The following is a 72089-nucleotide window of genomic DNA, read 5'->3' as shown; positions in this document are numbered from 1 at the left end:
CTTTTTTGCAAGAAAGTTAGTATATAACATGATTATGTAAGGTTTAAAAAATCTTTTCAGAATTTTTGGTTTCATTCTCTCTCTCATTCCTAACATGATAGGTTTGGTTTTTCTCTCTCTTTTGTTATAATTTAATGTCATTAGGCTGAGAGTGCCTGAAATAACTCATCAACACAATAGGAACGGCCTTGTCTATAAAGCCCCTTCACTGGCCATGATTCTCCCTCTCTTGGATAGTACTTGGATGAATACTGCCTAAATTAGTTTCTCTGACTCTTCTCATTCAGTACTTCCATAGCAGACCAGTTCCTACTGGCTGACACCGGCACTCTTTCTTTTGATACGTTAATGTTTTCTATCTTTTACAGTCCAGTCAAGTTGGTCTAAAAGTCATTCTATTTAAGGTGACTTTACCGTTATTGGTTTTTGCTTTTGACATGAGAATAACATTTATTTTCTGATTTTATTTTTTATTTTTATTTTTTTAATTAATGTATAATGTATTACTTGTTTCAGGGGTACAGGTCTGTGATTCATCAGTCTTCCAAAATTCACAGTGCTCACCATAGTACATACCCTCCCCAATGTCCATCCCCCAGCCACCCCAAGCTGGTTATAATCACTTAAATATTCCAGAACAGCATAAAGAATGTAAAATCAGGGCCGCCTGGGTGGCTCAGTCATTAAGGTTCTGCCTTTGGCTCAGGTCATGATCCCAGAGTTCTGGGATTGAGCCAGGCATGGGGCTTCCTGCTCAGCGGGGAGCCTGCTTCTCCCTTTCTCACTCTCCTTGCTAGTGTTCCCTCTCTCGCTGTGTCTCTCTCCATCAAATGAAGAAATAAAATCTTTAAAAAAAAAAATAGTAAAATCAGGCAGAGACCTCCTACCCAGTAAAAACCATCCTTAACAGTTTGGTAAACATCCCTCCCAATCATCTTTAATTTTAAGAAAAGTATTATATTATACATGCCTTTACATCATGTGCTGTTTTAACTCAATAACATACTATAGATATTTTTCTATGTCGATAACTAGAAATGTATGTTATTCTTTAAACAGGTAGGTATTATTACAATGTATGAGTTTTCCATCATTTGTTTGTGTTTAATTTTAAAGTTAAGTATTAGAGGAAAATCTTCTTTTCTTATTTCTAAATTCTTGAAAGAACTCACCATAATCACCCCAGAACAAACACCCCCTTTTAAGTTTACCATGTGTCAGCCACTCTGCTAAGATACCCCACATGCGTTAACTTATTTCATTCTTCTTATAAGGGCATCAAAGCCTGAGTAAAAACCAAAACCACAGACTGTATTACAGGTGAAAGGTCACCATAGGTTCTTTACAGAAAGTAATTTTTTTCCCCACTGTTTTCAAAGCACTCTAGAAGATATCCTTTGACCTATTTCGCCAAATCTTCATTTTCACTTCAACTAGCATTTATTGGGCTCTTACCAACACCGATTTTGAGACTAAGTTATTTCACCCATAAAATGAGATAGTTGAACTAGATGTTTCTAGGACTTTTTCCAGCTCTGAAATATTTGTTTCTGGGCAGGAGACATTGAGACGGGCAGTTTTGTGTGTTTTGGGGGGGAAGCAGAGACAAAATGATTGTAAAATGTCCCTCACCAACAAAGAGTTTATACCATGCCAGAGAAGATAACCATACAGACAGCTCTTAATAAAGTGTAAAATTTCAATCTCTTAAGTGGAATTTAATGGGAACACATTGGAGGACAAATTGACTAAAGAAGCCAGAAAGCCTTCATGGAAAAGGTGGAAATTAAGTTAGGCTTGAAGACTAGATGAAGAGTGCAAACTCTACAGACCTGTGGCAATTTAACCTGTGGTTTACGAGGAGAGTGAATGGGATGGAAGTTGTGCAGGATATCTCTCATTTGCTCCTTTCGTGTCCCTTCTAGTTGTATTCCACTCTGCTTCATCATATTCTGTACGCCAGAAAATTTACCACACTCATAAACTTGCTTTTCCCTTGGGTTCTTCCCCCCCCCCATTTAATTTAATTTTATTTTTTCAGTGTTCCAAGATTCATTGTCTATGCACTACACCCAGTGCTCCATACAATACGTGTCCTCCATAATACCCAACCACCAGGCTCACCCAAACCCCCACCCCCCTTCCTTTGGGTTCTGACTGGGTTCAGCTAATGTGAAGATAGAAAGGTAGGGGAAGAGTGAAGTAGGGGTATCTATTCCCCATACCCCACCCTGCCCCATTTCCCTGCCTTGTTACTTCTTGTTTAGAGACCCATTCAATACACTTGGGTCTTGGTAATGGTCCTTCACTTGCCCCTTCAGACTTAGAGGTTGTAATACTCCCCATCCTAACCCAGAGCTAGCCTTAAGGATGCTGCACCATTTCCTGTGACTACATAAACTTTGGCCATGTCTTATAAGTAATTCCCTTGCTAACTCTCCTCGAATCACCCAGTTTATTATGCCATCTGTTTCTTGCTGTTTCCCTAATACTGTATCTGTGATTATAAGAATCATTAAATAGGGCACCTGGGTGGCTCAGTGGGTTAAGCCTCTGCCTTTGGCTCGGGTCATGATCTCAGGGTCCTGGGATGGAGCCCCACGTCGGGCTCTCTGCTCAGCGGGGAGACTGCTTCCCCACCTTCCCCTCCTCTCTGCCTACTTGTGATATTTCTCTCTCTGTCAAATAAATAAATAAATCTTTAAAAAAAAAGAATCATTAAATATGTCTTTACATTTTAATCCTTGTGAGATCATAGTGCATCTTAACCACGATGTATAGGGCCCACTGTGCTCTTGTTTCCTGACCCAAAGGCTATTATTAAAGCAATTGTATGTCGTGATCAACAGCATCTTAGAACTGAAGAACTATAGTATGTAGTGAAAACTACTCTAGTGAAAGGCTAAAAAGGCCTATCTCAGATCCTTGTGGAAAAAAGAGAATTTGAATTTTATTCTCTGGATAACTGAAAGCAATTGTTGGGATTCTGAGTGTTGTTATTAGGCTTGAGGTATAAGAAGAATAATCTTTCAACAGTGAGAAGGGTGGACTGGATGGAGAAGTCTGAATACAGGAAGATCAATTAGGCTGCTATCGCAATGATTTAGATATACAGAGTGAGGAAGGTTCGAAGTAACGGAAATACGGGGCACCTGGCTGGCTCAGTCAGCAGAGCATGTAACTCTTGATCATGGGGTCGTTCGTTTGAGCTCCACATTGGGTGAAGAATTAACTTTAAAAAAATAAATAAAATCTTCAGAATAAGGGAATTGCAATGGAAATACCAGGGTGGGACAGATGTAACAACCTTGTAGAAGCTGTCAGAGTTGCAAGAAAAAGCAGCTAATAAGGACAGCTCAAGTATTAGGTTTGAGACTTTCTAGAAACCTGGAGGGATAGGTACCAGCCCAGAGATCATCTCTGTCCTAGGTCCTAAGACAATAGCCTCATTTGTGTGGAAACTAGGAAACCTCATACCAAGAACTTTGAAGGCCGTAAGTCGGTAACAGTTAAAGCTGGAATGAAGTTTGTTGCGATTTTTACTGCTGGTGCATATGTTTGGAATTTTCCGTATTAAAAAATTAACATGTGTTCTTTCCAAACTTTGCAAAACATCTTCCAAATACAGAAGCATTTGGACAAAATTGAGGAAAAATTGAAGGAGAGGCATTAACATTAGAGGTTAAGAACACAATCTCTGAGCAAGACTGCCTGAGTTCATTTTAACTCAAAAGCCCAAGACCCACAAAGCTTTCAAGTTCCCCAGGGCCTCAGCCCACTTCTTCCCTCTTCTTAGCCACAGGAGGGTTGTACTCGTAATACCCAACACCTACAGATCATTGCCTATACACCAGCCATCATTTTAGATGTGTTACAAGCATAAACTCACTAAATCCTCACAATAGCCTCATTTGACAGCGAGTTAACTGAGCCACAGAGATATTAAGAAGATCAAGGGCATACAGTTAGTAAACAACAGACACAATCCAACATTCAGGCTTCAGAAGCTGGGTTTGTACATATTCCATATCACAGTAAGGGATACTGGTTGCTATAACAAAGAGAATGTACCCGTCCCTAATATTATAGGACAGTTTAATAGTTCCCAGGTAGAGAGAGAGTGAACAACCAAGGAGAAGTCATCAATAATATTTTTTGGACAAAAAGCAGACTTGGATAGAACTGCTCATAGATGCAACTATGAAGAAAAGCCCAACAATAATAAATAAATGTACAAACTAAAAGAAAGAAAAGAACATATGGTACAACTGGATGATAGTTTAGAAAAATAAAGCTGGATTCTTAAATAACACATTCCACTAAAAAAACATAAATAATTCAAAGGTTTAAACTTAAGATGTAAAAATAAAAATATAAAATATGCAAAAGAGAGATTAAAACAAACAAACAAACAAACATACCCTTAGAGGGACACCTAGCTGTCTCAGTCAGTGGAGCCCTCAACTTTTGATTTCAGGGACATGAGTTCAAGCCCCACGTTGGGCATAGAGCCTACTTAAAACAACAACCAACCAAACAAACAAACAAACCATACTCTTAAAATAAGATCGAATAGCCTAAGTAGGAAATAACCCCATAAGCCATAAAGCATAAAACTGATAAAATGAATCACATAAAAATTTTTTTTTAAATTCTTGAATAGGAAAACTCATCAACAATTAAGAAAAGTGACAAACTATAAACTGGGGAAAAAATATTTCCAATTCATGTCACAAAGAGAAAATTTCCTTAATACATAAAGAGCTCCTTAAAGTCGATAATAAAATGATCTCACAACTCAATAGAAAAATGGACAAACATATGAAAAGACATTTCATAAAACTAGAAATTACACATGGTTCTTAAATATAGGAAGAAACACTCAATTTGATTCATTAAGAGAGACATACAAACTACAACATTATGATATCGTGTTTCATGAAATTACTAAAGCACAAAAAGTTTGATGACTTTGTTTATGAGGGGATGAGTCAGTAGGTCCTGTCACGGTTTGCTAATGAGTATTACATACTTTATTATTTGTCCGGGACATTTTACAATTATCTACAGGAATCACATAATCACATACACTTTTTTTACCCAACGATTCCTCTTTTGGGTTCTCTTCCGTGCACATACTCACATGTGAAATGACTTATGTATATGGAAATTTGCTGAACCATTCTTGCCTTAAAAAAACATTTTAAAAAAAGCACATAAAAGCCTCCAGGATACTGGTTAAATAAATCCTCCTTCATCTATAAAATGGAATCACTTACAATGAAAAGAAGGAAGTATTTCTCTATATATTTTTATGGAAGCATCACCTACAAATATTATGTGAAAATATTATATATATAAAAAAATGAGTGGGGGCGCCAGGGTGGCTCAGTGGGTTAAAGCCTCTGCCTTTGGCTCAGGTCATGATCCCAGGATCCTAGGATCAAGCCCCGCATTGGGCTCTCTGCTCAGCGGGGAGCCTGCTTCCCTTCCTCTCTCTCTGCCTGCCTCTCTGCCTACTTGTGATCTCTCTCTGTCTGTCAAATAAATAAATAAAATCTTTTTTAAAAAATGTGTGTATATTCTCAAAAATATATGCCTACCTAAATGGGAGTACACTATGTATACTGCTGTGTATCATATATATGTGTATGTATATATGCACCAAATGAGCAAATTAGTGTATATATAGTCAAAAATAAGTGGTATTCCAGAAATAAGATTTTGTATAGGAACATGGAAGGAAATCATCAGCTCAGTACTTAAGGATGCCCATTTCTTGGATTTCTCTACATTCCTCCATTTTTCCATTTCTCCCTCCATAGTGCCTTCATCCTAGACTTGTTCTTCTATGATTACAAAATAGGTGCGGCAATTTAAGTACTCACATGAACAAAACTTCTAGCAAGAATGTCTCTTTTTAGGTTACTTTCCTAGGAGTGAGGAACGCTTCCTAGAAGCCCTCTAGTGGACAATTCCTTAATAACATATTGGCCGGGTTGAGGATAGGGACCCAGTCCTAAATCTACCCCTGGCAAAAGTAAGAAAATCATCATAAATAGCTTAGACCAGTAGTTCTCAACCTGAGGTGATTTTGCCTTCCAGGAGGCATTTGGCAATATCTGGAGGCTTTTGGGTCATAACTTCGGGGCAGGGTGCTACTGACATCTGATGGGTAGAAACCAAGAATACTGCCAAACATCCTGCAATGCACCCAACAGCCCCCACAACCAAGAATTATCCGACCCCAAATGTCAACAGTAGGGGAATTACTGACTTAGGCTAATCACTTGGGGAGGGACCACAGCTGGGAAGTCATGTGCCAAGACCACCCCATTAACCTTGACTTGCAGAAGGTTAAGTACCTGAAGCACTTCCTTTCAAGTTACAGCTTCCCTTTTCATTTCCTCTCCTGGGTCCTATGCCTCCACTTGTGGCTGGAGTAAGGAGATGTCTGAGAGGGACTCCAGTGAGACTGCAGGGTTAGAGAGGGAGAGGAGTAGGTCATCAGAAGAAGAGAATCACTGTTACCAGAGGAAGGAGAAAGCTGAGCTAGGGATCTAAAGATGTCCACTACACTAACGTAGTGAGAATGAAGAGATGAGGGAATATTTGGGAATGTTAAAAGAATTGTTTATTCCTGCTGATTTTTTTAAAAAGACTTTATTTATTTATTTGACAGGCAGAGATCACAAGTAGGCAAAGAGACAGGCAGATAGAGAAGGGGAAGCAGGCTCCCTGCTGAGCAGAGAGCCCAACACAGGGCTCAATCCCAGCACCCTGGGATCATGACCCTACCAAATGCAGAGGCTTTAACCCACTGAGCCACCCAAGCATCCCTCCTGATGATTTTCTAGATATGGAGGATGAGACAGAGAGTCACGGGAGGGCTGATGACAAGATTTGTAGAAAAAAATAGTGACTAGAAGAGGATTTTTATCATTAACCAGGATAAAGAATTCAGGAAAAGAAACATGTTTGTTTAGGTAGAAGAGAGATTAATAATGTTTTGGATTCCACTTATTTTCATTAGCATTCATCTGGAAGCAATTTTTTGGGATTAATTTTATCAGGCTACCTTTAGGTTTTACATCCCATTTAATAACCACAAGTGTCACCAACTGTGTTAGTCTAGAATAAGGAGAGATTCCTGGCTCGCAGATCAGCTACCATATTTGTGTTTCAAGGCCCTGAATATGCAAGTGGAATAGCCAAAATTATCTCAACTTTCCTTTTAAATGTGGCAGGGAGACTACCTCTCCCTTGTTAAAGCACAATTGTTCAGGCAGAATATATTGCAACCACTTCATTTCAGTTTCTTGATTAAAATCACAATTGGTGCCTGGGTGGCTCAGTGGGTTAAAGCCTCTGCCTTCAGCTCAGGTCATGATCTCAGGGTCCTGGGATCCAGCCCCGCATCGGGCTCTCTGCTCGGCGGGGAGCCTGCTTCCCTCTCTCTTTCTCTGCCTGCCTCTCTGCCTACTTGTGATCTCTCTCTGTTAAATAAATTTTTTTAAAAAATCTTTTAAATAAATAAATAAATAAATAAATACATACATAAAATAAAATCACAATTCAATTGTGCTTCTCTAAATTTATACCTGGGACATCTTTATTGAATTTTGTTATTTTCTACTAATTATTGGAGGAGTATGCTCTGTTTTGGCATTACCCGCTGAATTATTAAAAAGTCTGGAAACTTACTCAGTCCAAAAAGGCCTGTTCTAATTCTAAACTTCTTAGCCACAGAAAAGAGAATTGGAGAAGCATACCAGTTCACTAACAGCTCTAGTTTGGGGTTATGATTCTGTCTACTAATACAATAATACCTTACTGATCCAAATGGGGCACAGATCATTCTAGGTTTGTGCCCCCTAAACTATAGCATTTTAACAAATTTAAGAACACACTCTCCTAGACAAGTAAGTTATGAGGTAGAAAGAAGAAAAGCAGGGTGCCTGGGTGGCTCAGTTGGTTAAGCGTCTTGATCCCGGAGTCCTGGGATTGGGCCCCACATAGGGCTCCCTGCTCAGCAGGGAGTCTGCTTCTCCCTCTCCTTCTGGTGCTGCTCTGCCTGCTTGTCCACATGCTTGCTCTCTCTCTCTCTCTCTCTCTGTCAAATAAATAAATAAATAAAATCTTAAAAAAATAAATAAAGGAGAAAAGATTACTCATGAGCCATATGCTATGAGACGTAGGGATTTTTCCCTGTTCCCAGATGCCCCCTTTCTTCATGGCTAATTCCTGGTACCTTTGGTGTCCTTTACTGCCAAAAGGCATCATTTGAGGCCATCTCAATCCATTAAATAGATTGTAATAAATTGGAATATCAGACGAGAAGAGGTCAAGGCCTTGGTTCCTTTCCACCCAGGAGGCTTCTTGCTTTCTATGAAAATTTGCATATCAAGAAGCATGTGGAAAGGCAGCCTTTGTCAAGACAAAATAAAGGGTATGGGGCGCCTGGGTTCTTGCATTTATATAACTAAAAGCAGCCACTTGGGTGATTCTATTCCCCTCCCCCCCAAAAAAAGATCTACTCTAAACTGAAATTGTGTCTCTGCTCAGAGTAGCACCTGGCAATTTTTAAATTTGTTAAAACAAATGTCTAGTTCTACCTAAACGGACAACGCATTACACTTCTGAGTTCCATTCTCACTGGGGAAACTCATCACTGTATCATACTGTGCTTTTAGCTTCTTGAACCAACTAAATTTACTCTCTGCCTCATTTGTGGGTATTGGTTATGGGTTTATCTCTACAACGTAGGTCTTAGAAATCTTTGAACAGCCCCTAACTTTCTCTTGCGTCAGATTCCTCTAATCACTCATCTTTCATTTTTCTTTTTTTTTTTTAAGATTTTTAATTTATTTGACAGACAGAGATCACAAGTAGGCAGAGAGGCAGGCAGAGAGAGAGGGGAAGCAGGCTCCCTGGTGAGCAGAGAGCCCGATGCGGGACTCCATCCCAGGACCCTGGGATCATGACCTGAGCTGAAGGCAGAGGCTTAACCCAACTGAGCCACCCAGGCGCCCCTCTTTTTCTTTTTCTATCTATCTAAACTTCAATGCACTTTGCGACCTCATGTAAGTATCACACCCATATCATCAATGGGTGTTACTCCTTTTGCAAATATTCTTCCCCCAGAGAGCGGAAGGACTGTTCTCTCTGTTCATTTCAAATTCATAGAACTGGTGACTGTTACATTTTATAGGTTCTGGTGAGTTTTTCATCATACACGATACCTCTTTTAGTTTCCCAGTATACAATATTCCTCTATTACTCTTGCTTAACAGACTTTTAAGGAGTCTTGGGCCCTCTGTCTTTGTTTCCTATTTCTTCACAAGCTGTGGTACACTACAGATGTACATATAATCATAAAAATTTTGAACACTATAGACATGTAAAACATGGATGTGTCTGCACAATCCTTCCCTCCACACATTCTCCAGAAATTACCATTGCTAATACACTGATATGTATTCCTCTGGATGTTTTCATATTATTGTTCTTTCAAAATATGTTCACGGCGCCTGGGTGGCTCAGTGGGTTGGGGCCTCTGCCTTCGGCTCAGGTCATGATCCCGGGGTCTTGGGATCGAGCCCCACATCGGGCTCTCTGCTCAGCGGGGAGCCCGCTTCTCTCTCTCTCTCTCTCTCTGCTTGCCTCTCTGCCTACTTGTGATCTCTCTCTCTCTGTGTCAAATAAATAAATAAATAAAATCTTTTTTTAAAAAATATGCTCAGTTTTTATTCTATTAGAGCTTATTTATCTTATAATATTGAGATCAGTTGATATAGTTTATTATCCATCTTTGTATGATCTTGTTTGTTTTTTTTTTTTAGATTTTTGTTTATTTGAGAGTGAGAGACCCCGGGATCATGACCCGAGCCAAAGGCAGACGCTCCACCAACTGAGCCACCCAGGTGCTCCTGTGTATGATTTTAATGAAGCTTTTGTCTTTGTTTTTCTTCTATTCTAAATTTACACTCCTTTCCTGGCAGCCCATCACTCCTTTCACCTGTCTGTAACCTACTCTTCCCTCCCCTCCAACTCTCTGTCTAACACAGAAGTTACTACGTTATTATAAACGCTATCCCTTTCCCAGGCACAGTTGACTGTTCCAAGAGAACTGTATAACCTAAGTCAGACCAATCGTATCAACCCATCCTTGTTGGACTACATCAGCTGTGGTCTAGATGGGGGCCCATGACTTAGAACACTTCCTTCCCTGCGACTAATTTAGCATAGAACCATGGGAGTCAGTACCACTATGGCAGCGAGACCTATAGGATGACGGCGAAGTTTAGAGTTTTGGGCAGCCATGATTCCTACAATTTGGAGACAGTTTGCTGTGAGAGAGAATGAAGCAGACATGCAGAGTGCAAATAACAGAGGAGGTTTGGGAGTCATTCAAATTCCTTGTTCCTGAGACTTAGATTTGTTCTTTTCTTTTCTTTTTTTTTTTTAAGATTTTATTTATTTATTTGAAAGACAGAGATCACAAATAGGCAGAGAGGCAGGCAGAGAGAGAGGAGGAAGCAGGCTCCCCGCTGAGCAGAGACCACCCCCCCCCATTCGAGGCTCGATCCCAGGACTCTGGGATCGTGAACCGAGCCGAAGGCAGAGGCCCCAACCCACAGAGCCACCCAGGCGTCCCTGTTCTTGTCTTTTCTAAGTTCTTCCATTTAAAAGAGATTCTCGAATAATTTCCCCCTTTTTGCTTATGCTAAGTCCCCAAGTAACATATTCTCTTTAGTTTAAAGACACTCCCATTTTGTTCCTACCACTTCTGAAACATCACTTCTTTATTTTTTTTCTGAAACCACTTTGTTTCAACAAAACAAAACATTTCGAGTTATGTCATTAAGGTTACACAGGGCGTTCTGAAATTTATTTTCACTAATAGGATCCTCGAAAGTTCTAAGTATAAGATGCTATTTCTTCAAGGAGCACTCATATAGAGTCAGTTGGATCAGATCTGGACACTTTTTCCTTGTTATCAGTGCATGGATGAAAACATGCAGTGAGGGGCGCCTGGGTGGCTCAGTCAGTTAAGCGTCTGCTTTAGGCTCAGGTCATGATCCCAGGGTCCTGGGATTGAGCACTGTATCAGGCTCCCTGCTCAGCGGGGAGCCTGTTTCTCCCTCTCCTCCTGGGCTTACGCTCCCTGTCACTATCTCCGTATCTCTCTCAAATAAATAAATAAAATCTTTAAAAAAAAAAAAAAGAAAGAAAGAAAACAGCAATGAGCAAACACGCAATCAAAATAAAATCATGTTCTTTGAGTTAGAAGTCACTAAGACTGAGGTGCCTGGCTGTCTCAGTTGGTGGAATGTGTGTGTGACTCTTGATCTTGGGGTTGTGATTTCAAGTCCCATGTTGGGTCCAGAGATTGCTTAAAAATAAAATCTAAAAAAAAAAAAAATGAAGAAAGAAAGAAATCACCAAGATTGATATAAGAGTCACACAAAAGTACTCCTTCATCTTCTACAACCATAATTTTCGTAGTTTAAAGCACATTTTTCATCAGGTCTATTCACAATCTCTTGATGAATTAAATGTCATATTAATTACTAGCATTCAAACTAGGAATTCCATTTGGCAGATTCTGACAAAGCACCTTAATATTAATTTCTTGAAAATTTTCTCGAGGCTGGTAAACAGCAATCATTTTAAATCTGTCCTGATTACTAACCCTTATAAGTTACATATGACCAATAATATATGAAAGGATTTTTAGAGGTACAGTCTTAAGGAAGGATGCCCTAGGGAGAGTTGGAGGAAGTGTGATGTAGAAGGAATACAGAAAGGGTTGTTGCAACCATATCTGCAACACTCTAAAAAAATATTTTTAAGTAAGTAATCTCTGTGCCCAATGTGGGGCTCAAACTCATGGCCCCAAATTCAAAAGTCACATTCTCTACTGAATGAGCCAGCCAGGTGCCCCTGCAACACTTCATTTTATTTTTTATTTATTTATTTATTTATCTATCTATCTATTTGAAAAATCTTTTTGAGACAGAGAGAGCACCTGTGCCTGTAAGCAGGGGGTGGGAGGGTGGGGGAACTGGGGGTAAGGGAGGGGCAGAGGGAATCTTAGGCAGGCTCCATGCTCAGTGTCAAGCTTGATCTCACGACCCTGACATCATGACCTGAGCAAAATCAAGAGTCAGCTGCTTAAGCAGCGGAGCCACCTAGGCACCCCTGCAACACTTTATTTTAAAAATAAAACATCTGGTCAACATTGGAGGAGGCTGGGTATTAAGAGTCCAATTCTACTTTAAGCTGGTGAGTCCTAGATATTATTTTTAGCTATTCCAGTGTCTCTGTGCTTGTTAATTTTATAAGCCAACTTGACTGGGCTAAGAGATGATCAGATAGCTGGCAAGTCATTTTTTTCTGGGTGTATCTGTGATGGTGTTTCTGGAAGACATTAGCGTTTGGCGGGTAGACTGAGTAAGAGGGCCCTCACCAATGTAAGTGGGCATCATCCAATCCAGAATAAAAAGGTGGAGGAAGGGTGAATTTTTTCACTACTTGAGCTGAGACAGCTATCTTCCCCTGCCCTTGGACATCAGTGTTCCTGGTTCTCCAGCCTTTGCACTTGCACTAGGGCTTGCACAATTGGCTCTCCTGGTTCTCAGGCCTTCAGACTCAGACTGAATCATACCACTGGATTTCCTGGTTCTCCAGGCTGCAGACAACAGATTGTGAGTCTTCTTAGCCTCCATAATTGCATAAGCCGACTCCTATAAATCATGTATATAGCATATATATATATGTGTGTGTGTGTGTATACACACACATATATATATATATCCTATAGCAGGATATTATTCTGTTTTGTTATGTTTCTCTGGACAATCCTAATATAGTCACATAAGGTCACTTAATGAGGTCTTATCCTAGCAGCCTGAGCTAGAATTTAGTTGTGGGGATTGGAGACTATGGGATCAGCATGTCTAAATGCTGACTTTTTACCTGTTCTCAATCCAAAAAAAATAGCAGGAACATTATAAATAACATAAAGTATAGTTTCAGGATTTTAGCATTTCCAAATATAGAAATGAGTAAGCCACCCATCTAAGTATAATAATATTCAGCCACATTCTCAAACTCTATTACCCTAAAAAGCAATAATAATCCTTTGGGTCAGGACACATGAGTTCTTTATATAGCAGTTTAAAAAAAAATCTGGAATTCACAGCTTAAGTTGCCAGATGTGTCACATTATAATTTAATACTTTTCACTCTGATTTACATACTCAGCTTAATATACGTACTCAGGGTTTTATGATTATGCCATTATATGGCATAATTATGCCATATATATTTTGCCATTATATATTTTCCAATTTATTCATACATTATGATTCAATCATGAATTTCTCCAGGCCTATTCAATTGTTGGTACCTATTTTTAAAAATATTTCATTTAAAAAGTACTAAACATAAGTGTTCTTCTACACCTATATATCAAATTACACCTGCTCAGAATTTTTAAGTATTATGTATATTGGTTGTTGTTGGTTCTACACTCTGGGCAGTACCCTCTGACACAGAGCTTGGGGCAACAAGTCATTCATTAAAGGCAAATCTTGGTGGGTCACCGTTGCATTAAAGGTAGTCTATTCCGTATGCTGCTCACATTCACTGCTTTTTTTTTTAAGTAATTTTTTTTTAATTGAAGTACAGTTGACACATGGTGTTAAATTAGTTTCAGGTGTACAGATCCACTTCTTCACATATATTTCGGAACACCTCCTCCCAGATCACCGTGGACCTGTTTTCCCAGGGAAATTTGGAAATGGAGGATGAGTGGGAAGAATTATAAACACCACCAAAGCAGCTGATGTCAGGGCTGGGGCTGAGCCTCATCATCTCCCTCCTCCACTATCCACTCAAGATTCTCGCACCTTCAGAGAGCACCTGTGCTGGTCTCAGTAGTTTACCCCATTGTTTGGCCCAGGTCCTTCCCCTAGGGTTCTGATTCCCAGGGTGCTCTGCCCATCTGTACCCATTTGCCTTTAAAATTAGGCAAGGAGGCCCCCAGGTGGGTCTCCTGGGCGCCAAGCCTATAATCCCTGCCCGCATGGCTTAAGAGCAGTTCTGCCTCATCTTGATCAGCCAGGTCAATGACTTCTGACAGAAGGATGAGTCCTTCTTTCGTCTGTGGAGTTGGAGCTTCCCAGGGGCTGTAGCTATATCCGCCTTGGTGAGTTCATCTTTTGGGGGCCTTGTGTGGCCTCCATTCACTGTCCCCATGGGTATTCTGTCCATGCACCCATTCTGCAAGCACCGAGGTGGCTGATGGCAGAGGCTGGCTAATGTCGAGTGGCCAAGTCATTTTGTTTTCTTGGCTGTTTAGAGTCTCTTCCATGGTAGATGCTCTCTGGTGGACATGAACATGTGACACATGGATCTTCATTCTTGTTTATCTACTCTAATCTTCCAATATTTCTTCTTTCAGGCCCCTATCTAGCTGGCTGAGCCATTCACCACTGACATGGGTTTTTATAACATTCTAACCCTGGGCCACTTATCTTTCCATTCAAAGTGGAGGACCAAGTGTACTCACTTGGAGGAATTTCACTCACTAGTGATTTTTTTTTTTTTTTAAGTTTTTGTTTTGATCGACTGGTGCTCATCGTGTCAAGTACACTCCTCAATCCCCATCATCTATTTCACCCATCCCCCGACGAGAAGCTAAAGGGTCTGTTTTTTGGGTTGTTTCTCTCACTCTTTTTTTTCCCCTTTGCCTGTTTGTTCGTTTTGTTCCTTAAGTTCCACATATGAATAAAATCAAATGGTATTTGTCTTTCTCTGACTGACTTATTTCACTAAGGGTTATATGTTCTAGCTCCATCCATATCATCACAAATCACAAGATTTCATTCTTTTTTATGACTGAATAATATTATATACATACACACACACACACACACACATACATATATGCCACATCTTTATACATTCATCTATTGATGGACACTTGGGCTGCTACCGTATTTTGGCTATTGTAAATAATGCTGCTATAAATACGTGTGTGCATGTATCCCTTTGAATTAATATTTTTGTATTCTTTTTTCACTTTTTTAAAAGTAGGCTCCACACCCAACATGGGGCTTGAACTCCTGACCCTGAGATCAAGACTCATATGCTATATCAACTGAGCCAACTAGGCAACCCAGTGTTTTTATATTCTTTAGGTAAATACCCCAATAGTGTGACTGCTGGATCATAAGATAGTTCTATTTTTAACTTTTGGAGGGACCTCCAGATTATCTTCCACATTCACTGCACCACTTTGCATTCCCACCAACAGTGCAAGAGTTTCCTTTTTCTCCACATCCATATCTGTTGTTTCCTATGTTTTTCATTTAAGCCATTCTGACAGGTGTGTGGTGATCTCACTGTAGTTTTGATAGGCATTTATCTGATGATAAGTGGTGATGAGCATCTTTTCATGTATCTATTGACCATCTATATGTCTTCTCTGGAGCAATGTCTGTTCACATTCTCTGAATTAATTGAATAATTTGCTTTTTGGGTGTTGAAATGCAGCAGTTCTTTATATATTTTAGATACTAATGCTTTATCAGATATGTCATTTGCAAATATCTTCTCTCAATCCATAGGTTACCTTTTAGTTTTCTTTATTGTTTCCTTTGCTGTGCAGAAGCTTTTTGTTCTGATGTAGTCCCAATAGTTTATCTTTGTTTTTGTTTCCCTTGCTTCAGGAGATCTATCTAGAAAAAGGTTGCTACAGCTAAAGTCAGAGAAATTACTCTCTGTGCTCTCTCCCAGGATTTTTATAATTTCAGGTCTCGTGTTTAGGTCTTTAATCTATTTTGAATTTACATTGTGTTTGGTATAGTTTCACTCTTTTGCATGTTCCTGTCCAGTTGGGAAAACCCAACACCATTGTTAAAGAGATTGTCTTTTTCCCAATGGATATTCTTTCCTTCTTTGTTGAAGATTGATTGACCATGTAATTGTGAGTTTGTTTCCGGATTTTCTATTCTGTTCTATCAATCTATGTGTCTTTTTTGTGTGTCAATAACCTACTGTTTTGATTACTACAGTTTTGTAGTATAACTTGAAGTCTGGAATTATAATGCCTCCAGCTTTGCTTGCTTTTTTCTTTAAAAATTTTTTTTAAGATTTTATTTATTTATTTGACACACAGAGAAAGATCACAAGTAGGCAGGAGGCAGGCAGAGAGAGGGGGGGAAGCAGGCTCCCTGCTGAGCAGAAAGCCCAATTCCGGGCTCGATCCCAGGAGCCTGAGATCATGACCTGAGCCAAATGCAGAGGCTTAACCCACTGAGCCACCCAGGTGCCCCTCTTTTTAAAAATTTTACTTATTTGACACACAGAGAGATAGCACAAGCAGGAGGAGTGGCAGGTAGGCAAACGGAGAAGGAGAAGCAGGCTCCCTGCTAAGTAGGGACCCCCCCCCCCCCCCCCCCCCCCCCCCCCGCCAATACAGGACTCATCTCAGGACTCTGGGATCACGACCTGAGCTGAAGGCAGATGCTAAACTGACTGAGCCACCCAGGCACTCCGGCTTGCTTTTTTCAAAATCACTTTGGCTACTTGGAGTCTTTGTAGTTCCATATAGATTTTAGGATTTTTTTTTCTAATTCTTTGAAAAATGCTATTGGAATTTTTTGTAAAGCTTTTTATTTATTTAAATAATTTCTACACCCAACATGGAGCTTGAACTCACGATCTGAGATCAAGAGTCACATGCTCTTCCAACTGAACCAGATGAGCACCCCTGCTGTTGGTATTTTGATAGGAATTGCATTAAATGTATAGAATGCTTTGGACAGGATAGACATTTCTTAACAGTATTTGTTCTTCTAACCCATGAGCATGGAATGTCTTTCCATTTCTTTGTATCATTTTTTATTTCTTTCGTCAGCATTTTATAGTTTGCAGAATACAGGTTTTTCACTTCTTTGGTTAGGTATATTCCTGCGTGTCTCATTGTTTTTGGCACTCACCAGTGGTTTTGTTTTGTTTTGTTTAAATATTTTATTTATTTGACAGACAGAAATCACAACTAGGCAGAGAGGCAGGCAGAGAGAGAGGAGGAAGCAGGCTCCCCGCAGAGCAGAGAGCCCGATGTGGGGCTCGATCCCAGGACACTGGGATCATGACCCTAGCCGAAGGCAGAGGCTTTAACCCACTGAGCCACCCAGGCACCCACCAGTGTTTTTTAAGACCATGCCCATGTGGAGCTGCAGTGAACTTCTATTTTCAGCTTGTACCCACTCATTGAGTGGACCCAGCCATGATTCAACCTTGACCTTTCCTCCTCCATCAGGTGATCTTGAGTAATTCTCCATACAGCCACAGTGTAAGATGAAGGAGATGTGCTGATGCAACCTGCTTGTGCCCTCTGGCCCTGCTTATGCTAGATTCCAGGTGTACAACTTTCATCTCGTAATGAATCATTGCTAGGCTGCCTAGCCTTGTGACTTAGTGGAATAGGTCTGACAGATCCCAGCTCATCATGGGTAGTTGCAACCATATGGTCACTTGATATCCCATGGGCAAGTATTTCCCTTCTATCAGGGTCTGAGAGCATGCCAGGGAATTGTTTTTCAAAAGGAGTAAAATTCTTTGCTGCAAATGCCATGGCCTTGCTATGGAACCCCAGAGACTTACATTGCGATTATTCTTCTACAGCTTGCCAAAAATTCCACATGGCATCTTTCACGATCATTGACACCTCTAACACCATAGGTCTTCTGGTTCATATGGTTCAAAGGGCAGAGCTATTTGTACCTCAATCTGGTCCTACTCTAGAGCCCTTTCTCTTCTGGGCCCCATTCAAAGCAGCAGCCTTTATCACTTTATTCCGGAAAGAGAATATGCTGCTTCCAGAACCTGAAGAAGCATGTATCTGATGTTGTGCTTCCTTTTGCACTGCAGGTGGTGTGAGATGCAATTAGTACTTTAGTTTGGAGGGGCTATCCTCCCATACCCCTGACCATTGGATCCCTAAAAATTGTAATGACATGTCAGGCTCCTGAATCTTAGTAGCATTTATCTTCTACCTTCTGATGCACATATGTCCTACCAAAGTCTACAATGTGCTACCCTATTTGCTCATGCAGCTGGATTAGAATGATGTCACTGACACAACAGGTAAATGTGATGTTCTGCAAGATGTCCAGACGTTCAAAACCTCATGGAACTATATTATGACAGAAGCATGTGGTATACCGTATTATAACATAGCCTGAGAGCAAAATTATAAATGTATATGTACTGTCTATGTAAATGAAGTCCTTTTAATCCATGTTTTAGATAAAGATGGAAAAAACTGCACCAAATTTAATGGACATATATGATGTATTGAGGCCATGTTAATCTGCTATAGCAAAGATACTACATCTGGTACAGTAGCAGCAATTTGAGCTTCCACTTACTTGAGTTTCAAAGATCTAATGTGCTATTTGGGGATCTATCTAGTTTTTAAATGGGTAAGACTTGTGGATTAAATCAAGATATAAGGGGGACCACCATCCCTGCATCTTTTTGAGTTTTAGGAGTAGGACTATCATTGTTTCCAGAATTGTACTGGTTTTTGTTTATTATCTTAACTGGAGACAGTGGGGGAGGAGGAGCAGTTTCAGAGGTTTTCACCTGGTCTTTACTGCAATGAAACCTCTTCTCACAAGGGCTAAGATTCCAACTACAAAGTATTCCAGTTACGCATTCAGGGAATGGTAAAATAACTATGCAGTGGGTTTCTTGATACAGTGGATTTACTGTGCACTAGACACTAATGGGGATTCCATTTATTACTTGAATTCCATATGTTCTCATTCTAAGAGGGGGAGCCAGGATGACTTTTCAGGGCTCTGGGTATCAAGGTAAAGTTAGACCTGAGTCCAACAATACTAGAAATATTTACATATTCCCTTCTCCAGGGTGTGCACTTACCCAAATACATGGTCTTAGATCCATTTGAGAAAGGACTGAGAAAATCATTTCCCCATTGCTGGCCAAGATTCCTTTCTCTTGAGCTGCCAGCTCCTTCAGTCAATGGAACATGGGTCTGAAAACTGGGGGCACCTGGGTGGCTCAGTGGGTTAAGCCTCTGGTTTCGGCTCAGGTCATGATCTCAGGGTCCTGGGATCGAGCCCTCATCAGGCTCTCTGCTCAGTGGGGAGCCTGCTTCCCCCTCTCTCTCTGCCTGCCTCTCTGCCTACTTGTGATCTCTCTCTCTGTGTCAAATAAATAAATAAAATCTTTTAAAAAAAATGGCTCAGGTCCAGGAATTGGGCAAAAGATTGTGTTGAGTACATTTACCTTGATGAGCACTGAGAAATGTATAGAATTATTGAATCACTGTATTGTATACCTGAAACTAATATAATACTGCACAATTTTTTAAATTGTGATTTTTATTGATATGACTGCCTTTGGGCTTCCTACCATCCATCATAATTTTTTGATAGTACAAATCAAATAGTTTTCTTTTTGGCTGCCCATCTATTTTGCACCTACCGGCTTCATGTCCCATTAATTATTTCCATAATTCTCAGGCACAGCCCCATTGGTTTCTAAACACTTTTTAATTACACAAGTATTCCCATCAATCCTTATTCATTCAAAGATTAACAACCAGAGAATCTAGATGAAGAGTTTACAGGTGTTTATTATACTGTTCCGACATTTTGTAGATTTAAAATTTTCCAGAATAAAAAGGGACAGAACAAAGGTAAAGCCTATGAATAAGTAAATACAAAAACTGGTGATAAAAATTATTAACAATATATTCTCTTCATTCTTTTTAACACCCAATACTAAAGAGTTTGTGTGACCTGTTATGTCAATATAACACTTTTAGAGAGCAGTGTGAATTCCAATATGTATAAAGAGTAAACATTTTGTTTATACCTTATAAACTGTTTAATTCCCCTGCTAAAAATTCATCCTGAAGGAATCATCTAAAATATGAAAAAAATTTCTCATGAATGTATGTATTGGAGCATTATTCATAATAGGAGAAAGTGGAAATAGCCTAAGTATATAACTGTAGGGAATTGGGTAAGAGAATTGTAATATACCTACTCAGTGGAATATTCTGAAGTTACTAATGTTACCAATGTTGTGATGCACTAGATGGGACACAATATTACTTATGTAGTATTTCTGACAAAAATGCACAATCCAAAAATGTTGTATCAACATAGTAAGATCACAATAATCCTACCAGCACTGAATGAGTGTCAAACTGTGGTAAGGAAACAATCAGATAAACAAAAGTAAGAGATATTCTTCAAAACAACTATTCTTTATTCCTCAGAGTGTCAATATCTCAAAAGACAAAGAAACACTGAGAAATTGTTCCAATTTAAAGAAAACTAAAGGGACATGACAACTAATGCCATGCATGATCTTGGACTGGAAAAAAAAAATTCTATGAAAACAATTATTGGAACAATTGGCAAAATTCAAATATTTATTATATATTTTATTTTTTTAATTTTATTTTTTTAAAGATTTTATTTATTTATTTGACAGACAGATCACAAGTAGGCAGAGAGGCAGTCAAAGAGAGAGAGAGAGAGAGGAGGAAGCAGGCTCCCTGCCGAGCAGAGAGCCTGATGCGGGGCTCGATCTCAGGACCCTGGGATCATGACCTGAGCTGAAGGCAGGGGCTTTAACCCACTGAGCCACCCAGGCACCCCTATTATACATTTTAGATAAAAGTATTGAGTTAACACTACATTTCCTGATTTAATTAATTTTATGGTTCTATAAGTAGATGTCTGTATACTTAAGAATACACTGAACTATTTAGAGATCATTATGTCTGCAATGTGCTCTCAAACGACTTAGAAATAACTGAAGATTAAGAGACAAGGCAACATTTTAATGATCAGTGAATTTAGAAGCATTTGTGGGAGTTTACCATTAAGACAGTTCCCTAAGTTTGATAATTTTTCAATATAAAATGTTTAAAAATGTTATCCAGTCTGTAACCAATGATCAATATGCAGTATTTTCAATAAAATATCATGTGAAAAAATACCAAGTTCAAAATTGCATGTGCCCTACAATTGTAAAAGCATAAAATGTTGGCATGTTGGATATACTGGAGTAGAAGAGATTTTCCTTTAAAAACTTTTTTTCTTGGGGCACCTGGGTGACTCAGTTGAGTGACTGTCCAGCTCTTGGTTTTGGCTCAGGTTGTGATCTCAGGGTCGTGGTATACAGACCAAGTCCAGGGTTGAGCCCTGCCTTGGGCTCCATGCTCAGCAGGGAGTCTGCTTGAGCTTTCCCTCTCCTTCTGCCACCCCCCCCCTCTCTTTCTCTAATAAATAAAAACGTTCGTAAAACATTTTTTTCTGTGCGCCTGGGTGGCTCAGTTGGTTAAGCGTCTGCGTTCAGCTCAGATTGTGGTCCCAGAGTCCTGGGATCCAGTCTCACATTAGGCTCCCGGCTCTGAAGGGAGCCTGTTTCTCCCTTTCCCTCTGCCTCTCTCTCTGTGTCTCTCATGAATGAATAAATAAAATCTTTTAAAAAATAATAAAAATTTTTTCTTTAATATTGTTTGTTATATTGTATTTTAAATGAAACCATGACATGAGATTAAATGCATTTTAAAAATCACCAAGGGGAAGAACAATAAGAAATAAAAAGAAAAACAAAATAATTTTTAAAGTTCCAGTTCTGCTCCAAGGTTCCTTAACCATCTTGAAAAACAAAAATTTGTAGATTCAAACTGATTTAAGCTGTTGTTCCAACCCCAAAGTGAAGTCTCATAAAGTCCAGCTCTAAGTTAAAAAGCAAATAAATTCACCTTTGGGTGTGGGTGCAATTTTTTTTTAATAACTAAGAACCAAACTTTTAAGTAATGTTATCTTCTATCATATATCTGACTTAATTTCCCAAAACAGCAACATAATTCCAAGTTTATCTGTACTTTATTATTTTTTTAAGATTTAATTCATGTGTTTATTTGAGAGAGATTGAGAAACAAGTGGAGGAGCAGCAGAGAGAGACAAGCAGACTCCTCACTGAGCACACAGCCTATGGGGTTGGATATCCCCACCCTGAGATAATGACCTGAGCCGAAACCAACTTACTGAGCTGAAACAGATGCTTAACCAACTGAGCCACCCAGGTACCTTTCTTTGTCAGTACTTTAAATACCTTTACCCTCTAGGCAGGTTTAGAAAATAGCGTGAATTTCCTATATTAAACATTCCCTTTTCAGCTTACAAAACAGTTTTATTGTGGTATAGTGTTACATAGACTGTAACAATGCTTTTCAGGACAAAAATAAACAGAAGTAATAAGCTAAAATATTTTAGTATAGGTGCTGCCGAAGCGAGCACAGCTAAAATATTTTAAAAAGCTTTCACTCAAGGATTTTCAGTCAAGTAATGTTGATTGCTCTGGCTTTCAAATACTACATTTAGCCAATTTTTGTAATTAACAAAACACAATATTTTCCCCTTGGCTTTTCAATTTTAACAATGGCTGCTGATATTTCCCCCATATATTTCCAAAAATCCTTTCCAGAATGTAAAAATTAAGCTCTAATAAAATGATAAGATTGCGTTCACTCACCTTGCCATCTTACTTTATTGTAAAATGAAATAGTTACCACATTTAACTTTCATCTGAATAAATTCTCTCAACTTAGCAGGAGTGGCTGGGAGGAAGTATATAAGGATATAAGGAAGAACTTTAAAACAAGGTGGGATTATCTTTTTTAAGGTGTCATTTCCATAAATTACCTGGCAATTAAACCAACAGTTTCAGAAGTCTGCTGAAAATGGTATTTTGTCATTTCCCAGAAGTCAGTTTTCACAAACCAAATATATCTAGTCTGCTAATACCCATATCTGGATCCCCCTTAAAACCTGATAACCTCAGGTACTGATATGATAAACTATAAACCCTTGTTTCTTGACTTTCCATTTCAGAACTCTAATGCTGTTGGTTAATTTGTACTAAATGCATCTGTAGAGCTTGCAAAAGGTATCCCCAGAGAGTGTGACTTAGTGATTTATTCTTTTCAAGATACAAATGGCTCTCCTTGAGTATTAGTAACATTATTTTACAATTTATATTAATAAAAGAATAATCATGGTTTTCCACTAGCTACTTGAAACACATAGGGTCATATCAGAATTTTTAGTACATCTCATGTTTTTAAGCAACTTCCCGAATGAGGTTTGTATTCTTAAGCTCTGAAATTAGAGTTTAGAGACAGATAAGTCAAAAATTCCTATTTCACAGGTCTCTAAAGATGCAGTTGGAATAGAAAGGCATGTGGCAAGTCTTAATGAAGGCTGATTAGCCATCTGGACAATTCCTACAGATTGACATTTCTTCAGAGAATCATTACAGTCTGAGGACCCAGAGAAAATCCGGTCTGCAGGGGTAGCTGTTTTCCAAGCTCAGAGACTGTAATTATAAAAAACTAAAAAAACTTTGTACTATTTAAAAAAAAGAAGGGGGGATTCTGGGGTGCCTGCCTGGCTCAGTAGGTAGAGTATGTGATTCTTGATCTTGGGTTCATGGGTTCAAGCCCCATGTTGCATACAGAGCTTAAAGAGCTTAGGTAAAACAAACAAACAAACAAACAAACAAACAAAAACCCACTTTTTAAAAATGGACTCTGAGCAATGAAACTATTATGGATCTGGATATTAGTGTTTCCATATCAGCCCCACATTTCTACAAATCAACATGGGAAGATATGTTTACCATATGATTATGAATCTGGAATCAAAGCAAGGTGAATCTGTTGTATGATTGGTGTCCTCAAGAAATCATCTCCAATGAGAAACAATCAACCAGAGATCCATATTTTAGCACCAGAGCACCTTGTCTGCAGAAAAATGCTAGAGACAGATCATCAAATATTGTTATTCTAGATTTCTCTTCTATAGATAGCAAGCAGGCCATCTGCCACCCATTAATACATTTCTGTCTTTAGACAAATCCAATGCAGGTATTTATTCACATAGGTGGCAATGAAAATTCAGTCATGTCTCCCTGGGAGTTCCACTTAAACCTCTGAATTTTGGGCGTTTACAATCTTGCAGGTTACTTCTAAATACTATAGATTCCTCTCAGATGTTTACATTTTTCTTAATTTCAGTTTTAAAAGGCAAATTAAGGTAGATCATTTTGGGAGCTAGCTTATTGTTGCCCAACATACTACTTATATGATTTTTTCATGTACTCTTTGCAGATTATTTTTTTCTCATTATTTCAGATAATGATTTCACTTACTAGGTGGTCCAGTCACAATCCAGTCAATATTATATAGTGTTAAGAGCCCTGAAAACCAAACTGTGTTTTTGGGAAAGTTATTTAACTACAGTTTCCTTATCTATCTCAGAATGTTGTTTTGAAGATAAAGTGAGGTTATTACTGTGGCAAGTAAACTGCGTAACATGGTGCTTGACATACAATAATTTTTCTATTACTTACGTTATTTGTTTTGAGGCTAGAAATTTTACATAGTTTTAAAAATTATATTTGAATTTTCCCAAATATTTGTTAGCAATCTACCTACAAATCACCAGAAAGCTAATATTTTAATACTGGATACCATCTATAATTGGTTAAACAATGTTTTACATACTCTTGGGTGTTGAGCTGCGGTAATGAAGTGGTCTGAAGAAAAATAAAGCAAAGTAAGGAGATAAAAAGTAATGAGCATGCTAACTTAGGTAGGGTGATCAAGGAAGTCTTCCCTGAGGAGATGGCATCAGAACAGAGACCTGAGTGAAACAAGTGAAGGAACTGTGACTGTCTCATTCATTAGATGAATTAGTGCTTGTTATGGTGTTTGTTAGCTGCATCCTTTTGGTTCTTAGTCACACGTCTTTATATGGGTACTGAACTATTTATATTTCTATGACTTAGGATGCCAAGCAGATTTTACAGTCCAGGAAGGAAGTGCCTGGGCTTTCCATGTGCTTTAAATATCTGCCAGTGATTACACATTTCCCATTACTGACTTCGTACTTCTTGAATGGTTTGTCAGTTCTGTAAATGAACTTAGTATTAGAAGTCCTTTGAAAAGGAACAGGCATTTGGAAGAACCTATCAGAGGAAAGCCGCTATGGTATGGAGGAAAGAATCTTGAGTCAAGAGAATTGGGTTTGAATTCCAGCTCACCATTGGCTGTGTGGATTTGCATATGTCCCTTAACTTTAAGGCATTTGTTCTTTATCTATAAAATGGGGATGATAATGCTTAATTCACATAATTGTTGTAAAGGTCAAACAAAGTAATTGATATGAATAATACTTAGTATGTTATAGGAAATCAATAAATGTTACTTGAATTTGAAAGCTTAGAGTATCCTTAAAGATAATGGTCTGGGGTTGGTTCTCTGCATGAAAGAATTCTTAAACATATTAGACTAAACTAAGAAGTAGTAATAAGAAACTTATGTTACTACAATATCCCAATCATAACAACTATAGTTAACATTGAGTGCTCACTATGTTCTAAGAACTATCCTAAGAATGTTACATGGATTAAGTCATTTATTTCTCACACTAACCATACAAGTATTATTATTCTGCCCCTTTAACTCATGACAAAAATGAGGCTCAAAGATGGGGCTCCTGGCTGGCTCAGTCAGGAGTGTATGTGATTCTCAATCTCATGGTCATGAATTCAAGCTCCATGTGGAGTCTACTTAAAAAAAATTTTTTAAATGAGGCAAAAAGAGATTAATCTGCATACAGTGATATAGTATGATATAATCAATCATCCCAGGCTTATAAGTAACAGGCTTACCATGACACAATGCTGGGTCATTAGTTATGTATTAACTAATGTGATGAAGTAAAATAGTATTTCAATGCTGTATTCCATTTCATACATCTCTTTATTGCCTGTTCTTTTCTTTAAATATAAGCATGAATATGGTATTAAGGTAACAAATGTAATATTTTATATATTAATAACTAAAGTATAACATTTCTACTCTGCATAATTCAGACTGACAAAAACAATACAATCACATAAACACATAGATAAAAATCTAATCACCAAGTCTTTGACATGGTAAAATCTAATGGTGATATTAGGCAAAGACACATGAATGTGCCATAAACGCATGCAAGAAACTGTATACAAAATGGAGATAAATTAAGCTACAAAGAATAGAAGCGTATATAAGTATTATAGAAGTACTGGGATGATTCACAAAAGTGGAGAGTTTTTTAATTGAGAAAGTTAATAAAATGGAAGCTATAATTAAAGTTTTAAGAATATCACTGGCTTTCAGTCTCATATGGGGACTGAAGTTCCCTTAATTTTTTGCTACTATCTAGTAGCACTATGAAAATACATCAATGCTATTCCCTTGAAGAAGATAACCAGATACTACAGAAGATATCACTAAGATCAACTGTAATTACTTTGGGTAGTTTAAGTAACAGTAGATAGTTCCCATAAGTAGAAATTCATTTATTTATTTATTCAGAATTTCATATACTTTAAGCCTACTAGAGCTAAGCTGATTGGAAAAAAGCTTTCATTAATCACCTTTGACATCCAGGGAAACCAAAGCATATGAAAAGGCAATGGTTTTGTGTGTACAGCCTCAATTATGTGTTAGTCAACTCAAGCAACCATTATGTACTCAATAATAGGTATGACACAGCTCTGGACATCAGCAACACTAAATAAAGCAGGCAGACACAGGCAAGCCTGCTTATACTGATGTTTCTAGTGTTGACATTCTTAAGAAGTATGGAAAATAATAATGATGTCTTCCTCATTAGAACTTTATAGCAGTGTTCTGTTAGATTTATCTCCATTTTTTATTAACAACCAGGCTGTGCAGAATAACACGGTCTTAAGAAATTACAGCAGAGTATCTTAAAGGAAAAGGAAATGTACGATGCCGGTGTGGGGATAACTGCCAGTGATTTTTGCGAAAATAACAATATATTCCTGAACATAAAGCCTCTGTAGAAGGTAGCTACAGTAGTGACGAAAAAAGTCGTTTTGAAACTTTTTAAAATTTAAATTCCTTAGTGTACATGATAATGTAGCAAAGTAAACAGAAAAAAAAATTAAAACATTGTTTAAAAAAAACATTAGGGGAAGCAGCCTATCCTTAGGGAGGCATGAGGTTGACTTATTATTAAGTAGTTAATAGAGTTCGATGCATTTTCAAAGCTGGTTACAATCATTACCACAGCACACCCTTGTGAGGTAAGTATATTATCATCTGTGGTTCATAAATGACAAAGCTGAGGCACTGAATGATTAAGTCACTCGCCTAAGGAGAATGAGTCAACGTCAAGAGTCATAGTTGACCGACCTAACTTCTGACCATCAGTCCAGGGCTTAGTCAGCGGGGCCCAGAGTGGCTTCCCTGGCAGGCACCTGGACTTCGGCTATTTTCGTTCTCGTTAAGCAGAGTAGTGGAACCGAGAGGACAAAACTTTCAAATAATTTTTACTTCTACTCAAGATTTAGCCCTGAGGTCTTAATCTCAGAATTTGGGACAGGAAAAGCTGTCGGGTGCACTCCCCCTCCCCCAATCTGTGGCAAGTGGGTACTGCGGGCGGTTCCGCCACCCCCTTTCGCAGTGATGGCAATGAGTGACCACCCTCGTTAGCAGAAAAGGGGGACGGGGGAGGGCTGGTTGCTTTAAATAACAACTCTCCATCGCCGCCTCTTTCTGAAAGCAAGAGAAAATGGTGGGAAGTCAAACAAAATTTAAATAGACAACTTGTCCTAGGACCTCAACTAAGCAAATGAAGCCTCATTGTGCGTGCTGAGCCTGCAGTTCCCAACTTTCCGGGGAAGATGGGAGGACAGGGCAACAAAGGGCCCAGCAAGCATGCCTGGCAGTAAACGCGACAGCAGCTATCCAGCGGGAAGAGCTCAGGACTGAAAACCACCCTACGCCACGCTAGGGTCCGCCGCCGAGAACCGCGCACCCTACCCACCGACCACGTGACCAGTCCTTTTTTTTTTTTTTTTAAACTTCTTTGCCCTTAAAAAAGAGAGGGAGAGCGAAGAGTGAGCGAGAGAGACTCCACTTCCCAGAAGCCTCTTGTTACCCACGCAGCCGCAGTCGTGCGCAGGCGCCGCCGGGCCAAACGGACACGTCCGTCACGTGGACAGTAGCCGGCCAATCCGGTTTGAATCTCATTTTTTTCCTCTCACCCCCCCTTCAGGAGCGGTTGTGCGATCAGATCGATCTAAGATGGCGACTGTGGAACCGGTGAGTATTGCCTTTGCCCCCCCCCCCCACCGGTCCCCGCGCTCCGTCTCCCTTCGGACTGGGGGACCCCGCGGGACGGCGTTCCCGGCGCGCACGCTACCCCTTGCTGCCCCCTCCCCCTCTTCTTGGGCCTGACCTCTCCGCGGGCAACTGGGGGCGCCCCGGAGGCTGGCCGAGGCGGCGTGTAGCGCACACGTTCTGGTGGGGGCCCAAGAGCAGGGGGAGAGGGGGTGGGGGTGGGGCGGCACGGCGCCTCCTGCGGATCCGTGAGGTGGTCTGCTAGAGTGGAGAGTGATCGGGGTCCTGGGCTGGGTGTGTGGGGTTTATGTCTTCAGGATAGAGGGGCGCAAGACTGGCTCGAGCGGGCGCCCGGATCCGCAGGGAGGGTGGGTGGCGAGCCGGCCTGGAATGAGATGGAGGAGGGAGCCCCGGGGTAGCCTTTCCGCCCCTCTTTCCCTCCCGAGCTCCAGCCTGGGGGTCCGTGTGCGAGGCGCGCGCGGGTCTTTATACCGGTGGGCCAAGGGGCCGGTGGGCGCGCGTTGCGGGAGGGTGGGTTGGGCGGGAGTGGTTCCGCGGCACGCGCGGAGAAGCTTCGACCTCGCCGAGGGGAGCCGAGAGGGGCGAGCGCATGTTACTCCAGCGCGCCCGAGAGTTGCTGGGGTTGGCGGCAGGGGAGGCGAGAAAGGTTTGGGGCGGGGAGGAGAACCTCGTGTTGCGCGGTAGAGCTCTCAGAGTAGGTTGAAAGGTGGTGGTGGTGAAAAAGGGGGATCACATTGTCCTCTCCCCTCCATGCTTGATACTGGGCTGTCATGGAGGAGGGAAGGGGGAGGAGCGAGGCCTACAGATCGCTGCTGCTGGTCTGGTTGCCGGCCGGACCTGCTGCATTTCACACGCGCCTATCTTCCATTCATTCATCGTTTTCCGCGCAGTGCGCACGTCTCAAGAGAATGCGGATGGGTCTTGATCCATCTGTTCTTCCCAACCTTTATAGTCTGAAATATTTCTAAGACATAGTTTATTGGAAATAGGAACTTAACTTTTAAAATCAGTTTTCTCTTTATTTTTCCTTTACCCATTCTGCCGCTTTCTTTTCAGTTTAGGCACCATCTTAAACTTAGTGAAGCAAGCCGATCCCAGAACAGTAATTCGGTAGTTACCGCCCGAAGGAGAGGATATCTTTGTCATGTTTGGTTTTGCCGGCACTGGCTCACTGAAACTTACAGGCCTGTGTTGCAGTTTTAGGAATGTCACATCTAAGTGAAATTGTTTTAGAGGCATAACGGACTGTTTTAACAACTAGAAGACCTTTGACACTCTGGAAGCAGTTCTAGACCTTGGTTGCCAGATATTTTTGTGTATCTTTAATGATAGTTTGTGATTTTGATAATGACTTAACCAGTTTGTTTTGACTTTTTAGAGACTTTTATAGCTAGATGAAAAATTAGTCATGGAAGGTTTGTAGAATACAAAAAGACTTATTTTCATTACGTTGGTGTGAACTATCCTTACCTTGTTGCCAGAGTCTACGGCAGTTCTCTTTGGTTACTTGTTCCTCATTGGTGCGTGTTTTCATTTATGTTCTGCAGAACTGTCTCTTAACTTGCTGATACAGTTAACTGACTTTATAACATTAATGTTACATGAATAAAAAGGTAAAGGATGAAAATGAAAATACTCCCTTTTAACAGGTTCCCATGTCCACTTTTTACTGGATCTGCTCTCCTCCCTACTGTTACCAATATCATTAAAAAGCATTACAGCGAGCAATAGGGGCAAGGCTAAAACCTCTAAGCTGTGAAATAATGATGTATCCTGTGAAGTTTAGGTAACATTTAGGCCCTTTGGATTTTGCAAAGCTATGCAGTTTTCTTTCAGCCGCGCAGAACAGAACTACAAAGTGTTGAAGGACTATTTTGAGTCAGTGAACATTAATAGTCTCTTTTATGTTTAGGAGACTATACCAAATGTTTTTTAGGATACAAAGTTATACAAAATGTGATTCTATATCTTGTTCAATTTAACTTTTAAGGAGCTTAATTCTCAGTGATGTGGTGGGTGATACAGTATAGTATTCATTCTATTGCTGACAGAAGGAAACTTGGATACTGCATTTAAATTTGGGGAGTAGGGAACCTAAAAACCTTAAGTGTGTGAAAGTGGAAGGCCAGTAGTAGTTTGAAGATGTATGTAAAATACATTGACATGTTTATTTTTAGTGAGAATGGCAATTTTTTTTTGCACCTTTAATGCACCCTTTCCATAGGTTAGTCTTAGAATTCTTTGATGATTGTAAATACTGGGAGGTGGTTGTTTTTAAACCGCAGCTGGTTAGTATTGATTGTAGTTGAGGTATTCCTGCTGAAGCCTACAGAAACCATATTTATATTTGTTCATTGCTATTTCACCTAGGTTGTGAGTTTCCTTACTGCTTTTTTGTTGGGCATAATCGGTAAGCACTTAAGGAGTCATGGGCCTTTCCTGCTTGTCCCACCTTTTGTAGATATTTGGTAGATTTTTAACGATGGAAATTACATAAAATATCAGTCATTTTCTGTTTGATATTATTTGATTTTTTTCAGATGTGTTTAAGAGATCAGTTACATTAAGATGTGGTTTACAGATACTAAATTTATTGAGAAGCTTGATAGGTCAAAGTAAAGGAAGCATTTTACCTCCATGTAGGTAATATGGGAAAATTTTGAACATTGGGATAAACAATGTTTTCCTGTTAGTCTCTTGGTATTTGAACTGTGGCTAGGTCAAAATTAGACTTTGTGGCTAGGTCAAAATTAGACTTTTTGGCTAGATCAAAATTAGACTTAATATTAGTAGTGAAAATGGCAAGGCAGTTTCCCCCGGCCATCTTGCTTCCAGTGGCAAAACGTTTCTTTGTAGCTATCTTCATTCTGCATTCTTCATTGTTGGGCTGGTTTTTGACTTGTGGTTCTTTTTAAGGTAAGAGGTTTTTTGGGTTTTGTTGTTTGTGTGTTTAGTTAAAGTGGAGGTATACAGTTTTACATTGTATCTCTTGGGTTTTTAAAACTACCTTAATTGCATAACTGGAATCAACTTGGACAGTTGGCTGAACTAATGTTTCCATTTTTACCCTTTAGAAACATGTTTTGCACTGCAAAGAGCTTATTAAAAGTAAATAAGGCTTGGGCACCTGGGTGGCTCAGTGGGTTAAATCCTCTGCCTTCCATTCAGGTCATGATCTCAGGGCCATGGGATTAAGCCCCACACCGGGCTCTCTGCTCAGCCAGGGAGCCCGCTTCCCCGCCCCCACCTGCCTCTCTGCCTACTTGTGATCTCTGTCAAATAAATAAATAAAAATCTTAAAAAAATTTTTTTTAAAGTAAATAAGGCTTACGTATATATTGACAAATCTGTTGTATATAATTCAGTGTTTTTGGTTAATCAAAGACTGTTGATTGACAAGCAGACCTTGCAAGTTAATATTATGTTTTCACCTTAATGAAAGAACCCAGTATATATCAAAGTTCATTCATAAACCAAATAAATTTGGTTCTGGTGTTTATGTTTCAAATTTCACCTCATTTTACACTTTGAATTAATACTATCCATAATCATTTGACCTAGAGAAACCCAGTTTAGAAAGCAGTCCTAATTTATACACTGAAGTTGCAGAGCATACAGTGTTAAATGAATTAGGTAAGCTTAATCCAATTTGGACAGCAAATTCTAGGCAATACTGAAATATGTTTAATTTATATAAGGTTAAAAATGTAGTAGAGTACCTGGATATAACAAGGAACTTGTGAAATGGTTACTCTGGCAAAGATAATTTTTACTTTTCCTTCTCTGCTACTACTGGAAATTTTCTTGCTCTTCTGGTACCTGTTAGTTTTCCCATCTTTGTTGTAGAGATTTTTTAGAGAAGTAGAAAAGAGCAGGGGTTATAGTCTAATTTTAATATGTTTGACCTTGACTGAAATTTCTAAGTTTAGCTGAGAAAATGGGAATAAGATAGCTTACAGTGATTTTGATTTTCAAGTTCAGTATTCAGAGATGACAGTTTGTTAGTTATGAAGACCTAGGTATACCAAGTTAATAGTCCATGAATGTGTTGCATGCAGGTGTATTCATGTATACGTATACTCACCTTTTCCTCTTTTTGCTCAGAAATTCATGTGGCTGCTTTTTGATTATCAGTCCTTAGTCATTGGCAAGAAATGCAAAGCTTATGCTGTACAATCCTGAGATACTCTTCCCAACCCTATCCCTATCATAAAAATCACTATTGTTTGTTTGAAAGTTCCTGTTTATATCTGGAGAAAAAAGAAAGGATCACTTTTGACTTGCAGGTACCTAGAATATGGTCAGAAAATAAGTTCTTTTTTTTCCCCCTCTAGTTGGAACTTTTGATACATTATTCCACAGAAACAATGGAAAGCTGTGATTTAGTCACATTGTTCAGTAAGTTTCTGTGGCATTAAGACAAATCTAACCAGCATTGAATTTCCAGGGATATGGATATAGAGTTCTAAGCAGTTGTCTTAAAAATGACTTTTAAGGGGTGCCTGGATGGCTTAGCCAGTTAAGCATCTGCCTTTGGCTCAGGTCATTGTCCCAGAGTCCTGGGATCTAGCCCTATGTGGGGCTCCCTGTCTGCTCCTCTTCCTCCTCTCTTTGCCATCCTTCCTTTCACCACCCCCTCCCCACCCCCTGCTCTGTCAGATAAATAAAATCTTTTGAGGGAAAAAAATGGCCTTTAAGCAGAACCTATTTGTAACTGATTTTTAATGTAGGCAGATCTTTAGTTCTTAATTAAAATGTAGCACTTATGTATGTCAGGCACCACATTACTTTACATATATTAATTCATTTAATCCTACAGAGCCCTGTGAGGGAGATATTATTATCCTTAATTCAGATGAGGAAACCAGGGCACAAAGCGATTAAGTTACTTTGTGTGACTAACTTTCTCAAGATCTCACAGCTAATAAATGGTGGGGTGGAGTTCAAACTAAAGCAGCAAATTCCAGCATATGTGTTCTTAACCATGACACAGTCTTTCCAATGGCCATGTAATGTGTTTTCCTTATGCGATTTGGGAAGATTAATTTGATTAACTAGGTATTTTGCTGCAGCTCTAAAAGAAAATGTGTGGACATTTTAGGCTCTTTTGTACTACAGTATTAGATAACTGATAACCGAAGTACAGTAAGAAAATAGCACTGTGGTGTCTAAATCCAAGGACTAAACAAGTTGTTACACCTAAGTTTATATTTTAGAAACTGGTCCACAACATTTTGGATAGATTTCTGAAGAAAGCAAATGGTCACTCCCCCCCCCCCCCCCCCGCCTTTCTCATTTGCTTTTGGACCTTGTCAAATCAAAATCAAATGATTTGCCAATTAAAATATTTGCTAGTAAAGACACAGTAAGTTTTTAAGAATTTGTCATTATGGAATTTACTAATAACTACCTTTGTACTCTTAGTAATTTTGATGAAAGGACTAAGAGTTAAGCAGTTCTTTTGAAAATGTTTCAGTATAATAATTGCTAGCCTTTTTTTTTTTAACAGATTTATTTTATTTATTGTTTAGAGAGCAAGTGAGAGAGAGAGAGTGCCTGCGTTCAGGGGCATGAGCGCCTGTTGGGGAGGTGTGGAGGGAGAGGGAGAGAGAATTTCAAGCAGACTCCCCACTGAGTGCGGATCCAGATGCTCAATCTCATGAGATCATGACCTGAACCTAAGTCAGGAGTCAGTTGCTTAACCCACTGAGGCACCCAAGCACCCCTAATGTTGCTAGTCTTAGAAGCTCAGGTGTTTGAGGAAGATAGTAGTAAGACCATTTCTCTGAAATTCAAGGCTTTGCAGTAATTGTTAGAGCTAAAATGTATATTTGCATATTTTTAGCTGTATGTTTTAAACTTGTTACTATAAAATGCTGAACAGAAATTATAATCGTTCAGTGCTCTGCTTATTATAGTGACCATCAATAAGATTTTTATATTTATATGAACTAATGTCAGCGTTTTTTTTTTTTTTAACATTTTATTTATTTAGAGGGAGATAGTGCCAGTGGGGGGAAGGGCAGAGGGTGAGAGTAAGAGAATCTCAAGCAGCTGTACTAAGCATGGGGCCTGATGCAGGGTTGATCCCAGGACCCTGAGATCATGACCCGAGCTGCAGTCAAGAGTCGGACACTTAAATGACTGAGCCACCCAGGCGTCCCGTGTTAGTGTTCTTATGAAGAATTTTTATGGGGTTTTACATAGTCATCTTAGGGCAACACCTTATGCAGTCACAAAGTCTGATAACTTCCAAGTATTAACTAAGGAAAGAAAATTTAATATTTTAATGGAAAGTTGAAACATCTTTTTCTTGTAGTTTCTCTCCCTAATTCTCTTAATATTTTGAGATAAATAATAGCTGGGAAATTCATATTTCAAGTAATTTTTTTCCCTGCCTAGCTTAGAACTCAAACTCAGGCCCTTGGCCCCAAGTTGTGTTACTATTCTATTAAAAAAAGAGAAACTGAAATTCAAGACTAAAAAGTCTAAGTCCTTATTGTCAGTAAAACTCCTACCTTAAGCATAAATTGCTATATAGATCATTTTGCACAAGTAAATTAAATATAAAATTCTGTCTTTGAGGGGCGCCTGGGTGGCTCAGTTGTTTAAGCTGCAGACTCTTGATTTTGGCTTAGGTCATGATCTCTGGGTCCTGGGTCTGAGCCCTGGGTCAGGCTCCATGCCCAGTGGGAGGTCTGGTTCTCTCTCTCTCTCTGCCCCTTCTCCCACGCATGCGTGTGCATGCTCTCTCAAATAAATCTTAAAAAAAAAAAAAACAAAAAACCCCAAAACCCATCGTTAAAAAGATACATCAAATGATTTATGGACTGTGGTATGGAGCAATTCGGGTTTTTCTTTTCTTTTTTCTTGTCTCTTCTCTTCATTTGAACTTGTACACTGTATTTTTTAATAATGTTCAGGATTGTAAAATCTCGTTTGAATTTCAGTTTATAGGTAATTACCATTTAGCTTTTCTTTCTTTCTTTTTTTTTTTTTTTTTACCTTTTTCTTGAATTAGTAATACATGCTCATGGTCCAGAATTCAAATGGATCCCTTTAGCAGTGAAGTCTATGGCTCCATTGTCAGAATAATGTTTTTTAAATGCATTAAGTAAAATATTTAGGATTACAAAAGAAACTGTATTGAAGTACAGTAAGGATTAACTGCGTTAACATGCAGCATTAAGGATGCTGCCTAGCCCAGGCTCAGTCCTGTCTCCCCCCCGACCCCCAAAGATTTTTTTGTGGGGGGAGAAAGAGAGTGTGCTAGTGTGCACATGAGTGAGTCGGTAAAGGGAGAGGGAGAGAGACTCTCAAGCAGACTCCCTACTGCGTGCAGAGCCTGTATGGGCCATCTCATGATCATGAGATCACAACCTGAGCTGAAACCAAGAAATGAGGAGTTAAAAGCTTGATTAAACCACATGGGCACTCCGTCCTGTCTTTTTATGGTTTAAAACCTATTTCCTATCTATCTTTCCAGCCATCTGGTTCCCTTCTCCAATGCATCCGCACTGTTAACCAGTTTTTTGAGGATTCTTTTAGATAAGGGCTGTCCAAGAGAACTTCTGTGATGGTAGAAATGTTCTATATTTGTGCCATTCAGTACAGTAGCTACTAGCCCTACATGGTTTTTGAGCACTTGAATTGTGACTGATTCCACCAAAGAAGTGAATTTTAAACTTCATTTAACTTTGATTTAAATGTCATTTTAATTAATTGAAATTTAATTTCATTTGTCCCTAGTGGCTACCAGATTGGACAGTGCAGCTGTAGAATCTAGACCTATCTGGTATAAACATATGCATATTGTATTTGGCTTAATTTTGTAAAGTACAATCAACTATAACCAGTTTGGTTGGAGAAATTATCGAATTTTATCTTAGGGAAACTTCTGTCTGTATTTTAAACTTTCAAAGGCAATTATTTGCTCTTCTATGGATAATTAAAATTGTCCTGTAGCCTTTTTTGTGCTGTTTTAAAAAATTTGTGAATAGGCAGTACTTTATGTTGTTTGAAATTCAGATTTTGTACAAAAGACTATATAGTGAAGTCTGTGTCTCAAGCTGATCCCATTCAGGTAGATCACTTCTGGACACAGCCAGCATCATCACTTCTTTCCATGGAAATTTGTATATGTATAAGCAAAAACGATATATATTCTTTAAAAAAAAAAGTGGTCAACTGTATACACTAATCTGGCACACTATGTTTTTCACTTAATAATAGGTGTTTTAGAGCCATGCATATCAGCTCATAAATCTTTTGCTTTTTTTTTTTTTTCTGATGGTATGTATTGCATTTTTTGATCTTAAACATAGTTATTTCTGTATTGTATTTCTATACATTTGGGTTATTTCTAACTATTTGTTAATTCATTTTATAATAGCCTTCTACTAAGGTTCCATACATGAGGTAGTATAGCTGCAAGGTAAATGTTTTGGCAATAAATTGAAAATTAAAACTCTACTGGTTAGATAAAACACTTTGTGATTACAGTTGGCTATCAGGCTATAATTTTTTTAGAACTGCACCTTTTTTTTTTTTTAAGATTTTATTTATTTATTTGACAGAGATCACGAGTAGGCAGAGAGGCAGGCAGAGAGAGGGGCGAAGCAGGCTCCCTGCTGAGCAGGGAACCCTGTGTGGGGCTCTATCCCAGGACCCTGGGATCATGACCTGAGCTGAAGGCAGGGCTTTAATACACCTCTTTTTATAATTGTGATCAACTTATATGTAAAAAACATAGAAGATGCACATGTGCATAAGTTTTAGAGTAATTAATTGATGACCTATGTATTCATCACCTAAGACATCATCATGTCTTTATGATGGCTTCAGCTTCCTCAAATCTCTACTAAAGCCCCACTTGGGGGAACCAGTGGGCAAGATCATGAACATATTCTGGGAAACATAGGACTCCACAGTTGTTACCTGGCAGGTTATGGTGTGAGCCAGGCAAAGAGCCTTGAGTTAGGAGAGTGTTTTGTGTTAGTAAGATGCTTTTGTGTTGTTTTAAGTGCGAGTTCCTTGGTGTGAAATTTGTAGCTGTTTCAGGGGAAAAGGCACAAAGGAGAGAAAGGGAACTTTGTCAACACAGGGTTAAGCTGAGTTAAGTATAGTTAAAAATCTGGGCTAGACAAACCATGGCAGTCAGTGTTTTGTTTTGTTTTGTTTTGTTTTAAGTGTAGAATAATAAGGATCTTGATCATTATAGCCATCAGATGAAGAATGTAGCCTGAATCACATTGCTCCGATCTGGATGTTACTCTCTATACCTGGTACATACCTGTCTTTGACTATGCTCGTGATTCCCTCATCTGACTTCCTTTGTGTCCCTTGTTGTCTTGGTTTTCTGTTTCATTTCAGTAGGTCACATCTCAAGTAATTTTTTGAGAAAAGATACATGAAGAGTTGGATATTTTTGAGACCTGGCCTATTAAGCAATGTCCTGTAGTTTGGCTGGGTGTAAAATTCTTCTCTTCAGAATTTTAGTCGTTGTTTCAGATCATCTTCTGTTGGTGGCTGTTTAAAGTCAGATATTCTGATGGCTACTTCCTTTTCTCTTTCCTTTTCTTTCTTTTCCTCTTCTCTTTTCTTTGCTTTGTGTGACCAGTTCTCCTACTTCAACCCCCCAATTTTTTTTGTCCCCATTTCACAGTGACATGTTCCACTGTGCTAGGTACTCATTGCACTTTTTAATGTGGTAACTCCTATTCTTCACTTTAGATTTATTTGTGACTTTCATTTCTCTTTTCTTTCCTTTCTTTAAAACAGTTATTCAGATACTAGATCGCCTAGCATAGTTCTCTGATTTTTTTTTTTTTTTTTTTTACGTTTAAATCTTGCTTTCATTTTCTATCTTTTGTTTTCTGGGAAATTTTATTTTCCAACCTTTTCTGTCATAATTTTAATTTCTAGATGTCTTCTCTTTTTTCTCTTCTCATTGTTAACGTTATAGCTTCCTATAATTATGATGCAACATTTTATCCTTTGGAGGATATATATAGGTACATATTTTTGAAGGCATTTTCTTTTCCCTGCCTCTTCCCTCCAAGTTACTTATTTTCTTTTTTATTTTTGAACTCATGGCAGCAATCCTGTGAAGGTGGAGGGAGGAAATTGAAGAATCTAGTTATTTTTCAAATAGCTTTTGCCATATTCTCTTTATTTACCTCCTCCTTTCACTGTCAGTTCTAAAGGTGCTGCCAGCTTTTGAGACTTAGGATCTAGCTATATATATTGATGAGTGACCATTTGTCCATCTGTGTTCCAGCCCTTTTCCTTTTTTCCTTGCTCTTTCTATAGTTGTGGGCTTAGAAAAAAATCTGTTATAGTTTTAGTGGGATTCTGAGAGGGAACAAAATTAAAATCATTTATTCAAACATTTGAGTACGTGTCATGTGCTAGACACTTCTGAGTGCTTAACCCAGTTCTCCTTTGAGCTTAAAGTTACTGAATTACTAAATAGCAACAAAGAAAGAAAGAAAGAAAAAGTAACACTTAGTATGACATTTAAAAAGTAACTTATTGTTGCATTCTGATAATAGAACACAGTATTACACTTTTTCTCTAACTAGGCAGAAAGTGCCAGGTATAGTAAACCTAGCAAGTAATTGGCCACTTTCATGTACCCAGGAGCCAGTGCCTTCAAGTGCCCCTAAATTATAAACCTAGTAAGTAATTTGCAGAGTTCATAAATGAAAGCTATACAGTTCTACTGAGGAATATAGTGGAGGGCTTTAATAAACAAAGTCATAATTTGCTTTTGGGAATGATTCAGTATTGGGAAGATGTTAATTTTTCTGAATTTAATGCTTAAATTCAGTATATACTGAATCAGAATGCCAAAATCATTGCAGGGGGACGGGAAACTATATGCTGAGGTCCACAAACTGGCCTTAGGGCTGTTCTTGTGTGGCCTGCTAGCTAAGAACATGTTTTGTATTTCAGAGGGTTGTAAAACAAAACAAAGTAAGTGATAGAAAGATCATCAGCCTAAAATATTTACTCCTTGACCCTTTATAGAAAAAGTTTGCAAACTCCTGCTTTATAAAATGATTATAAAGTTTATTTGAAAGGATAAATAAATGAGAATTGGCAGTACATTTTTAAAGAGAAAAGAGGAATGGAGAACTTGACTTACAATGAGAAAAAAATATTGAACAAAGTTAACTCTTAAAAATGTATTGGTGTAAATGAGACTGACAGATCACTGGGACAGACTGAGCAGTCCAGGAGATTCAAGTATATATTTGGTTTCAGTACAATTTTGTTGTAATAAATTTGGAACATTTAGATCTGTGTGAAGAAAATAAAAGTCATTTGTAATCATAACAACTAGGTTTTCTTTGGTAATATTTTGGTTTTTCTTGTTTGTGGCCTTTTTTTCCCCTTACCTCATCTTTTGTACCTCTTTTCCTGAAATTTTTTTTTTTTTAAGATTTATTAATTTACTTGAAAGAGGCAGGCATGTGAATGGGAGGGGCAGAGGGAGAGAGAGAATCTCAAGCAGATTCTACAATGAGCCCGGAGCCCGATGTGGGGCTCCATATCTCAGGATCCTGAGATCCTGGCCTGAGCTGAAACCAAGAGTTGAAGGCTTAACAGACTGCGCCACTCAGGTGCCTCTTTTGCTTTTAAATAACAGTATTTTTAAGAGCAATTTTTTGATTCACTACAAAATTGAGAGGAAGGTAGAGAGGCTTCTGGTATACTTCTGTATGCACAGTCCCCCACCAATCCCCCCCACATCCCATACCTGAGTGGAACATATGTTATACCAAACGCAAAATTGAGAGGAAGGTAGAGAGCCTTCTGGTATACTTCTGTATGCACAGCCCCCCACCACTGCCCCCCACATCCCATACCTGAGTGGAACATATGTTATACCAAACGAACCTGCATTGACACATCATTGTCTGAAGTCTCTAGTTTACATTAGGGTTCACTCTTGGTGTGTTGTACAGTCTTTGGGTTTGGACAGATAGTGACATGTATTTACCATTGTATCATACAGAAGGAGTTTCACTGCCTAAAATCTTGTTTTCTGCTTATTCATCCCTCCCTTCTAACTCCCAGGAACAACTGATCTTTTTACTGCCCCTATAGTTTTACCTTTTCCAGAATGTCATATAGTTGGAATCGTTCAGCATGTAGTCTTTTCAGATTGACTTCTTTCACTTAGTATCATTCTTCCGTGTCTTTTCACGGTTTGATAGCTCATTTCTTTTTGCGCAGAACAATATGTTAACCATAGTTTATTTAGGACTTCCTAAAAAGTGCCTCCCCTCCACTGGAAAAGTGAAGTGATTCTTGTTTGTACAGTTCTGTAATCTACCTTTTCTCACATTTACATTAACATTTAAAAATAATTGTCTAAGCATCACATTTAGTGCTTATATTGTGAACACCATAGTAGATCTTTTACTTTTTGGTCATATCTTTTGATATTTGTTGACTGTACTTTTTATTTACTAACATAAAATACACAAAACTGTTAGTGTCCTGATACTTTTTTTTTTTTAAGAAATCTTAGAAGTATAATTACTGAGTTAAAGAATAAAGCTCTTTCTATATTTGGAAGCTTGTAGTTCATTAACTTAAGCTCAGTAAGTGGAAGGGTATAACCTACTCTGTAAACCTGGGGACATTTGAAACTGTGACTGTCTCTAGTTTTCTAATTTTTAAAAGAAATATAGGTTGATTTCTTCTGGAAGATAATTTAAATATTTGAAATAAGAAAGGACAATTCTAATTGTCTTACTAAAATTATTGTTTTGGTGCCCTGGCTCTCTCATTTGGTAGAGCATGACTCTTGATCTCAGAGGCATGAGTTTGAGCCCCTCACTGGTGTAGAGATTAAAAAAAACAAAACAAAACCAGTTTATATCACAATTTTAATCTTTAACTTTTAACATTATAGAACTTCTAAAAAACATGTAGAATTTAGAAAATTCAGCTGTAAAAAAAGCAGCTGCTTACTTGTTTAACTGGGACTGTAAAGATTCCAGTCAGTGTCGTGAAATTTTGGTTACAATTTTAAAAGGAATAAACTGAAAAAGAATCAGTAGTTAAATTCTTTAAAATGTTTGCCTTACGAATTGTAATTATGAAGCTTTAAAGAATAATTGAAATAGAAATTGCCATGCTACTGGAACCAATGTAATTTTATGCAGTGAAAATGCTTGTCCTTACATGATTTTAATGTTATTTGGAGCACTTTTTAATTTTTTATAATGTTTAACTCCTAGAAATTTCCTTAGTTGTTATAATGTGAGTCTTTTTATATATGAGTCTTTTGGTAGTCTTTGGTTTAAGTAGCATTGACATTTAAGTTTTATCATTAGCCTTCTTATCATTCTATATCACACATGTTTATTTTTTATGTCTCTGTCATCACATTTTCCTTTCTGAATTTGGAATCTTCTCCTAAGCTACATAAGATGTGCAGTGTAATTTGGCTGACAGATTTCAAATGAAACAAGATGCCTCCAAGTCTTTCTGGTGAAGAGTTAAAGATACATGCATCCACGTTTTAAAAATTGTATTCCATAAGGTCAGAAATTCAATTGTGGCCTGTAGGGAATTTTTTTTTTTTAATATTAGTAAAATGTGGTTAAGTATATCTTGCTGTCTATCCAGAAATAACCATTTTTAGCTATAGAGCTGCAAAGTTAATCAACTCTGTTCACTGAAAAGTTTAGTGCTTGCTAGTCATTAATTTTAGTCAGGTAATTAGGTTATTGTTACTTAATTAGATTGAACAGCTGTTAAATTTTGCAGTACTTATAGATATAACACAATTTGTACAAATCATCACAGCTCTTCCTTCTATACCTCAGCTTCCAATATTTTTTGTTGTGTAGATGCCATTTTACATCAGTTGAAAAGAATGTCAAAAAGTACTGTCTTTTGAATCAGAATTCATATTTAGGGTCTCATAGTCCTTTACATGAAAAAAAATTTCTCCATTGGAACAGTGCCTTAAGCTTAAAAGGTTTGTATTTTGCTAAATCTGCTTATGTTGTTTTTCCACCTCGACATTTTAGTCACTGTTTTGATTCTTCATTACAGACGAGGAAGATCTGCAAAATCCACAGCCTCCACTTTTGTGAAGAGTGATGTCAATTAGCTGATATTACTTTAACAACCAAAATAATTGATTTAATTATTTGTGGTTAATTTTCAGTGTTTACACCCAATTTTTTTTATTCCTTACAAGGCAAGTGGTAAGACTACTTGTCCTTATGTACTAGTTAATTAGTCGTACTAATTTACATATGGAGAGTGCTGGGGGAAATGCATTGTTTGCTAAAAAGAGACCTGGGAGCTGAATGTTAGGAGACTAAAGGGAAGAATAATATATCTTGAGGTCTGTTTACGTATCTTACTTACATGAAATGATTTTCTCCTTTCAGTTATTTGTATCCATAAAGAGAGGATTTTATTTATACTTGACTGTATTTCTGGGATATTTGACCATATAGGCATTTAGTATGCTATCTTACATAATACTATAAACTCACTATAATTGATCATTGGCATTTACTTGCTTTTTTTCCTGGTGGAATTTTGTGTGTGTGTTGGGAGTAAGGTATACCATTCATGCCTTTTTTCTAGTTTATTGACAGTGCCATGCATTTGCAGGATAGTGAAGGTATTGCATCCGAGGCTGTGGCGCAAGGCATAGTACATACTGTAGTGTTGTGCAGCCTGGAAAAAGTACCTTGATAACCTTGTATAATTTATTATCCAACTCTGGGCACTTTTGGGAGTGAACGAAGATTCTACTGACACATTGAAACAAACAGGTAAAAACCAGGACATATGATATCCCTAGCTGTGAATCCTGATGGTCCTGGATTCAAATGCAACATACAGCTAGGCCACATTAACTTCCAGCACTTAAATTTGAAGAGCAGAGAGCATGAGTAGTTTCACGGTATTATGAAGATTGAATATATTGAGATTATATAAATATTGAAACAATGTATGTAAAAATATGTACCACATTATTTAATAGTAACTGCTTGGCAAATATTACTATCAAGTAAAAACTCATAGTTTGGATGAAGTGTGAGGGTGGGTGTTACCACTTTAAAAGTCACAATGCACCATTCTTTTCTGTTCTTATTTGCTTATTCTCGTTATTTCACATCTTTAATGTATGTAGTGCTTTCAGTTTACTGAAATGTTGGGTGAGTAACTTGTAGAGATAATTACAACTCTCTTTGCCAAAATAGCATTTACATTTCTCTTAAGGCCACAAATGATCTTTTCTAACTCAAGTAAAGAACAATGAAGCAAGGGCTATGTAAGGAAGTGCTACTGAAAATAAGATATTATTATCCATTATTCGGTGCTCTGTTGAACTTGCCTGATATTACACAACTGTGAATGGCAGAGCTGGGATTCCAACCAGGGTAGCCTGGCTACAGAGTACTTGATCTAAACCAGTGTCTCTCATACTCAGGTAGAAAGTGAGTTATTTATTTATTCATTCATTCATTATTATTTATTTATTATTTATTTATTTATTCATTATTTATAAAGACTTTACTTTTTAAATAATCTCTGTGCCCAATGTGAGACTCGAACTTACGGCCCCAAGATCAAGAGTCAAATGCTCTACCGATTGAACCATCCAGACACCCCTTTTGTTTTTAAACAATTGCTAGTGTAATGTGTTTATAAATCCTAAAAATAGGATAAAGAAAAATGAAAAAATGCAAAAATGTAAGCCTAAGTTTGCTGTTACTAGTTTTGACAGGTACAAAAATACTGTCAAATTGTTGGAAAGTTTTCTAAGTACTTACTTCCAATTTCTATACCTACCCTGGTTGTAGACTGTAACCAGCAGAAATCTGTGGACTGCATTTTGAGTTACTGCTTTAACTCTTTTTAGTGTCTTCAAATTAAGTTTTAGGTGATGTCCTAAAGCTGTGTGTGTGGAGGAGGGATGGTGGAAGTTCTTAGTAATATTTGTTCAATGAAGTAACAGAGGACACTAATTGAGTCTCCTGAGGGGAAGGCTCATTGTTATTTCTAGAAAAGATAGTTTGTAAGTGTGTTTGAGTTGAGAGTTAATGAAAAATCGTGAGTGTTTACAACTATGGAAAAGCATACTGTGGTTTTGGAATTCAAGCTCTGTAGATTTGAACATGGCTAGAAGGAAGAATCTAAACTTTAGTCAGATTAGAGAAATGATACTATATCTGGGAAGTGTTTAGCTTTTTTTTCTCTCTCTTTTTTTAAAGATTTATTTATTTATTTATTTGACAGCGAGAGATTGAGAGAGAACTTGTGCGCACAAGAGAGGAACACAAGCAGGGGAGTGTGGGAGAGGGATAAGCAGGCTTCTGGCGGAGTATGGAGCCCAATGTGGGGCTCGATTCCAGGGTCCTGGGGTCACGACGTGAACTGAAGGCAGATGCTTAAGGACTGAGCCACTATGTTAAGCTTTATTATATTAGGATTGTCCAACAAAGTTAATACTGTGTTTGATACATGTGCTAGTTTTCACAGAATGTTACTACATTCTGAGATGTAGCAACAATTAGAAGCTTCCTGAGATTCTTTGCAGCTGATTGTTAAACTTGCCCTACTCTTGCTCTACTTTTTTTCAACTTCTCTTGTTATGACAGTTAGCTCTGGGACCACTAAATTATAAGACTACATTTTCATTTGAATCTCATAAACTCAGCAAATCTAAAACCATGTTTAATATTTTGCACTTAAACTGGTTGTCTTTTCTATTCCCATACTTGTCATCAGTATTTAATCACTTTGATCTGTCAGTGAATGGCTTCCATTGCTCACAAGATGAAAGGTTACCTTGACCATTGAGGCCTTTCAGTCTCCCTTCAGCCCCACTATTCTAGTCTGTCTTTGGTTTCATGAGCCCTCTCTTTCAGTCTCATTGGTTCCTTACCATCTTCTAGTTAAACCCTGTACCATCTAATAGCTTTGTGCTCTCCATTCTACCCACCTGAAATAGGTTATACAAGAGTTTTTCAAGTATAGTTTGTCTTTTAGGTTAAAAATATATTTGATAACTTAGACCAAAATTAACACAGGAAACAGCAGGTGTTGGTGAGGATGTGGAGAAAGGGGAACCCTCTTGCACTGTTGGTGGGAATGCAGACTGGTGCAGCCACTCTGGAGAACAGTATGGGGGTTCCTCAAAAAGTTAAAAATAGAAATGCCCCATGATCCAGCAATTGCACTGCTAGGTATTTACCCAAAAGATACAAAATTACTGAGTCAAAGGGATACATGCACCCTAGTGTTTATAGCAGCATTATCAGCAATAGCGAAATTATAGAAAGAGCCCAAGTGTATGTCAATTATAAATGGATTAAGAAGATGTGCGTGGGTGTACACACACACACACACACACACACACACACACACACAGGAATATTACTCAGCCATCAAAAAGAATTAAATCTTGCCATTTGCAATGACATGGAGAGAGCTAAAGAGTATTATGCTAAGCTAAGTCACTCAGAGAAGGACAAATGCCATATGATTTCACTCATATGGGAAATTTAAGAAACAAAACATATGAACACAGGGGTTAAATAAAAGAGACCAAGAAACAGACTGTTAACTATAGACAACTGAGGGTTACTGGAAGGGAGGTGAATGGGAGCATGGGTTAAATAGGTGGTAGGGATTAAGGAGGCCACTTGTGATGAGCACCAGGGTATGTGAGTGTTGAATCACTAAATTCTATACCTGAAACTAATATTACACTGTATGTAAACTGGACTTTAGATAAAAACTTGGAAAGAAAAAAATGCATTTGATTATTCTGAGAATACAGTAATCTGTTAAATTAGCCTTTTGTGTTTTATTTGCATAATTTTAAATTTATGAATACTGGTAAAACATGGATATTTAAGATGTAATTCTCAATAAAATTTGCTTACAGAGGAGCTTAGAGCGAAGGTAGAAGGATGTGGTGGAAGTAAAGAATTGTGTTTTTAAATTGAATGTAAATTTAGAACTTTTATTGTCTGCTCTATATACAAAGCAACCATTAAAATGACAAGTTATAAAACACATTTTTTAGTTCTTATACAGATCATACAATAATTTTATTTGCTTTACTTGCTACTTTGATGATCTTACATATTTAAAAATAAATAATTGAATCAGTTGTTAAAGATACCATGAAAAGTCCTGCTGTAGAGTTTTCAGGGAGAATTTTATGATGTTGGTCTTAACAAACAAAACTGTACCTATTTTTTGGTAATCCTAAGTCTCCGATAGCTTTCCAAATTGTAAGAGGAGATAAAAATTCCAAGATAATTTATTTTCAAATTCAATTTATATTAGAAGTACTTAGTAAATTAGAACAAAAAGTGAGTAATTTGGAGATTTATTATGGCTAGAGGCTTATGCTTAACTGATGAGTGAGCTGAAATCATTTTTGTTCCAGTTATTTAAAAAATAAATTATCTATTTTTTTCTAATTTGGCATATGCTCATAATTATAAATCATTTTTAAATCAAAGGATTTAATATAGTATGGCCATCATTCTTCGCATCATTCTTCATTGTGTATGTTGCTATAGATTCAGAAGTTTATGTAGGAATTGGACTTTCCCCACAGAGAACTACTGTCACAGAATTAGCCTGGAAGTCTTAAATAACCTCCTACACTGATTATATTTTTTCTTTTGTTTTATCTAAGTTTTTCTAAAAAAGCATCCTGACTATTTGAATCAAAGTTGAGAGATCTTATAACAATAAGATAATAAGTTGAAAGAAATTAACAGAGAAGCATGTCTCAACAGTCTTATTTTTTGTTTTTTTTTGTTTCTTCACAATAATTTGCAGTATAGTTGCAAGCAACTTAAAAGGTGAATGGTTGATAAATTTTTGGTTTAGATTTTGGTTTAAATTTCTGCTGATTAAGAATGAATTGATGAGGCAAGTAAGATGGTCATAACAAAATACGGCCTAAATAAGAAAATGTATGCCAAAAAAATATGACTTTTCTTTTTATTTTAATGTGCCCTTTCATATGTGGTTTTTAATATTAATGTTTTCATAAGTAAATTCCATCATGAAGTGATTTCTGACTTTTACTAGATTTGGTTTATGCCATGTTAAAGAGTATTTTCATTCTATCTTGGAAATAATTGGCTATTAAAACCATTGTTGCTTTATTAAAAGAGTTTGAAAAATTCTTAAGTTAAAAATTTGAACATGAGGGGCGCTTGGGTGGCGCAGTCAGTTGAGCATCCAACTCTTGGTTTTTGCTCAGATCATGATTTTAGGGTCATGAGATTGAGCCCTGCTTAAGATACTCTCTCCCTTGGCCCCTCCCTTCATTGTGCGCTCTCTCTCTCTCTCTCTCAAATAAATCTTAAAAAAAAAAATTTGAACTTGAAACTGCAGATGGTAACTTAAAAGGCTAAATAAAAGAAATGTCAGTCCACTGCTTAAAATCTTTAAATAAAAGATTTTGGTTCCTGAGTGGCTCAGTAGGTTAACCATCTGCCCTGGGCTCAAGTCTACTGAGCCCCAGTCAGGCTCCTTGCTCAGCAGGGAGCCTCCTTCTCCCCCTCTGCTGTCTTCCCTGCTTATGCTCTCTTGCTCTGTTTCTGTCAAATAAATAAAATCTTAAAAGTTTTAAATACTGAAAGATGATTGTGTTTAATAATTTTGGGGGGGTGTTTTAGAGTATTTGTCTTAACATTTAGTGTATTTGTGTAATATTAAAAGTGAAGGCTGAAAGATTTTTACATTTTTATATAATCACACACATTTATTTAAAGTCGAGTACTTATTTTTAGTTATAAGAAGAATTCAAAATTATAGATTCTTAATGTAAAGACTGAAACATCAGTTAAGGTAGGACTTTTAATTCGAAAGAAACTTAAGTTCTAGGAACTTAATATACTTTTTCCTGAGTTATTACCTGCTTTTAGTTCCTGTGTGTCCAGAAATTTTTAATACCATCTAAGTCTTTGATCCATTCTCATTGTGAAAAGATTCGAAAAGGAAGGAAAATACTAAGTTTAGCAGGTGACATTTTGGATCTCATGAAACTTGTAATTATTCATACTGAAATTAATTCATTGTTTTTATGTGCTGCTGACATAAAACTATTTAAGTAAACATTGTGAAAATATGGTTTGTATTGAAGATTTGGAACTTAGGAGTAAATTTTACTCGTCTCTTAATGTAGGTAAATAAGATCATTTATAGCACTTAACTTCTGAAGGAAGAATGTGCTGTACACCCAACCTTACAAATTTATATATACCCAGTTCTTTGCTAGAACCATTACTATTTTAAACTCCGTAAGACATCGTTATTATTGTTCTTCTAAACTGTTCATAGTCTTTGACAAATTGATCTACCTATTTACATTTTCCAGTGATTTTCATTTTTTTTTTTTATTTTCATATTCCTACCTGGGCTTTCTAGCCTTAAGACTTTTCCTTTGGTGTTTGTTCCTCTTTATTTTGGATCTTTATGTATGTGTTGAGGAAAAGGGGGTTGTTTCAGTCTGTGTGCATCTGTGTATTCAATTCTGAAGGATGTTTTTCCTAGGCACTGAATTCTAGGTTAACAGTTTTTCTTTCAGTGTAGAGATGTCATTCTGTTGTCTTAGTGGCTTCCATAGTTTCTTTGGGAAGTTAGCTGTTTATCTTATTATTCTTGTGAAAGGGGTGTGTGTGTTTGTGTGTCTGTGTCCTCTTTCCTAGTTTTATAATGTGACTTCTTTAAGTTTTCAGTAGTTTGAATTTGATATGCCTAGGTATAATTTTGTATTTTACTGCCTGGAGTTCCTTGAGCTTTTTGAATCTGTGACTTGCGTTTCTGATGAGATTTGGTAAAATTTGGTCATTGTTTGTATATTGCTTCTTTCGATTCTCTCATCTTGTCCTTGAACTTTTTAACCATTTTCCACAGTGTTTACCATCTATTTTTCTGTCTGTATTTATTTGAGTATCTTCTGTTGACCTATGTTTGAGTTCACCAATCTCATATTCTGCAGAGTTGAATTTGTTGTTAATCATTCAGTGAACTCTTTAAGTTTTGTTTATTTATTTATTTTGAGAGCTAGAGAGCTTGAGCAGGGGGAGAGCAGAGGAAGTGAGAATCTCAGGCAGATTCCTTGCTGAGTATGGAGCCCCACGTGGGGCTCACTTTCATGACCATGAGATTATGACCTGAGCTAAAACAAAGCGTCGGACTCCTAAACGACTTTGCCACCCTGGTGCCCCCCATTCAGGGAACTCTTAATTTCAAACATTGTACTTGGCAGTTCGATAATGTTTATTTGGTTCTCTTTAAAAATAGATTTTCATTGTCTTTTCAAAAACTCCACATTTTTTTTTCATCTTTTCCCCTATCTTTTCTCCTATTTTACTAGAGTAATCTTGGTTATTATGTCTTTGTTTGCTGTTTTCATGTCTCGATGTCTTTTTGTGGACAGGTTAATCTCTTGATCATTAGTGACTTTTAAAAAAATTCTTTGCAGGGGCATGTGGGTGGAACAGTCAGTTAAGCATCTGCCTTCATCTCAGATCACAATCTCAGAGCCCTGAATTGAGTCCTTCATCTGGCTCCTTGCTTAGCGGGGAGCCTGCTTCTCCCTCTCCCTCTGCTGCTCCCTCCTGCTTATACTCTCTTGCTCTTGCTCTCTCTGAATATATAAGAATATATAACATATCTTAAGATTTATTTATTTGAAAGAGCGAAGAGTAAGATACAGCACAAATGGGGAGTGGCAGCACAGGGAGCGAGCAGAAGAAGCAGTCTCCCTGCTGAGCAAGGAGCCCAATGCTGGGCTCAATCCCAGGATTCTGGGATCGTGACCTGAGCTGAAGGCAGACATTTAACCAGCTGAGCCACCCAGATGCCCCATAAATAAATCAAATCTTAAAAAAATTTTTTTTGCATGTCTAGTAATGTTTGATTGTTGGATGGGATATTGTAAATAGCATTCATAGAGACACAGAATTATGTTCTCTTCTGAAGAATGTAGAGTTTGGTTCTTGGAGGCACTTAATTTGTAGGTAGATTACCTTGATCCTGTCAAAGATTGGTTTTAGGATTTTTTAGACAGATATATTTCACCTGATTTCCTTTCTAGGCTTTCATCTGAAAGCTGAGGATTTTCACTCACCCACTCTGGTGTGAACCCAGTCTTGCTAATGGTATTCAGCCCCTGAAGTCTTGGCTGAGCTTTCTCTGCTAGACCACCCAGAGCTGTACTTTGAACATCACAGCTTAGGAACTAGCCAAGGATCTCTGAGGGACTTTTACATAGATTTTTGAGGCTTAACATCTCTGTAGCCCACTTTTCTCTACTACCCTATCTGCCTAAGCCCACTTAGTCTGTAACTGTTGCCTGTTTCTTGATCCACTGAGACTGCCTCTGTCTGGAAATTATTAATTTTAAGCTGGTGGGTTAAGGAATGGCATTTTGTAATTATCTATATGCAGATGTAAATTGTGATGGAAAAATCCTGGTAAAAAAAATGGTGATTTTAGGGCAGTGACTATGAATTTTGGGGTCTTAATTGCTTTTAAACATTTACATTTATTTTATTTCTCACGTAATCAAGCCAATAAGTTCCTGCTGTGCTCATTGGCATTATAGTTGTGAGCAAAATCAAGGCATAGCCTCTCTTATAAGCGACTTCATAGGCTAGTAGAAATTAGCTCCTAGACATGTCATGTTATTAAGGAAAATGTATTTTGTAAAATGAATACTTAACACCTGTCTTATAGATCCTCCATCCCTGATTCGCACAATGCTGTTAATGTGAACATACATCTCTGTTGTTTTGCTAGTTCAGTTGAAATATGATCCCTAGACTCTTTTTGTGGTGCCCTTTTTGAAAAAAATCAGCTTTTGTTTTAGCTTCTGGTGCCTTTCCGTGGTATCCAGCTGTATTGACAGTAGTTTATAATTGGGTGAAGAGCTACATGGAGCAATGTGGAGAATGCAGATTATCCCCAAGCTCCTTTTTTTCCTGACATTTTTTAAGGATTCTTTTTTTTTTTTTTTTAAGAGTTTAGTTTTTTGACAGAGAAAGAGAGAGGACAAGCAAGGGGACTGGCAGGCAGAGGGAGAAGCAGGGATCCATCCCAGGACCCTGGGATCATGACATGAGACAAAGGCAGAGGCTTAAATGACTGAGCCACCCAGGCATCCCTTTTCCCGACATTTGTAGATGACAATATTATGTCTAACCTAGAAGATTTAGGATCAAGCCAACATCAAGCTTTTTTGCCTGGGGCCTTTGAAAGTGGTAGAAGTTGCTGAACTTCTGAGTTACCATATAATAATAAATAGTGTGACAAGAAGGAAGAGCCTGTGCAGTATTGGCTTCATCAGTTTATAAGCTTTCTTTTGTCATATTATACTCTCCAAACTTTAGGCACACTTCCCGCACCCTCGAAACCGTACATAGTACTTTAGTGGTATGTTAGGAAAGACAGCTGATTTCCTTAACTTTGTTGCATGGTGTCTAACAATCTTTCTGATACCAAAATGTGTAAGTGACAGATAACTGTATATAGTATTGTTACTGTGTTTTTATTGAGAAGCCTTTTGCTCTTAGTGAAGAGATGCTAGAATGGAGAATCTGGTGGTTTTCTCAGTGTTTGTTTGTGGCCTATTTTATGAAATGCTTTTATAATTCTTAGAGAATATTGGCAGTATTTGATTTAGAGTATTGCTATCATATTATGTTAAGAAATTTAAAATAATATTTTATTATTTTCCATTAGGAAACCACCCCTACTCCTAATCCCCCGCCTACAGAAGAAGAGAAAACAGAATCTAATCAGGAGGTTGCTAACCCAGAACACTATATTAAACATCCTTTACAGAACAGGTAAGCCTTCTGACACATTAGGTTCTTCTGACTGAGGCAATGAGGTGAATGGTAAAATAGGACAGGTTTGGGGGGAACAATTAGGTGAGACTAGTTTTAGTTATATTAGGTTGAGGATTCCATTTCACTTGGATAACCTGTTTTTAGCAAGCAGTTTTATGTGCGAGTCTTGAGTGCAGAAAAGAGAACTGGTTGAGACATTGGGTTTAAAGTCTTATCAGTAATTGGTGGTAAGTGAAACTATATAGCAAATGAATTCTCTTTGAAGTGAACTTGACTCAAGACAGAGAGGTTTGGATACCAGCTTATAACGGATTTTTTGGAGGGATAATGCCTATGAAGGGTTTAGACATAAACTGTATAAACTAGGACAGAGTGGCAGTCAGGGAAACAAAGAAAATGGTTTGTTTCAAGGATAGATGGTCAATAGCATATGTAACACAAAAAGGTCAAATATCCATTGGATTAAACAATTTGAAAAAGGCTCAAAATGGCCATTGGATTGAATGATAAAGTCCTTGCTAATGTAGAAGAAAGTTTAGTAGAATGTAGATGATGGAAAAAGCTTGGAGTAGTTGGTATAGTGAATACAAATGTATTTTAGAACAAGAATAAGCAACTTGAAGTCGGCCTGTGAAGGAGAAAAGGCTGGGGGATGTGAAATCTGGAGGTTGGTTGGTTTCTTTTTAAGACAAGTTAGGAGAGGAAAAGAGGAGAAGTTAGGATGAATTAAGTTTCAGGACACCTAGCTGGCTCAGTTGGTAGAGCATGCAACTCTTGATCTCAGGGGTTGTGAGTTCAAGCTCCATGTTGAGTGTGGAGCCTACTTAAAAAAAAAAGGATGAGTTAAGTTTCATAGTCAAGTAGTAGCTCATTATATATTTTCCCAGTTCTACCCCACCCCTTCCCAGTATGTTTGTGTTTTTATGGTTTATGTGATGAAAAGTAACATGAATGCTCTGAGAGCTGATGGTGGGAAGAAAAGGGCAAGGCAGAAATATTTTAAGAATTTGGAGGGAAGTAAATTGGAATTTATTTGAGGATATTTAAATATTTCAATTCCATTCATTCCCTTACCCCAAGACTTTTTAACCCTATCTACTTTAAAAATCCCATAAGCCTGTGTATGTTTCACAGGCATCCCTTGTTTTATTGCATTTTGCAGAAACTTCATTTTTTTTAAAAGATTTTATTAATTTATTTGACACAGAGAGAGAGAGATCACAAGTAGGCAAAGAGGCAGGCAGAGAGAGAGGGGGAAGCAGGCTCCCTGCTGAGCAGAGAGCCAGATGCAGGCCTTGATCCCAGGACCCTGAAATCATGACCTGAGCTGAAGGCAGAGGCTTAACCCACTGAGCCACCCAGGTGCCCGAAACTTCATTTTTTTTTTTTTACAAATTGAAGTTTTGTGGTGACCCTGCTTTGAGCAAGTTGGTGTCATTTTTCCAGTAGCATTTGTTCATTCTGTGTCTCTCTGTCACATTTTGGCAAGTCTTAGAATATCTCAAACTTTTCATGGTGTTTGTTACGGTGATCTGAAATCAATGGTCTTTGGTGTAATTACTGTAATCATTTTGGGGCATCATGAACTGTGCCCATATGAGATGACGTACTTAATAAATACTGTGTGTTCTAATTGCTTTACTCACTAGTTGTTCCCCATCTCTTTGCCTCTCCTTGGGTCTCCTTATTCCCTGAGACAGAACAATATTGAAATTAGGCCAAGTAATAACCCTATAGTAGCCTGTAAATATTAAGTGAAAGGAAGAGTTCTACACATCTCACTTTAAATCAAAAGCTAGAAATGATTAAGCTTAGCGAGGAAGGTGTGTTAAAAGCTGAGATGGGCCAAAAACTAAGTCTCTTGCACTAAACAGCCAACTTAGGAATGCAAAGGAAAAGTTCTTGAAGGAAATTAGAAGTGCTACTCCAGTGAGCACATGAATAAGAAAATGAAACATCCCTAGTGCTGATAGGGAGAAAGTTTAAGTGGTCTGGGTAGAAGATCAGACCATCCACAATATTCCCTTAAGGCAAAACCTAATCCAGAGCGAGGTCCTAATTCTCTTCAATTCTGTGAAGGCTGAGAGAGTGGAGGAAGCTGCAGAATAAAAGTTTAAAGCTAACACAGGTTTGGTTCCTGAGGCTTAAGAAAAGAAGCTGTCTCTCTAACATAAAAATGCAAGGGCTGATGTAGATGCTGCTCCAGGTTATCCAGAAGATCTAGCTAAGATCGTTATGAAGCTGGCTATACTAAATTACAGGTTTTCAGTGTAAATGACAAAGCCTTCTGGTGGAAGATGTCATCTGGATGGACTTTCATAGCTAGAAAGGAGAAGTCAGTACCTAGCTTCCAAGGACAGGCTGACTCCTGTTAGGGTCTAAAATAGCCAGTGACTTTAGATTGAAGCCAGTGCTTATTTACCATCCTGTAAATCCCAGAGTCCTAAAGAATTATACTAAATCTACTCTTCTCTGCTTTGTAAATGAATCAGTAAAGTCTGAATGACAGCACTTCTGTTTTACAAAGCAATTTACTGAATATTTTAAGCCCACTGTTCAAACCTGCTCAGAGCAAAAAAAATCCTTTCAAAATACTAATGCTCCTTGAACAATGTACTTGGTCACCCAAGAGTTCTGATGTACAAGATGCATGTTGTTTTCATGCCTGCTAATATATCTGTTTCGCAGTGTATACAACATCTGAATAAAGAATTAATTTTGACTTTGAAGTCTTACTGTTTAAGAAATACATTTTGTAAAACTGTAGCTGCCATATAGATAGGGGTTTGTCTGATTGATCTGGATAAAGTACACTGAAAACCTTCTGGAAAGGATTCAACCATTCTAAAATGCCGGTAAGAACATTCATGATTCCATACGTAGAGGTCAGAATATCAACATGAATGATGTTTGGAAGGAGTTGATTCCAGTCTTCCTGTTTGATTTTGAGGGCTTTAAGACTTTGGTGGAGGAAGTAACTGCAGATGTAGTAAAAATAGCAAAGAACTAGAATTAGAAGTGGAGCCTGAAGATTAGGACTGAATTGCTGCAACTCATCATAAAACTTGAATAGATGAGGAGTTGCTTGTTATGGATGAGCAAAGATGTTTTCTTGAGATGGAACGTACTCCTGGTGAAGATGCTGTGAAGATTGTTGAAATAACAAGAAAGGATTTATAATATTACATAAACTTAGTTGATAAAGCAGCAGCAGAGTTTAAGAGGACTGACTCCAATTCAAAAGAAGCTCTGCAGTGAAAGTATCCAAACAGCATTGCGTGTTAACAGATAAATCGTTTGTGAAAGGAAGAGTCAATTAATGTGGGAGACTTCACTGTTTGTCTTACCACAGCTACCCCATCCTTCAGTAACCACCCCCTGATCACTCAGCAGCCAGCATCATCAAAACAGGACCTTCCACTAGCAAAAGGATTTTGACTCACTAAAAGCTTGGATGAGGTTTTTAGCAATAAAGTATTTCTTTTAAGATTTTATTTATTTATTTGAGAGAGAGAGAGAAAAAAAAAGTATGAGAAGTGGAGGGTCAGAGGGAGAAGCAGATTCCCTGCTGAGTAGGGAGCCTGATGTGGGACTCGATCCCCGGACTCCGGGATCATGACCTGAGCCAAAGGCAGTCGCCTAACCGACTGAGCCACCCAGGCGCCTCTACAATAAAGTGTTTTTAAATTAAGGTATATACATTAGGTTTTTTAGACAATGATATTGCACCCTTACTAGAATACAGCATAGTGTAAACATAACTTTTATGTGCATCTGGAATCCAAAAAACTTCAGTAGTCTGACTTCCTTTATTCTAATACTTACTTTAGTGTGGTGGTTTAGAACCACATCTGCAGTATCTCTGAGATATACCTATAGTTTCACTTACCCAAACAATACATTTTCCCTTTATGGCCTGAATATTTTTTTCATCATTTCTTCATTATCGTGGTAGACTTATTGAAATGAAGTCCAAACATGTTTTAGGTAGTTTTTTCATAAGATACCTGTTTCAGCATATCCTGTAGTGAGGAAGAAATTCATTGTTTATACAGTGGGGATTGTCAGCAAATGAGTGAGCCATCAAAGGTCAAATAGTCCATAAAGGGTAAAAATCCTTCCTCAGGGGAAAGCATTGTACCAAAGTTGAACAGTTGATTAGTGGCAATTTCATATAATTCAACATAAAAGTTGCACCAAAACCTTTAAGGAAGGTATTTTTAAAAAAATTTTTTAAAGATTTATTCATTTTAGAGAGAGAGGCAGATGGTGAACGCATGTACAAGCAGGGGAAGGGGCAGAGGGAGAGAATCTCAAGCAGACTCCCCACTAAAAGTTGGAAGCTCAATCGACTGAGCAACTGAGGCACCCCTGTTTTGGTTTTTTTGTGTGCTTTTTTTTTTTTTTTTCATATTTTTAGTGTTGTCTTATAAAAAGCTAACTCTGTATGCCTTTTGTCTTTGAAGCTAGTTTTTGGTATTGCTGTTGCTGGGAGAGGTAATCAAAGCATATATCCCTCACAGCTTGAATAAAATTTGAGAAGAGCCTGAAAAATGTCATTAGTAGATAAACTGATTAACCCTAAAATGAAGTCTCTGAGGATTTCAACTTTTCTATGAATCTACTTCAATAATAATAATACTGTGTAAAATATTATCATTTGGAAAAATATTCCAAGATGTTTTATGTTCAGATCTTGGTAGTTTCCTCATTATTTACTTTTTATAAATATTGCATAATTATGCATTGTTAAAAATGTATAATAATTATAAGAGTAAATTATCAGGGTACAAGTATGTTAAGTAAAAGTTTTCTGTTTTCCTTAGATACTCTTTTCCATTTTACTTTTCTTCACTCCCTGGAGTAGTCAGTGTTAATTTTGGTTTGTAGTCTTCCAAAGCTTTTCAGTGTGCACGTCTGTCTTGTTTTTTTCTTTATACAGATGACAATACTGTTAACATTTTTGTTTGTGCAGATTTTGCCCCGTTATTTTAAACTTTGTGTTAAATGAATAGTCACGTGTTTTATCAGGTTTATATTAATGGATATTTAGACTTTTTTTTGTTTCCTCTTTACACTGTTGTAGTATATGCATTCCTGTATGTTTTTTGTGTACTTGTGGGAATATATTTATTAGCTAAAATTTCAGATTTTTAAAAAAGATTTTATTTATTTATTTGAGAGAGTGGTGGGGAAGAGCAGAGGGAGAGGGAGAAGTAGGTTCCCAGCTGAGAAGGGAGCCTGATGTGGGGCTTGATCTGAGGACCCTGAGATCAGGACCCAAGCCAAAGGCAGATGATTAACTGACTGAGCCACCCAGGAGGCCCAAAATTTCAGATTTCTTAGGTGAGAGACTATGCTTTAACAGCCTAAATAGATAATGGCCAAATTACCCTTCTTTATCAGCTTAGGCTCTTAGCAGTGTAGAGTTCTTGGTTTTTACACCTTTGCAATTGGTTGGTCCTAGTCTGATTTATAAAAAAAACAATGTCTTCTCATTTTAAATTTGCATTTTAAAAAAGATTTATTTATTTCTTTGTCCAAGAGAGAGCACATAATTGGGGGGGGGTAGAGAAGCAGGCTGGGGGGCTCAGTACCAGGACCGTGGGATCATGACCTGAGCCAAAGGCAGATGGTTAACCGACTAAGTCAGCCAGGTGTCCCTAAATTTGCATTTCTTTTGACATTGCACAGCTGTGTCATATATATGGAACATTTTTGTTTTTATCTGTGGACAGTCTGCTCAGTTCTTTTGTCTAGGTGTGGGAAGCAGTATTCTTTAAAGTTTTATTTCCAGGGTGCCTGGGTGGCTTGGTTAAGTGTCCCTCTCCTGAGTTTGACTCAGATCGTGATTTCACGGTTTTGAGATCAAGCCCTATATTGGGCTCTGCACTCAGCAGGGAGTCTGATTGAGATCCCCCTTCCCCGCCCCTCCGGCAATCTTTCCAAAATAAATTAATCTTTAAAAAAAAAGTTTATTTCCAGGCATTGTAATTAGGACTGCTGACTTACCCATGTAGGACATTAAGGTGAAAATGAATTATCCAAATAATTTGTCTTTTAACATTGTTTGTGGAATTACACTTTTTTAAAACAGGTTTTTTCTTTTCTTTATTTTTAACAGGTTTTGGTTTTTATGTAGTCCAGTAGCACCTTTCCTCCATGGCTTTTGGGTTTCTTGTCCATCTTAGGAATAACTTTATCCACATAATTATTCTGTATAATAGCTGCATAGTTCTGTTTTATTGGTGTATATTTTATTTAAGTCAGCAGTTCTTAAATTTTTGGTCTCAAGACCTTTTTATTGAGGACCCCACAGAGCTTTGGTTATGTAGATTTTTATCTATTTCCTTTTAGTACATTAGAAAATAAACCTGAGAAAATGTAAAATTATATATTCATTTAGAAAATCCATTGCATGTTAACAAATATTTTTTGTGAAAAAATATTCAAAAATATAGTGGGAAAAATAGCATTTTTATAAATCTCTTTAAGTGCCTGACTTAACAGAAGTTAGTATAGCTCCATTCAGTCTGTGAAGGAGATAAGTTGTTTCATAGGAAGTATAAGAGTATATGTCCTCATACAAGTACATGGTTGGAAAAGGAGGATTTTTAATAGCCTTGTAAGTTAATTATAGATATTTCCTTTGATAATACTTTTTTTATAGGTCAGCTGCAGTGTAGAATCTGAAAACATATCTAAGAATCTTTCCTTCTTTGTTTCATTAATACCTGTTGGCCTGTCTTGCATTTGGCATGGACCTTTTTTACCCATGCATGATTTTGAAACACCAGGGGTCCTTTGGAAAACATTGGTTCAGTGAGTTATGCAGATCTTTTAGATACTGATAGTTCTTATTATGCAGTATGAAAACAGTAACATTCATTAATATCACTACTAAACTCATCAGAAATGTGTTTTAGTTGTACTAAGTTTGTCACAGTGGCACATGCATTCTTTCCAGACTTCTGATTTTCTCCTGGAAGCTCACTCTCTTCATTTTCAAGAAATAACCATGTTTATCTATCAGTCATGGTTAAAATGGAGTTCTATGAAAAAAGTGGCTAGTTTACAATTCAGTTCCTTAAGCATTGATTGTACTTTGGTATATGGAAATATTTTGTTGTTTTTGATTTTTTGCAGAATATGAAAAAGATGTAGATAGATTAAAATTTAATGAAACCAATTATTATGTTTCATCAGTGGCATTCTTAACTGCAACTGATGTTACTGTCAGAGGTGGTGAAGGTAAAGGGTGCAGTGACTGCTAGTACAATTTGATACCATTGTATGGAACTTGCTAAGATACCAGCAGATTTAGTCCACCATTGCTTTTGTACCATTAGTACAAATGTCAACACAGGGAAAAATAAAATAATGTCTTAGCATTATTATGAAAATAGTTCTTACTTATCAGAGTTCCTGAAAGGGTCCTGAAGTCCCCTAAGCATTTGCAAACCACATTTTGATAACTGTATTTAAATGATCCCTTGTTGAAAGTGCTTAAGATGTTTCCAAATTTTCCAACATTAAGAACATTCTTGTACAAACATTTTTACCTAATCATCTAATTATTTTGTTAGGATAAATTTTTATATGTCCAATCGCTGGATGCAGTAAAAAAAAAAAAAGGAAAAAGATAATTTTATTAATCATTTTTAATTGAGGTATAATTCACATATAACATTAGTTTTAGGTGTAAAACATGACTCAGTATTTGTGTATTTTTTTTTTTGTATTAACATATAATGTATTATTTGCTTCAGGGGTACAGGTCTGTGAGTCATCAGTCTTACACAATTCACAGCACTCACCACAGCCCTACCCTCCCCAATGTTCATAACTATATTGTGAAATGATCACTGTAGAAAGTTTACTTAATATCTATCACCATACTTAAAAAAAGGTTTTTTTCCTTGTAATGAGAACTTTTAAGATTTCCTCTCTTAGCAACTTTTCATATACATAGTACATTGTCATTAACCATAGTCTCCATGTTGTATATCATTAATGACTTACGTATTTTATAACTGGAAGTTTGTACCTTTTGACTCTCTTCACTTCTTTTTACCCAGCCTGTAACTCTGGCAGCCACCATTCTGTTTCTGTGTCTATGACCTTGGTTTTTGTAGTTTTAAGATTTCCCCATATAAATGAGAACATAACAGTATTTGTCTTTCTTTATCTGACTTATTTAACATGTGCCCTCCACATTCATCCAATGTCTCAAATGACAGATTTCTTCCTCTTTTTTTGTGGGCAAATAATACTCTGTTGTGTACATACAACATTTTCTTCATCCATTCATTCATTGATGGGTACTGAGGTGATTTCCACATGTAAATAATGCTGCATGAACATGAGGATGGTGCATATATCTTTTTAAGTTAGTGTTTTTATTTTCTTCAGGTAAATACCCAGAAGTGGAATTGCTAGATGAGATGGTCGTTCTATTTTGAATTTTTCAGAAAAGATTTAATTTTGGAAAACCAGAGTATACAGTACTTGACCTTATTACATGTGTCTTTAATAATTTCTATGCCTTTGCTTTTTTTCTTTCTTGTCCTTAGCGGTTTGGCAAATTCACATTGTCAAATGGATGTTGAAATGCATCTCATTTCTATGTCAGATTATCCAAGTGTCTCTCTCTGTGTCTCTCTCTGAAATAGACACACAGGGAGAGGGAACACAAGCAGGGGGAGAGAGTGAGGGAGAAGCAGACCTCCCGCCGAGCAGGGAGCCCCATGCTGGGCCTGATCCCAGGACCCTGGGACCATGACCAGAGCCGAAGGCAGATGTGGAACAACTGAGCCACTCAGGCGCCCAAAATACATACTTTCTAAATGAAAGAGCGAAAACTACTCATTATTTGCTACTATAATATTATCTACCATTTAAAATTATTTTTAAATTAAAATAAATTTTGAATTGTGGTAAAATGCACCATAGCAAAATTTACCATCTTAGCCATTTTTTAAGTGTACAGTTCAGTAGCGTTGAATACATCCATGTTGTTGTACATCCAGTCTCCAGAACTCTTTTTCATCTTGCAAAACTAAAACTCTGTACCCATTAAACAGTTGTCCATTCCCTTTCCTTCTAGCCCCTGCCATTTTACCTTCTATCTCTGAATTTGATTACTTTGAATACCTCATACAAGTAGATTCATACTGTTTTGTTTTTCGTGATTGGCTTATTTCACTTAATGTAATGTCCTTAAGGTTCATCCTCAGACTTTGTTTTTAAGTCTGACACATATTCCACTGTATATTTAAACCAGATTTTATTTATCTACTCATCTGTCAGTGGACACTTGGGCTGCTTCCTTCCTTTGGCTGTTGTGAAGAATGCTGCTAGGAATGTGAATGTAAAAACTACCATGTTTGACGTTGACTTTTTACTTTTAGATGGGCACTCTGGTTTTTTAAAAATGATAAAAGCAAAACTTGGCAAGCAAACCTTCGGCTGATCTCTAAGTTTGATACTGTTGAAGACTTTTGGGCGTAAGTAACCATTTTAGGATGTTTGTTTTATTAAATGTGTAATTTTTCATTTTAAGTCACATTCCCAGAATGGAGGATAAGGTAAACAATAGATGTTCATCTGTAGGCCTACCTTTTTGTGTGTCCATCTCCTCAGAACTGTTTGAATTGGAAAGCTTCAGTCTTGTCAGCCTTTAGCCCTGTGTATATTCTATATTCTTGTCCTAAGAGATCCTTCCCTTGAGAGTACTTTGTTGCTTCTAGAACTTTTGACAATATGTTGGAACCTGTCCCCTTTCTTGGTTGCCTAGATACATTTGCCCCATACTCCGGAGCTTTGTTAAGTTCCCATTTTTGCAATTTTTTTTGGTGTAACACCTAGGATTTCCTGTGATAGGGATTCTGAGATTTTTCAAAGGCTGAAAGGTTTGTCCAAGTAAAATTTAGGTAAAATAAAATTTAAAATTTATAAACTCTTTTCAAGAAGTTTTGTAGTATTGATTCTCGAAAAATTAATTTAGTATATAATTTATTGGAAAAATAATTTTCATTTCAAAGATAAAACTTGTTAAAACATTTTTAAGAGATGTAACTTATCTAAAAATTCTAATTTGTACATCTAGTATTTTTTGGGATCCTATATATGTTGAATCAGTGATATAACTCTTTTGTATTAACATATTTTGCCCACACAAAAGAACAGATTGTCAGAAGATTCATATATGTATACTTCCAGGGCAGAAACAGTATTCTTCTGTATCTTTGCAGTGCTTTGCCCATAATACGCATTAAATATGCGTTTGAATCACTGGGGGATAAAAAGCATAGAATAATTAGAGGAAACTCTTAAATTTTGAGCTGTGTACTTTGAGTGGTCACTTTATATTGAAATCATTATCTTTTTTTGAAGTAATGGAACTGTATTTAAATCCCCAGTAATTCATAGGTTTAGTTGTCTAATTAAACTAGGGTTACTGTGTTTTGCCCTTCATCAAAACATCAAGTGATTTTCTTCTTTGATTGTATTTATTTGAGTCCTCTGAAAAGTCTTCAGTCTCCTATGGAAGAGGAAGAACAAGAGTCTTGGCATCATTTCCCCCTCTGAACCAGATCTGCATTTATCTGGTTTGTTAGGCTTTTCACTGGTTTACATAATTGGGTTTCTAAGTGAGCCTGTAATTACAGCATGGCCCCATACTTAAGTTACGTTTAAGCAATGTCATTGCATAGTAGACTTTCACACTTAGACATATGCAGGAATTCTTTAGCTTTCTGTAAATACCTAAGCATTTAATTTCTCACTTTTTTTCCTGGCAGATTTAGTGGTAAACAGCTGTTGAGCCCTTTGGGACTTATCCAGTCTCATCTGTAGTGCTCTGATTTTGTTTAAATGTGTCACTACAAATACTCATTACTATAAACTATTATAGTAGACTTTAGAGCACAGTGAAGGAGAAAGGAGAAGGCATAAAGAAGCATTGGGCATTTCTACTTTGAGTGCCATTGAAGAAAGCATTTCCACCCTTTCCAATAATTTCATAAAGTGGTGGTGCTAATTCTATAGTTACTGTTACTATTCAGGCCTATTCTCTTGCCTAGTGGAAGCTGCCAATGATGATGTAGTTTGGAAGAGTGACCGATGAGTAACTGCAGATCTTATTCAGCCTTAGGCTACCTTCCCCCAAATTGGATTTGTATATAATCCTGTGGAATGTGATCCAAACGATGCCAGAATCTTTCTTAAAATTCTGCTTGAAATATTTCTGGATTAAAATAGCATCAAGAGAATCTGACTAAGGATAATAACATTGTCCATGGTCTGCAGATGTAGCAAAGATCATGTTTCTGTATCTAATGTTGGAGACAGGCAAAGCATCCTTAAATCTGTTGCCAATTTTATTATAATATTGCAAGAAGAAACTTTAGGAGGTCAAATGATTTAGCCTTCTACTTTCAGGCTAGTGAATATTTAAGTCATTGCAAGTGTTACTCTGTTACATTGATATTTGGGGAAAAGTTTAGAAATACAGATTCCAGGGTTCCACCCTATATATAAAGGGATTAAAATCACAGGAGTAGGGCCTGGGGTGGTTTTTGTTTGTTTGCTTGCTTGTTTGTTTTTTTCCAAAGCTTTCCAAATAATTGCTATGCTGACTGACTAGTAATGACTGCAGTGTTTGAGACCCATTGGTCTTTTCTAGGACAACTTCAAGGATAATAATGTTGTCTTCTTTCAGTCATGCAGTGCTGATAGTCAGGAAGTTTGTCTTGCTTTCCCCTTGATTTGTTTTTTTTGCGTGTTTAAAACTGCTTATTAGCATCATGAATTCTTTCATGTACAGAAAGCAGCCTCATGCCTCCTATTCTCAGTTTCTTATATATACATATGTATGCACTGAGTTAACTAATACATCAAAATATACTTTTGTCAGAATAAAATCATTAAAAGTATTTTCTTGAAAACGATCAAATGCAGATTCTTGAACTGACCATTATTAAGATACCTGTTTTGGTCCATTATGGAAATTGACTCGGTAGAAAAACAAGTAAACAAACTTTTATCTTTTTATTTTATCATATTCTCTAAATGTATATGTAAGTACCTAAACTCTGCATTACATATTCTATGTTTATAATTGTCCTTTTCTTTTACCTAGTCTGTACAACCACATCCAGTTATCTAGTAATTTAATGCCTGGCTGTGACTACTCACTTTTTAAGGTATGTTTAACTGGTGATTTCATACATTCATTGTAAGACTGGACCATTCAGTTACTCAGTAAGAAATCTTGTCAGAAACTTAGGAATAGTTAATGCTCTGAGTTTTGGAGAATAATTAAATTAATTTTACTGGGCTTTAGCCTAAACAAATTTTGCCTTACTGCTATAAATAATTGCAATTGAGACTCTGTGGGCACACACTGATTGATTTTTGACCATCCAGTCCAGTCTCTCTTACACATTTGAGTAGACTGAAGTCTAGAATTCTGGAGTTCATCAGGAATTCTTAGCCTTGGATGCATTGGTCTTTGGGATATCCATATTTACAAATGGGTTTTGTCAAGTGGTAGGGGGTGGGGCATTCATTAACTCTGAAATTGTATAATTTTTGCATATATTTTCTATATATAGAAATGTATGTAGCTTCTCAAGGGTATCTGTTTCTCAGTGTTTAAGAACCTCAACTTAAAGGAACCCCAAGGTTTATAGCTAATAACTATGTCAGGACTCTTAATTCTACAGTCCCATAGCTTTAAATCCTACCTACTTTTTTCCCCACTACATCAATAACAGCTTTATGGAGAACAAAGTAAGAAGTTGACAGAGTTGTTGCTTCCTCTTTGTAGTGCTCTCCTCAATTAAAGTAACAATTTTGTCTAATATTGTTATCTACTAACCTTGTAGGATGGTATTGAGCCTATGTGGGAAGATGAGAAAAACAAACGAGGAGGACGATGGCTAATTACATTGAACAAGCAGCAGAGACGAAGTGACCTGGATCGCTTTTGGCTAGAGACAGTAAGGTTTTAAAATTATAAAGCAGTTTTGGAATATTAAAACTTAGTTTGGATTACATTTTATGTTGGTTACTTAATTTAAGAGATAAGGATGCCCACCCTATAAAATCTTAAGCCAGCAATTAATTTTGTACTATCAGTGTATACTGTGTATTTTACATAGTGGTACAGTGAAACCTTATACCATACTGCAAATCAGATATAAAGAGATCGGCAGTTTACTTTCACCTTCCATAGTAAGCTCATCCTGGTCATTTCATTAGCCTCAAAATTCTAGAACCTTGCATTTTTGTATGATACAAGTTTTATAGCCCTCTTAGGGTATTACTTTGTATACAAAATTTTTTAGATCATTGAAGCAAACAATGAAATTGATCCTATATATTATGGTATAACCTGGAACTTTTGGCCTTATAAGACATACATTAAATATGAGGTAATTGTCATTTTCTCTAGTGAGAAGTTCTAAACCCCAACCTATCAGACATAGGGATAATAGTCTCTTTTGGATTCTTAGCACTTGTCATAGGGTTTCATTTATAGTTAGCACTTACTAAGTTAAGCAGTTCGTCATTATTTCAATGAATGGGTTTTTTGTTTGTTTGGTTTTTTTTTTTTTTTTAAATGAAGAGATTAATTTTGTTTTGGGAAGAGATTATCAGTAAATCCAATTTAGAATTCCACTTTAAAGTCATTTCAGCTCTATAAGATGACAGACGTTCTGGAGATATGGATGGTTGTGATAGTTATACCATGTTGTCAATATAGTTAATGCCACTGAACCTTATCCTTAAAAATGGTTAAAAGTGATTTATTGTCGTGTCGTCAATACTCAGATCAAAAAACTATTTTTTAAATGGTAAAAATGGGTAAATTTTATATTTGCCACAATAAAAAATATTGTGTTCATGAAAAACAGCAAGAACAAGAGGCAGCATGAGCAACTATTCAGTTATTCCATTAATATTTGTTTGCTGTCAAGTTGAAGCAGCAGCAGAGCAAATGAATATTAAGATAATTTGCCTTTTACATTTGCCCTGACCTCAATTGCCCCACTTGCTTAAAAAGCTAAAACAACTGTTAATGATCTTGATATTAAACACACAAATGAATTTTTGAAAAATCAGGACAAAGAACTATATACATAAATAGAATTTAGACATTCAAAAAATTACCTTTTGATTTAAAAACTTTTGTAAAGAGACATTTGTAGTTCATTAAGCAATGTATAATTTATTTAATGTAATTTGGGATTGAATTTTTTTCTTTTTTAAAGCTGCTGTGCCTTATTGGAGAATCTTTTGATGACTACAGTGATGATGTATGTGGAGCTGTTGTTAATGTTAGAGCTAAAGGTGATAAGATAGCAATATGGACTACTGAATGTGAAAACAGAGAGGCTGTTACACATATAGGGTAAGTTTTGCTGTCTGTATACTTCCTTTAAAATATTAAGATAAAAATATATTAAGATAACTAAAAGCAGAAGTATGGTTATTTATAGCTTAAAAAAATACTTGTATATGTAGATGGTTATTTTCCTTGTAATGTTTTCATGAAAAGTTATAATCTTAAACTGCTGTGTTACCATTTTCTTGTTCTTGTTTTTGTTTTTTGTTTTTTGTTTTTTTTTCAAGTTTCTGTAAAATTTCTTTTTCCTCACAATGGGAGTATAGACTCAGTCACCAGAGTACACTGTTTTGGCATGTAGACTTTTATTCATTTATCATATGAGAGTATTGTCTTTTTTCTATTTTAAAATCATAACATTAATGTTATAATACTCTTAGTAATTCAGTGAGTATTGGCAAATAATGTATGTGCATTCTGTGTACATATGTGTACACTGTACATAAACTTCCAGTCACATTTAAGTGATAGTACCTTAGTTCTGACCATATTTTTAAAACCCATGTGTGTTATGTTTTTAATTTTTTTTTTGTGAATATTATTCCTTGTAAAAATTGCCTGTCAGTTCTACCCCACCCCACCCCCATATATTGGTCATTGTTAACTGGGATCTTCTTTTTATTACATTTAACTTAGTAAAATTTGACTTTAAATCTTGTTTTAAAATTAAGTATTGGTCATAGGTCACAAAATGTTTGGTTTGCCCTTTGTGATTTTTTTCAAACATTATGAATTGTCCTATGAACATAATTTCTTTCTAGATTAAAAGGTACGGAGATCTACCAGGTTCCATTCCACAGAGGTTTTCTCTAAAGAGAAGTTGACTATTGTTTGTGGTCATATTCTCAATCTTCCTGTCAGCATCAAAAGTTATTAGTTGTGGGGATTTAATATTTTAAAACAGTTTAAAAATAAGTACAAATTTCTTTCTTTGAAAATCTTGTATTTATGTCAGTATTAAAAATTACTGAAATATTTTTTTTTTTTTTTTTTTTTTTTTTTAAATTACTGAAATATTTAACTTCAGTTTTTCAAGGGAGGATTTTTTTTTTAAACCCTTCCAAGTTACATGGCTCAGTGCTCTGACTTTCTGGCATTTTTAATGATTAAGTATAATGGAAGGGAATACACTGTATCATAATAATAAATCTGATAATAGTTATAATTTTGGTTATCATAAAATTGTTTTTAGAAACTTTATTTGAAGGAAGGTAGTAGAATCTTCTGGAAGGTTGCGTATGGATAAAAACTATCCTAGTATCATATTGGAGAATTTAGCTCCAATATGTATAAACGTGTATCTTTATTTTGGTGTTTATTTTTGAAGTGTTGCTGTTTTTCTTAAGAATAGATGTCTGGATTCCTAACTTTACCTGTGGTGCCCTCTGTGATCTGGCCCCACTTTTACATTGGCACCCTTTTTGCTATACTCCTTTTCTTTATGAGCTATAGCCACACAACCTTATTTTGTTCCCCAGCCTTCATATGTGCTCTTTCTCCTAGCATTTTACTTTTAACCTCATGACTTTTAAAGGGGAGATTTCTCTAATTTCGCAGACAAGATTACATCATCCTTGTTATACAATATCACAGCCCCTACACTTACCCATTTTGGCACTTATCATAGTTTGTTCTTAAAATAGAGTCACATGTTATTTGAAAATTAGGTTGCAGAGTTAGTATTTAAAGCAGAAATCACGTATGTTCTAAATTACCCTGAAAATACCATAAAGTAAGTGTGGTAAATGTAATTTGTAGTAATATACAATGTTTATTATGGTTTATATGTAAAATATAATTGCAGCATTTTATATCAGCGAATTAAAGTAGACAGGCAATTTTGTATAAAGAGTTATGCATGTGATACAGCTCCACTGTATGTATTTGTGATTATTTGTAAATAATCAAATACTATAAACACCCAGGGACTGTCTATGCTTTACTTATTATTGATTAATTAGTAATTACACAGTACCTCATATCAGGTCTCAGATATTGGTTAAGTGATTAACTGAAATTGTTGTAAAATGAAGAGTAAATTTTACTAAAAGGAAAAGGGTGTGCAGTTTCCTGTTTCATGCTCTGGACTTTTTTTTTAATGTAAAGAACAGTAATATCAAATTTAGTGTGTGTGAATGAAAATTAATGTCTGCTATTCTTATTTTTCTTCTTCTAGGAGGGTATACAAGGAAAGGTTAGGACTTCCTCCAAAGATAGTGATTGGTTATCAGTCCCATGCAGACACAGCTACTAAGAGCGGCTCCACCACTAAAAATAGGTTTGTTGTTTAAGAAGACACCTTCTGAGTATTCTCATAGGAGACTGCGTCAAGCAATCGAGATTTGGGAGCTGAACCAAAGCCTCTTCAAAAGCAGAGTGGACTGCATTTAAATTTGATTTCCATCTAAATGTTGCTAAGATATAAGAGAAGTCTCATTCGCCTTTGTCTTGTACTTCTGTGTTCATATTTTTTTTTTTTAAATTTTGGCTAGAGTGTCCACTATCCCAATCAAAGAATTACAGTACACATCATCCCCAGAATCCATAAGTGTGTTCCTGGCCCACTCTGTAATAGCTTAGTAGAATTACCATTACAAACACATTTTACCTATCCACAATATTCAAAAAAGAACTTGCGTTTCTATACCTTACAGGAAAGAAATTTTGTTTATGTTCCATTGTATGCAGGAGCATATTTTGCTGGTTTGAAAGAGTATGATGCATACAGTTTTCTAGCAATTTTCTGTTTCTTTTTACAGCATTGTCTTTGCTGTACTCTTGCTGATGGCTGCTAGATTTTAATTTATTTGTTTCCCTACTTGATAACATTAGTGATTCTGATTTCAGTTTTTCATTTGTTTTGCTTTTGTTTTTTTCCTCATGTAACATTGGTGAAGGATCCAGGAATATGACACAAAGGTGGAATAAACATTAATTTTGTGCATTCTTTGGTAATTTTTTTGTTTTTTTGTAACTACAAAGCTTTGCTACAAATTTATGCATTTCATTCAAATCAGTGATCTATGTTTGTGTGATTTCCTAAACATAATTGTGGATTATAAAAAATGTAACATCATAATTACATTCCTAATTAGAATTAGTATGTCTGTTTTTGTATCTTTATGCTGTATTTTAACACTTTGTATTACTTAGGTTATTTTGCTTTGGTTAAAAAATGGCTCAAGTAGAAAAGCGGTCCCATTCATATTAAGACAGTGTACAAAACTGTAAATAAAATGTGTACAGTGAATTGTCTTTTAGACAACTAGATTTGTCCTTTTATTTCTCCATCTCTATAGAAGGAATTTGTACCTCTTATTGCCAGGCAGTCTCTATTATGTCTTCTTGTAGTTTCTTCCACGTGAACAGCATAAGTTTGGAGCACTAGTTTTGATTATTATGTTTATTAAAATTTTAATAAATTGAATAGGTAGCACCATATGTATGGAATTAAATTGATGTGGCTATCTTTGTTTTTTATGCAGGAAGGCATAGTCCTTCGGTCTTAGGTAAATAATGTACTCTTAATGTGTTAAAACTCAAGAGAATTATTATCTTGGTGCATTACCATTTGATCAGAATGGTAGTTGTAAAACTTGGTCGCTGAATTGAGAGATGTTCTGTTTGTGTCAATATGATAGCATAGGGAAAGAGTACAGGTGGTGGGGATATATACATTAAGAACTTTGTTAGTGTTACTGTCTAAATAGAATGGAATAAATAGGTATGAAGACATATTTATATTGGTAAATTGGTGTAGTGTGGTTTTATATAAATTTGAAAACTTGATCTACTCTTTGTAGGCATTTGAAAGCTCATGTGAAAAACTTTGTACATAATAGATAACTGTGTATTTCTGATGAGATAAAATGAAATATGGCTGTTATAGAAAAAAAGGTAAGCTGAACTTACAGATAGAATGAAAATCATTAGATAAGAGGAAAATTTGTCTTTAAATGGTGATTATGAATTAATTTAAAAACTAATAAGTTTGACAAAAATCCTATATATAGTAAACATGAAATTAATAGTATTGAATTTAAAAACAGCTTAAAGGGTACCACAGGCTACTATCTGAGTACTCTCAATACCACAAACACCTCTTAGTATTCTAGAAATACAGAATCTTTTGTGTTTCTAATCTCTATAGACTGTATCTGATATCTGCTGCTTAAGCTTGGGTGATTGGTTAAGGTGATTTATTGTCTGTATTGATATGTAGTTGTGAGCACTACTAGAGCTTATATATACATGATGGTGGTGGTGGTGTGTTGACAGTGGATGGGATTGGAGTAATATATTAGAAATCTAATTCTAAGGTGTAGTCCATTTGAAGAAGCATCAGCTTTCAGGAGTGGAGGAGGAATAATGAATTAAATGTACACATTTCTAAATTTGTTTTTAAAACCTGATTTATAATACTCATTTGATTATCCTTATTCTCACCATTTTAGAATCATAATCAGTTTTATTTTAAGTCTTCTCCCAGTGGGTGGAGAGGATGATGAATTACTGAGTCACTTTTGGCAGATGCCACATAAGTATTACAGTGACTTGCAACTTTTCATAACTTCATTAGCATCTTTTCTAAATATAAGATTAGACTGTACATGATTTTCTATCTTTTTTCTCCCTGTCCAGCAGGAGATTATAAATAAATATATTTTCATAATAGAGAATTAAAATCTTTTAACAAAAGAATTGTAATTAATTGTAGGGATGTGACATATTTAACCAATTTAATTGTTTATTCAGTTCTAGAGAAGGCTTTGAGACATACTGTGTAAGAATTAAATAATTAAAATACTTATATAGTACTTAATATGTGCCAGGTAGTGTTCTAAGCACTTTACATGCACTTTAACCTGCACAATTATCATTTGATGTAGGTGCTGTTGTCCCCATTTTATAGATGAAACAGAAGCAGTGAGGATGTAAGTCACTTTATAGCTTTTAAGTTGCATAATGGATTTTGTTACAGAGACCCTATAAATCACATTGTACTCTCTCAATAGTGTAGAGCCTATCTTTCTTATAGGCCCTAGTAAATCACATCAGATTGTAGTCGTGTTATAGGCCAGGCATTTTTCTTTCATTTTACTTCCCTTGGTAATGGAACTTAAAATGGGCCTCCTAGGCTCACCCTATTAGCAAGCAACTAAATCATTTGGGGGAGTTTTGAGAACATGGAGACAAAGTAACAGGAGTTTACAGATACATGAGTTATATAGTTATATAAGTTAAGTGAATATTTTCATATACTTTAAGTGTCTATATCCTGTTATCTTCTAAAATAAATGGTAAAATGAAACAAAATTTTCAAGTCGATAGGAGTCAACATTCTTAAGAGCTATAGCTTGCATTTAAAAGGATAATTTTAATTTTCTAAGGTAGTATGATAATGCAATGTTTTAAATTTTAAAATTAAAACAAGTTAATGACCAGTCTCTGTGCTACTTTTTATCTCTAATTGTTATGGATTCTCTTCATTATTTAGTGG

General features: G+C 36.9%; 1 protein-coding gene across 1 annotated transcript; it reads left to right on the top strand.

Annotated features, from left to right (window-relative positions):
- The first annotated feature begins 28206 nt into the window (after nucleotides 1-28206).
- On the top strand, nucleotides 28207-69839 carry EIF4E (eukaryotic translation initiation factor 4E). The gene is made up of 7 exons (XM_080830579.1): nucleotides 28207-28255; nucleotides 52067-52173; nucleotides 61587-61682; nucleotides 64319-64382; nucleotides 65067-65180; nucleotides 66456-66595; nucleotides 68766-69839. Exons 1-7 carry the CDS (start codon nucleotides 28238-28240, stop codon nucleotides 68878-68880), a joined length of 654 nt encoding a protein of 217 aa, XP_080686705.1. The 5' UTR covers nucleotides 28207-28237; the 3' UTR covers nucleotides 68881-69839.
- The last annotated feature ends 2250 nt before the right edge of the window (nucleotides 69840-72089 follow it).

Source organism: Martes martes, assembly GCF_963455335.1.
Source record: "Martes martes genome assembly, chromosome: 2".
NCBI classification, from domain to species: domain Eukaryota; kingdom Metazoa; phylum Chordata; class Mammalia; order Carnivora; family Mustelidae; genus Martes; species Martes martes.
Note: the sequence above shows the minus strand (reverse complement) of the source record. Positions and strands in the feature narration are given on the sequence as shown.

Excerpts from the sequence above, each read along its gene's own strand:
- EIF4E (XM_080830579.1), top strand. Across the intron at positions 52,174-61,586 it reads AAACATCCTTTACAGAACAG|ATGGGCACTCTGGTTTTTTA; the intron begins GTAAGCCTTCTG and ends TTTTACTTTTAG. Across the intron at positions 66,596-68,765 it reads GAGGCTGTTACACATATAGG|GAGGGTATACAAGGAAAGGT; the intron begins GTAAGTTTTGCT and ends TTCTTCTTCTAG.